The sequence below is a fragment of the Terrapene carolina genome, unplaced genomic scaffold (assembly GCF_002925995.2).
Source record: "Terrapene carolina triunguis isolate 2854851 unplaced genomic scaffold, T_m_triunguis-2.0 Scaffold242, whole genome shotgun sequence".
Classification (NCBI taxonomy): Eukaryota; Metazoa; Chordata; order Testudines; family Emydidae; genus Terrapene; species Terrapene triunguis.
This window is the reverse complement of record NW_020664593.1, coordinates 2,593,648-2,654,595: the sequence shown is the minus strand read 5'-3', so window position 1 is coordinate 2,654,595 and position 60,948 is coordinate 2,593,648. Positions and strand designations below refer to the sequence as shown.

At 47.8% G+C, this 60,948-nt stretch overlaps 1 protein-coding gene across 2 annotated transcripts; it reads right to left on the bottom strand.

The window, feature by feature from the left end:
- Positions 1 to 21,412: 21,412 nt before the first annotated feature.
- TRIM45 (tripartite motif containing 45) lies at positions 21,413 to 39,726 on the bottom strand. Of its 2 annotated transcripts, none has more exons than XM_024202452.3 (7): positions 39,565 to 39,726; positions 37,836 to 38,314; positions 33,935 to 34,668; positions 32,273 to 32,402; positions 26,891 to 27,005; positions 24,859 to 24,985; positions 21,413 to 21,747 (listed from the first exon to the last, which is right to left on the bottom strand). In XM_024202452.3, exons 2-7 carry the CDS (start codon positions 38,309 to 38,311, stop codon positions 21,596 to 21,598), a joined length of 1,734 nt encoding a protein of 577 aa, XP_024058220.1. In that variant the 5' UTR covers positions 38,312 to 38,314; positions 39,565 to 39,726; the 3' UTR covers positions 21,413 to 21,595. The 2 variants fall into 2 exon arrangements, with proteins under 2 accessions (XP_024058220.1, XP_024058221.1); XM_024202453.3 differs by having other exon boundaries at positions 37,836 to 38,311.
- Between the last annotated feature and the right edge of the window lie 21,222 nt (positions 39,727 to 60,948).

The window sequence follows — 60,948 nt, the reverse complement described above, 5'->3', positions numbered from 1 at the left end:
TGGCCTGTAACTTCCCACTTAAGTTTAGGGGTTACACAGCCCTCCTTCCTGGGGCTACTAACCAGCAAACTTCTTCCTCCCCCCCCATCAGTTCCTCCAGCAGCTGGCTTCAGCAGTTCCTCTTTGAAGAACTCTCTACTCTCCCTCAATCCTCTCCCTTATATCTCTAGGCTTGGCCTGAGTTAGTTACATAACCAAATTCATTTTCCCTCCTGGGGAGGTAAGTTAAGATTGTCACAGGTGCACTGCCCACCCCCCCTCCATCTTCCCTTAAGGGGCCAGACACTCTGTGGCAGACTCCTTTGTGGTATTACCACGTGATGAATACAAACAATTCCAGGAGCTCCTGGCCAGGGTGGCACACATGCTACACATGGAAACTGCCACCTCGGCTGGCAAGGCCACTGAGTCCCTCTTTAATTACCCTCCCCATCAGTCAGGGATGCCCTGGCCCAGTAAATGACTCCTGGCTAATGCCTGCTACTTCTCCAGCTGTGCCCAAAATAGGAGATAGGAGATCAGGGTTGGTAAAGATTCAATTACTTTAAAAAAATAAAATAAAACAGATTTGTTGTTATTTAAATTATAATATGTTTTTCTTATTAAAAATAAATCTGCTTTAAGTGAAATCTGAATTTTATAAAAAATATGTTAAGGCCCACGATTATTATAATCTTGTAAAGCATTTAAATAAAAAAAAGTGCTGAATCCATGAGCCTCTATCAAACACTTGGAGTTAAAGGCTGCTTTTCTATATAGAGAACGAACCAGGGGAAAAACATCCAACTTTTGAGGTCCAGCTTTATAAATATGGCACAATAGGTTGTGTGCTGTATTAACAGCTTGCTTCTGTGGGGAAACCAGGGGCTGTGCTACTGAGTTCAAGAGACTGTCAAAGTCATTACAGGCATTGGGACCTTGGCCTCTGACTCCAGGAGACACCATCGTGTATCATCAGGACCATCCACTTAGCTGACCTGAGTGGTCTCACATTCCTATGTGATAGCCTCTCTACCTGAGTTCTGATTGGCGCAGTTCTCAAATTATGAATATTTATTACTCCACCCACCATGGAAATTTACTCTCGAGCTCATGGAAAAACACTGACCTGCCCAGTAACTATCAACCCCTGCCTCTGGACAGTTCTGGTTACTTCATGTAAATGGCTTTGCTTTGTCTCCTTGTGTGTGTACACAGAAAGAGATACAAAGAAACAGAAATCCAGTAATTTCTCAACTGCCTCCCTCTCTGTCTCTAAACAATTCAAATACTGCAGTGCAAAAAGCATGTGGTTTACAGGAGTAGAAATCTTGGATTATTGTTAGTTGTTTTGTTTTTCTGGGGGTGAGGGTGGGGCAGGGAAGTTAGGTAACAAGGGAGAAGGAGCAGAGTGTGCAACAAGAAAGAAGCAACACTGGTGTCAAAGCAGGACACTGGGAAGAAGAGACAACATTCTTCAGAGTGCAGCCCCTAGTGTTGATTTCAACATGTGGGGACTGGAGGAAGAAAAACCTGCCCTGGCTGCAGGTCATAAAAAAAGAAAGATGCTATTTGGGAATATTTTCAGGAAACTCCTGTAACTCTGGGTAATAAAAGGAATATGTGGCAAATGTAAACAGTGCAACAGAGTGATGCAAGTTTGGGTTATTAGAATGAAACAACATTATGAAAAATGCTCTTCAGAAGGCAATGAGTGTGACGATGATGATGTGGACATGTCTGAAATATCTGGACCAACAGGTTAGTAAACTTATTTTTGCATCATTCTTGTGGCCTGCTAGCCATGTCTTACATTACCGTAAGTGATGACTTACATTATTCTCATAAATTTGTGCTTTGAGTGGATTGATTACTTACGAATTTCAAAATGTCTGTGTTCAAAATATAATTGGGATGTTTGTTGTGGGAGTATTTATCAGCTACATTTTTACTGTCACTGCTGGACTTCTGAAATGTTTTTTTTTTTTTAAGTGAGTGAGAGTGACTTTTTTTTTTTTTTTACCATTTTGTTTCATGGTCCAGCTTTGACATCATCTACATGTCCACAATTTCAGAGTCATCTGCTGGTACCACCGCTAGTGCTGCAACTAAACATATATCAGATAGTCTTTTTTTTTTATACAGGTTATTTACTTTCTTCATTATCCAATAAAATCATGGATGAGTTTGTAATCAGGACCAGCAAAACTCCATAGATGCAAAGATTGATTGGTTCATTTATGCAACACATTCTCCCTTTTGTCTTGTTCAGAACAAACATTTCATTGACATGGTTCAGTCATTATGATCAGGCTATCCTCCACCCCACAAGGCAGATATTGCTGGAAGGTTACTGAATACAGTGTATGAGAAGGAAATTGAACAGTGTGCAAAAAACAGGGAAATTCATTAATCTGAGTCTTGATGGGTGGAGCAATGTACACAATGATTTAGTAATATGTGCTTGTGTGACAACTGATGTATTAGGAAATGCCCATATAGCAGAATAGAGAAGTAGAAGTAAAAGCTGTAACAAACTGAACAAAAATTCAAGTGTCAAGTGCGTAGCTTTGTCACAGATAATGCTGCAAGTGAGCAAAGGTTAGAAATCTGACAAAGATAATGAAGACAATCTGAGATGTATAACATACGAGTACAGCGTTCATATGATGCATCATTTAGCCAAAGCCTTAAGTACAACTCCAGAAAAAAAGGAAAATGCTGAAATTGAAAAATACTTCTACAACAGTCACGTTGCTTCAGCGTCACTGAAGAGAGCAGGAAGATCCCAACTAATTCTCCTGCAAGATGTACAATGGAATTCAGTAGCTCACTGTTTTGAGCTATTTATTAAGAACTGGCCTATTCTGATGACAATTTGTGAAGAAAATTGTAACAAAATAGATGGCACTATCACAGCTAAAGTAGTCAACATTGGATACAGAGAAATGTAGGAGATAGTCTCAATATACTGAAACCTATTTCCTTAACCTTGGACAAACTGAAGAAAGATTGCTGCTGTAGTGCTGATGCTGGTGAACTTTGGAGAGAACTTCTAGAGACACTGAAGAAAGAAATATCCAACAACAAAGTTAAATGGCAAGCAGTAAAGAAGTGGATGGATCAAGCACTTACTCCACCTCATTTTCTTGGCTATATTCTTAACCCAAAGTACCAGGGTACATGCCTAACTGCTGAAGAAGAAGATGCTGCTGTGACATGGGCATCTAATAATCACCCATCAATCATGCCAACCATAATAAGTTTCAGGGCTGGAGGTGAACCATTCAAGCAGTACATGTTTGCTGATGATGTTTCAAAAAGTCACAACACTGTGACTGAACAGGTGGAAGTCACTAGCTAAGCACCTGGAACCAGAGCTTGTTGAAATGCTAACTCAGCTTTTGACAGAAATAGCATCTTCCAAAGGCCCAGAAAAAAATATTTTCTTCATTTGGCTTAGTTCATTCAAAGCTGAGATATTGACTGCAGTTGAAAAAGCAGGAACACTTGTCTTTCTCTTCCAGTCTGAATAAAAATGATGGGCGAGGGGAGATCTACTAGTTTTAAAAGAGTAAAGGACAGTCTAAGTAACTTAGGAGACTGTTGTTTCATATTCAAGAGACTTAGGCGAGTAGGAACTTAAGCTCCAGTCACTTTTATTTAGGCACATTTGAAAATTTTCCCAGGCTGACCTGAAATAATCAGTTAAATTCACTGACTGCAGTTAATCTCTCTCATGTTCCTTTAGTAAATCATATAGTTGTAAATGTGAAACATGCTTTGATAAGCTAAATTTATGTTTCCAAAACATTTAAGGTTGTTTTGTTTATTAAAAATAAATTGGATATGCCATTTTGTGTTTAATTAAATTTCAGTGACAATCCTAATTCAGCTTGACACAAATCATGAGCAAAAAGCTAATCATCTAGTAAATGAGCAACATATCATTCACCATTTTTAACATACTAAAAGTGTACAATTAATAAGAATCTGAAAATATTAAGCTGTATAATTGCTTGAATAAATGTATATAGTTATATTGTACCCTCCTAGGTAGCAAAAAGATGTACCAAATCTAGTGTAAAGTCTCTATTTAGTTGTAAATCAACATGTTTTAATAATTGTATCAACCAGTGAGAATGTACCTTTCTTTAGAAAATAACTGAAGTACAAATAGAAAAGTTGATTAAATCAATTATTTAAATTGAGACTTTCCACTAGGTGATTTTAATCATGTTAAAATCACTGATTTAAGTCTCTGATTTAAATCAATCCACCCTGCAGGAAATACCTAGTTCTTTTCTAGGATTTTGATTACTTATCTCAGAACCTGGTCACCAAAACCCTATTCATCTCAGCACCCATGGGATCAATGTGTTTGCATCCTTCTCCTACTGATAGAGAAGACTGAATATTACCTGCTTTGGTCAGGAAGGTCTAACCTTTGAGCTCCTCAGGCATGTCAGCTGTGAATTACCAGGTGATAATGGAAAGATTCCATTATATCTTGTGGTATATCTCACTTTGATTTTTGACCCTTTTCCAAGGATCAGAGCAGCCTGCAAAAAAATCTGGGCACCAAAGGCCGAACTGTAGCAAAATATCCCCTAGGAGAGGTCCATGATTCATCAGACACATGTGCTAAGGGTGTGGCCACCAGAGTGATTCTCCAAATGTATTCATGATTCTAGATGTCTGGCCTCATTTCTGAGGCCCAATCAAGGATTGAGGAGCTACTATTCAGCTCCAAGACAATGATGCCCTCAACAAGATGAAGCCCACCAGATCACCAGGCTCATTCTCTCAGCCTATCCTAGTCTTCCACAGACAAAAGGGAAAAGATGATGTACCCAGTTTTCCGCTACCAGAGGCCATATGCCTGGAGAGGACAGATCCCTCCAATGGAAGCCCCAGGCCCAGTTTCATTCAGAATATCTGGCCAAGAAACAGACCCAAGCAAAAAGCAACAGAGGGTCCTGTGGCACCTTTAAGACTAACAGAAGTATTGGGAGCATAAGCTTTTGTGGGTAAGAACCTCACTTCTTCAGATGCAAGTCATCTTCACTTCACTTGCATCTGAAGAAGTGAGGTTCTTACCCACGAAAGCTTATGCTCCCAATACTTCTGTTAGTCTTAAAGGTGCCACAGGACCCTCTGTTGCTTTTTACAGATTCAGACTAACACGGCTACCCCTCTGATACTAGACCCAAGCAAGGCCATCATAACTCTAGCAGTGACCCTGCCTCATCAGCCTGCTGTCTACAGGTTCAACAAGATTGTAGAGAACCATGTGCCAGAAACCCATCTATCTGTGTCCCTTCCTCTTGGAGATCACCTCTCCCATGTCTTTGATGCCTTGTGTGTGATTACCACCGATCCAGGCATGTTAGACATTGTCTAAAAAGGTTATAACAGCCAATTCTACAATAAGTCTCTTCTTAAATCCCCTTTCCCGCTTCAAGGATCATTCTCATGAGAAAGTGTTTCTACAGGAATCTCTTCTCACAAAAGAGGCAATACAGGAGATCCTGCAAAGATGCCTGGGGAAAGGTACTTTGCTGATTGCCAGGAAGATAGGTGGCCTTCATCCCATCTTAGCTCTTCAGGGACTAAACAAATACATAAAGATCTTCAAGTTCAGGATGCTGACCTTCAAATCACCACCCCTTCCCTCTCCCAAGGAGACCGGTATGTGACCCTGAACCTCAAGGATGTCTCCTACCACATACCCATCAGATACTCACACCACTGTTCTCAGAGATTCTGTGGGGGAGAGACACACTGCCTGCCAGTACAAAGTGCTACTCCTCCACATGTCCACAACCCTGAGAGCTATTTTTTTTTTAAAAACATACAAGCATCTGGCTGTGGTAGCTGCACAGAAGTAGCTCCAGGAATTGTTGTGTCTCAGAGATCCATCCTCTTCTGAGGTACAATTCTTCCTCTATGGTCCTCTGGCTCCAAGGAGAGGAAAGTAGCTCACTGTAACACTTGGAAGGGTGCAGCTTCCTTCTCCCCTCATGCTAGGCCATTGAGTACAGGGTGGGTGAAGCCAAGACTCCCTTTCCTTGCATCTCTTCACTTGCCTAAAGAGGGGGATTATCCAGAGGCCAGGGGCTGCACCAGACCCCAGATAGATCTTATTTAACTAAGCAAGGGGTGAAGTAGACCATACTCCCCCTTACTCACCTGCAGGGCCGGCTCTAACTTTTTTGACGCCCTAGGCAAAAAAGAAGAGCGCCGCCCCGCCGTAACACCCCCCCCCCCGAAGTGCCGCGCTGGGCTGCCCAAACCCCGCCCTCCAAGCACTGCGCCGCCCAAACCCCCTCCCCCCCACGAAGCACCGGGCTGGGCCGCCCAAACCCCCCCCCCCCCCCCCCAGCGCTGGGCCAGGCCACCGAAGCCCCCCTCCGCCCCCAGCGCCACGCCGCCACCGAAACACTCCCCGCGCTGCCCAGCCGAAACAAAACCCCTCGAGCGCCGCCCCGCCGAACAAAAAAAAAAACAAAAAACACCGCGAGCGCCCCCCGCCACCCCAACATTGGCCACCCCTTCTAAGGTGCCGCCCCAAGCACGTGCTTGGTCAGCTGGTGCCTGGAACCAGCCCTGCTCACCTGCTCAGCCAAGTAAGACGAGGGCTAGATTCATTATTTTTTTTTAAAAAGTCTTAATCATTTTTGATTCTCAGTATTCAATGGGTGCACCCTTGCTTCATTCACAGGGCCGGCTCCAGGGTTTTGGCCGCCCTAAGCAGCCAAAACCAAAAAAAAAAAAGCCGCGCGCGCCCTCCAAAAAGCCGCGCGCGCGATCTCCGGCGGCAACCCGGCGGGAGGTCCTTCACTCCCAGGCGGAGTGAGGGACCGTCCGCCGAATTGCCGCCGAATGCCTGGAACTGCCGCCCCTGTCCGGAACGGCCGCCCCAAGCACCTGCTTGAGAAGCTGGTGCCTGGAGCCGGCCCTGTTCATTCACTGTCCATCATTTAACCTCTGCCACCTTACTTACACTGAGTACTCCCTCACTCCATGAACAGTCACTGTAGCAAGGTTGCTGCCTCCAGAACACCCGTTTGTGGCATAGGATGGCTCTGCAGCACCCCTTCCTCATTTGCCCCTCAGAGTTTTCCATCTGTCCTAGGGATTCATGTGGCTCAGCCCTCCAGCTGGGTCACTCTCAGGCCTGGTCTACACTAACCCCCCAAGTCGAACTAAGGTACGCAACTTCAGCTACGTGAATAACGTAGCTGAAGTCGACATACCTTAGTTTGAACTTACCGCGGTTCAGACGCGGTCCACACGCGGCAGGCAGGCTCCCCGTCGACTCCGCGGTACTCCTCTCGCCGAGCTGGAGTACCGCAGTCGACGGCGAGCACTTCCTGGTTCGACTTATCGCGTCCAGACCAGACGCGATAAGTCGAACCCAGAACTTCGATCCCCAGCCGCCGAACTAGCGGCTGGGTGTAGACCAGCCCTCAGAGTTCAATCCCCTTTCAGGGTATTCAAAATCCAAAATAAACATCACCTTTGACAACAGCCCCAAGTTAACATAAACTAAAGCTATTCTGTCCCCTCCTGGGCTCAACTCATAGTTCTTCTCACTCTGACCAGAGTGCTGACCCTCCTGGCTCTTCCCTGCTGGCAGTCCAAATACAGCATAAACCAAAGTTGTCTCACATCTCCCCTGGGACTCACACCCTATTTAAAGCAAGTCTCACTCTTTACCAAAGCAATGACTCCCAGTGGTAATCTCCCAGTGGCAACTTCCCCTCTTCTAGAGCCAGACTACAGCTCCCCTGGACTAGGAAAAGTCAACCACCACTTCCACCTTTCTCCCCAGCCTCTGAGCTAGATATTGTAAAGGCCTGATTGAGTCACATGACCCACCAGTCACATAGCCTTCATTTTCCCTACCTGAGGAGGAGAGCAAAATGTATCACAGGTGGGGCTGGATCTCTCCCCTTAAAGGGGCCGGCCACCCTGTGACTGTCCCACTGAAATCAGTGGGGCAGTGGGAGTACTTTAAGAGTAAGGTGCTACTCAGTGTAAGTGACAGAATCTGGCCCTTAGAAATCAACCTGTCACAATTTCAGGATAATTGCGCCTGTATTTCCCTTCTGAGATCCCTTGATTTCAGACTCCCAGCTGCCACCTCCCGTGGGCAGAGACCCATGTCTCTCTCCCTCCTGACTGGGATTTTAGACTTGCAGTCCCTCTATACCTGACAATGATTTTCCCAGCAAGTCTGACCAGGGTTCAGCATCTGGCATTGATTCTTTCCCCAGGGGCTACAACAGTGAATATAAATTACCGACCAGACTTCACAAAGCAAAAAACATTTATTCTTAGGGCAAACACATTACAGAGAAAACAAAAAATAATAAGAGTTCCTACAGGCCTCCTACTAATTATAGCAGAAGTCACCTATCTTCCACATGGGGAATCCGATAGGCTCTAGCCCAAGGGATGCTGACCTTTCTTTGGACAAAAGGTCCTGTCTATTTGCTTGCTCAGAAAAAAAGGCCCTGTGTCACTTTAAACTCAGCCATTTATACCAAAAATCCTTCTTTGTCATTTGGTCCCAGCTTGAACCAGCATATACAAACCACAAACCGAATCCCTGGCCCACAACGCCACACCGGGGATGCCATTCTCAAGCGTGCCCCGCCGCATCCCCCACCAGCCTGACCTTCCACATGTGTGTACAAGGTCACACCAGTGGGGGCAGAGTGGCATACTTTTCCAAATGGTGTCCTCTTGTCATGCTGTCTGGAGAGGCTCACCACTGTGAGTGCCTACTTCAGGGCAGGCCATCAGAAAAAAACGGTTACTGACCTTCCATAACTCTTGTTCTTTGAAATGTGTTGCTCACGGCCATTCCAAAGTAGGTGTGTGCTCACCCTGAGAACAGCCGCCGGAAAGTTCTCTCTCAGAGGTATTCATCGGGTCAGCCCTGGAGTTGCGCACTCATAGTGCTGGTATAAAGGGGCCTGCCCCCCACCACCCTCTCAGTTTGGTGTCTCACAGTACTGCCTGTGACTGTCTCTGGAACTTCAGCTCGTCCTTGCGTTTCTGGCAAGTATGTGCTCTTCTCTGCTTTATTATCCTGGAAAGTGTCCTTCTGCCAGAACGGTCCCAGAGACCTGAGACCCTTACTTTGGAGCCACCTTATGCGGTCTGAGGCTCTGGCATGAGCTGGCACCTGGCCTGTCAGCATCACACCCCCATCTGATACCAGACCTAGGTGGGTTACTAGTGTGGCAAGTATTCAGTGCCCCACAGAGTCCTCCCTGCCAGCCCTTGGTGAGGAAGTCTGGTGTAATCAGATTGAAGCAGATTAAAGCAGAATCAAACTTCCTTCCGAATGGGCTCCCAAATTCTTTAACTGAAGGGGCTCACAAGTGGTGTGACTGTCACCACCACCCTCAAAATACATGAGCAAATTTTAGGCCCCATGACTTTGATCGGAGCCACATTTAGTCTTCATCCATCCCTGAAGCTGTATGAGCCCTGTATGCAGCAATACTGTCTGATATAGTAGAACATGCGGACAGCAGCAGTTAAAGGAATATAGGTGGTTGCTGGATATTAGGGCTCCAACAGGTGAGTGCCAGGGGCCCTATAGATGTGAGGGAGGGGATATTTCCCTTAAATCAGAGGTGGGCAAACTACAGCCCGTGGGCCACATCCGGCCCGCGGGACCCTCCTGCCCAGCCCGAGCTCCTGGCCCAGGAGGCTAGCCCCCGGTCCCTCCCCCGCTGTTCCTCCTCCTCCGCAGCCTCAGCTCACTCTGCCGTTCACTCTGGGGGGGCCGTCAGGAATGAGAGGGGGGGTTGGAAGGGGTGGTGGGGGGCAGTCAGGGGCAGGGGTTCCAGGGGCGGTCAGGGGACAGGGAGCAGGGGAGGTTGGATGGGGCAGGAGTCCTGGGGGGGCGGATAGGGGATGGGGGCCGGGCCACGACCCCCTCCACTAATCGGCCCTCCATACAATTTCTGAAACCCAATGCGGCCCTCAGGCCAAAAAGTTTGCCGGCCCCTGCCCTAGATACACTGGAGAAACAATCAGGCCTGCCATCCTCCTCTAAAGATTTGGACCACTTCCTGTTTGGAATCATTCTACTACTTGCAGTTGAGGTAAATCTTTTTACCATAAGTGTTGTAATATGACTTCCAGCTTCTGAGTGAATAGCTCTTTTGCAACTACTTCAAGGTTAATTGACTTTAGCTCAAGAAGCTTGTTAGATGTTGGCACTAAGCTTTTTACCTTTCTGCTCCCAAGGGTAAGTGAGATGTGATGTTTTAGCTGAATCCTTAATCCACCAGGGCACAAACTGATATAGCAAAGAGGATTGTCAAAAGAGCCTCTAGGGAATTGCAGCTGAGATTTTCAAAAGCATCTAGTGATTTGGGGTTTCTCAAATTTTGGGTGCCCAGCTAGAAACACCTTTAAAAGGGTCTGATTTTCAGAAAGTATTGAGTACTCACCCTCTGAAAAAGCCAGTCCCTTTGGGTACCCTAAATAGAACATCCAAAAATTAAAGCACCCCAAATCCCTAGTTACTATTGAAATTTTTGCCTCTGATCCTTTATTAATTTTAGCTGGAGTCCCATAGTGAGTTACAAAGTGTGATTCACAATCTGCTACTTGATGTGCTTTGCAACAATTCAATTTTTTAAAAATGTGTAGTAGTCCACAATAAGAGGTAATCTTTTCTATTGACTTCAAATGGATCTGAACCAAACATGAGCAAGGGCAATCAGGAATCTCACATGGTTTCAACGGATCTTTTGCAGTTTGCTTTCTCCACTCTTGGATCTTCTCTTCCATGGCAGTATTCGTAACAGGCCAGAATAGGACATCTCTGGCTCTGTCCTTACACTTCTTACTAGCCAGATGGGGAAAGTGGACTATGCTTTCAATTTCTGACCTCATGCTGTGTGGTATTCGAGCACAATCCCCACTAAACCATGTTATCCATTCTAATGGGACCAGAGCACAAGGTGTTGTGACTGAAGGCTTTCCTGGCTTTCAGAAGCTTAAGTTTAGCCATTCTCCACCTTCTGGAAGGGCACCAGGCAGCGCTGGGCAATTTTAACTATGTTGAAGAAGTTTTGGGACATTTGATAGTTAAAGAGGATCAGTTGACTTGTGATAAACAGCAGGGATTTTAATTCCCCTACATCTCCAATTCTAACCTGGATGCAAAGAGTTAACTCTCCCTAGCCATTTCTAACCATCTGAAACATCAAGCTTAGTGATAAGAGCAAGGCCGGCTCCAAGCAGGTGCTTGGGGCGGCCACTTCGGAGGGGGGCGGCACGTCCAGCTGTTCGGCGGCAATTTGGCGGATGGTCCCTCACTCCTGCTCCGAGCGAAGGACCTCCCACCGAATTGCCGCTGCAGATCTCGATCGCGGCTTTTTTGTTTTGATTTGTTTTGTTTGGCTGCTTGGGGCGGCCAAAACCCTGGAGCCGGCCCTGGATAAGAGGTAGGGACTTTCAGAAGCCCTTCTTTTCTGGGAAGCATCAGCACTGTTTCCGGTGTCTCCTTCTGCTGCTTCAGCTGGACATTACTGTCCATAGGAAGCAGACATTAGCCAACACAGCCAGTGTGGTTATTCTGAAAGAATTAAGGGATGAGGGCTCATTTGTTCCTCTGACAAAACCAGTCAGGCTGGTTGTAGGTAGTTAGTCAGGACTACACGCCCATTAATAACAGAGCAGCTTGTTATGTGCGTTCCAAATGCACAGAAAATAAGAGGTTCATTTGACATTTATGATATTACATTATACTACTATCACTACAGAGTATTATTTTGTTGCTTTCACAGTTTATTATGAAATTGATGTACAGTGACCTGAGCACCTTGGCAGGCCAGGTCAGGTGCTTTATATATACAGTGATTATTTATCTTGTAGCAGGAGGAGGCTATTCCTCACACAAGGAATTCAGGAAAATGTGGCAAGGTTCGCAGGAACTAGGTTGTTCTAAGGGTTTCATGCACTGGGCATTCTGCCACTGGGGAATTTAGTGCTGGACTGATAGCCTTGAGAACTGAAGTCCTATCAACAGAATAAATATTAGTATAGGCTTCCTACATGCCACTGTGCTAACCTGCTTTAATCCAGCCCAGAACAGCCATGTTTAGGGAGACGAAAAAGAGTTCAATGTCCATGCCCTATTAAACAATTGGCTTCTCTGCAAAGACAGTCAGCAAAGCGCTATTTGTGGTAGTGATTTTATGAGACTGGCATCTGTCCATTAGAAACTCGACTGAGTCTTCCAATTCATTTCACATGGGAGCCACCAAATTGCTGTCTGATATAAATCATTTTAAGCCATTACTGACCTGGAGGCGACCTGAGACTTTGTATCCCGTTATGAATCTCCCAGGATATCTATTCTCTGTGTATTTTTGATTTTGATTTGTGGCTTTGCCAAATAGATCAAAAGGTAGAAGCGTTATTGAACAAACAGACGAAATCCTTTTTCTTTTCCTTACACCTCCTCATCAGCATAGCTCTTACACAGGAATAAACTGTTGTGCGGAGAGACACAGAAAATATACTGCAGTATGGATTGTGGATTACTCTCTCTAATACACTGATTTGGGGGAGATTTGCACAACTTTCCAAATGCTGACAGAGGAAATATAGAGGCTCTCCAATGCCATTTACATCCCTCCCTTCTAATAACATGCAGCTCTGAAATGCTGTAAGCAAGACTTACTCATTTCACTGGAAATAAGTTTTCATTTTTGCTGTAATCACTAACTATATCCCATTGGGATCTGGGAGCATGACTACAACAGTTTAAGTCTATGTCTTATATCAATGACTGGCTTGGCATTCATACTTTCCACACAACAACTCAAAACATACAAACACTAAAAGCAGCCCAAGAGCATGATATTGAGCCAAATGGCAAAGAATTCCCTTGCCAAAGCTGAACAAAAGTCCCCAAGGGAGGACAGCACAATAGCCAGATGTGGCAGTGGAGCCCAGACCTCCCATAATTAAATAAACACAGAACAATTCCCTCCCTCCCTTATCTCCAAAAGCAGATAAAGACTGTACGGTACCTCCAGAAAATGATCTGACCCAGGGAAGCCATGGTAATGGGATTGGTTCAGACAGGCGAAGCGTAGGGTGCATAACAATTCAATGCAGTATTCAGTGCAGCCTCTTTCCCTTTGAAATACATTCGTCTAAGTTCCAACTACTCTGCTTAAATAGCTGAACTCAGGTAAGGAGTGGTGACTCCAGGTGGGGAAAGTTGAGGTATGAGGAAGCCAACAGGACATGATCAGGCTTCCCATCATACACAAGGCACGGCTTTTTCAGTATTATAGGACAGTAGCCTTGACTCCTATGTTACGGTTGCCTAACATGTCCTATTATAAAAACATTTCCAACTTTTTTTTTGAGGAATTCTTAGAGCCTCCAAAATTTGCAGCAGGGATGTGAAAATTGGAAGGGGTATAGTCCTTAGGTCAGAGAGGGGTCTTTTGCTGGTCCCATGCAAATCCATTCAGATATGGCCAAGTTAGAAAATGGCAAAAATCACCATTAGGGGTCTGTATTATACTCAGTAGAGTTTGCTAGTGGCTTGCTGCTAAAATCAACAGACCTTCAATCTACACTGAGCACGCTCCTCATCCCCACTGAGCCTCCTCACAGACCCCATCTGAACTGGGCATGCTCCCCAGCATCTCCCGATACCATGCTTAGTACCAAAGTAGTCATGTGCAGCCATAGGCTCTATCACAGTAGAGGGTAGTGCATGTTCCCTCTCTGACACCCAACTTTTTTCCTCCCTGGTGATTCTCCCAACTCTGCCCACCCTACATCTGGGGACTTAAAATGCAACAGCCATTTCTTCTTCCCCTAAAACATGCATTCTTATTGCTGCTTTTCTCCATTTAATGCCCCTGGACCAAACCATTTCCTGTTTCCCATCCCCTCCCCATCCTGGCTACTGGTGCCAGGTCGGCTATGCTGCAGCCTGCAGAGCCTGCAAAGGCTAGCAGGAAGCACAGACCCTGCAGCACTTTCTCTTCCTGCTCTGACATGGAGGGGCGGCTCTAAGAGGCAAAGGGGGAGAGAGGAGAACAGAGAGAAGACCTGTGGGGAGAGCAGAGGAGTGCAAGCTGCTTGTGTGAGATAGAAGAGCCTGAATTTGTGTGGGGGACTCTGTGCCCTGTCCCTTGTGTGTGGATTGGGGTGAGGGAGCCTGTGTGTGTTTGGATTTGGGGGAAGCCTGCAAATGCCTGCAAAATGAGGATAACAACACTTATTCCTATGCTGCTCTGGGCTGATGTGATGATAAATTAGTTAATCTCTGTACAGGGCTTTCCTGTGCTGTGGTAGGGAACTGGGAACATTCCAATACATTGCCCATCCTAACAAAAATTGCCATTTTCTTTGTGCCAACCACAGCTCCAAATCGGGACTCCTATTCATACAGTCCCCCATGACACATGATCCTTAGGGCAGCACCACTGATCCAGGGAGTACTTGCTGCTGCTTGGCAGAGATCACACTGGACACAAAGGCACTAGAGACAAAGGCACAAAGATGAATGTCAGGGACTCCTCGGGATAGGGGGCTAAAGGGGTCAGAGTTAAGGATATGTGCTTGTGTTCTATGTGCAGCAATACCTTAACTGTGCATTTCCTGGTGTGCAGAAGTTTGTAGTTTGTTTTTCAGGCCATGGTACAGCTTCTAAAACACTCCATTTATGCAGCTATTAGGAGCTCCCCATTAGGGAAGCCACTGAGAGAATGTGCCCAGCTGTGGTGCAGGAAGCAGGACAGGTCAGAGGGGATGAAGGCCATGGGAGAGCAAGGATTGGCTTGGAAAAGACTATGGCTGCCATCCAGTGGTCTCATTTTCAGAGGTGCTAAGCATCTGCTGTTCCCCTTGACTTCAATGGCTCACCCCCTCTCCAAATCCAGCCACTCATTTAGGTGCCACTGTAGAATCATAGAATATGAGGATTGGAAGGGACCTCAGGAGATCATCTAGTCCAACCCCCCTGCTGAAAGCAGGACCAATCCCCTGACAGAGTTTTGCCCCAGATCCCTAAATGGCCCCCTCAAGGATTGAATTTACAACCCTAGGTTTAGCAGTCCAATGCTCAAACCACTGAGCTATCCCTCCCCCCTAGATTTGAGGTCCTAGCTTTAGATCCCCAGGTTTGAACATTCTGATGACTTGAATGCTATAAGACTTGTCCAAAATCTGTGGTAGGGCTGTGAGCAGAACTTGATTCTCCCGGTGGCCAGTCCTTTGCTCTAAACTTCTTCCTATAGTAGCTTAATGAAAACATAGGGTATACATGCTTTCTTACCAATACAATTACTATGGCTGTCTGATCATTATGATTATTTAAAATTATAAAGTGTTTCTTTCCTGTACGGCCACTGTCTCATACGTTATTTTTTTTGTTTTAAAATGGATATTATATTTATTTGGTAGTTTTCCATTGATGAAAAATGGGTGTGATTCTAACAATCAGGATTTCAGTGGAAGCAAATAACTTGAGGTTGATGTGACCCAGTGTGAAATGAACCTAAAGAAACATCCTGTTGCTCTCACCGACAACTGAATGAAAGTTGCCACTTGACCAAGCATGCAGACCAGGTTTGTCATTTCAGAGCTAATTAAACAATTGGGGAAGGAGAGGGGAGCAGTGGTCAGGATTACAGCACACATTACATCACTTCACAAAGCCAGACTCTTCAATGAGCAGGTTACAGTCCACTTCCCAAACACAGTGGAATGCCTCCTACGCTCTGCTATCAGGGGTTCTCACTCTTTATACAGAACTATTAGTTACAGAACCCCTATGAGTTATCAGTGAAACACAGGAGAGTTCTTCATCTCTGTGGCAAGGCTTTACCATGTCTCAGGGCCAATGACTTTCTCCTGAGATGCTGAAGGAGTAATGTGAGAGGTAGGAGGAGAACCAGAAGAGGATGTAGTCATGAAAAGCCAAGAGATGGCAGGATTTCAAGATGTGATCAGCAGTGTCCAGGGCATCCGATAGGTCAAGGAGGAGGAGGATGGAGAACTGGCCCTGAAGTTTGGCCAGGAAGAGGTTGTTAGAAATATTGGAGGTTGTTGGAGACCTCTGCATCTCCTTCTCGGCTCCCAGCCTTATCTCCCCAGGCCTTGGGTGTGTGTGGAGAGAGACTCTGCTGACACCCCTGGCCTATGGGTAAAGAGAATCCCAGCTGCTCCTCTCCCCAGACCTGTAAGGGGTGCGTGAAGAGACTTCCTGGTGATTCCACCCTGCCTCGACCTCAGCCAGCACCAGAAGGCAGGGAGGGAGGCAGTGAGAGTCCTGACCTTGGGGAGCCAAGGGAAACCTGGGATCTCAACAAAGAAAGGAGTGGAGCTGGCTGTGTACTGCTAGAAATTATTCAGGAACATTTACTCAAAACCTCACAAAGGCCTCCCAGGTTTGGCCCCAATCCTCATATTTGCCGCCTTCTATTTGCTTTTCATAAACTTTTGCGCTGGTGAAATTTTGTCAGCAAGAATGTTTGCAGAAAGGGAAACTGTCATGACTGTCTGTGTGAATGTGTATCCACTGGAGCATTTGCTTCTGCGATATCACACAGCCATTTTGAAATCTCTTAGTGGGCTTGGGAGTCATTCACTCAGGAACAGAACAAAGCCATCCAGCCAAAGCCATGGCCAAACATGCAGCCCAAATGGCTAATTAGGAACAATGACCACTTGAAGCAATAGCAGTGGCAAAGAGTTTGTGAACAACCTGTTGGCTGAAGTATGTTTGCAGAAAACGTGTATTTGTCGAACCATTTGAACAATGCATGCCAGTTGAAGTCTGTTGGCAAATAATTTGTGAACAGAAAAAGGGACTACGTTCATTAAATAAATGTATGGCACATAGGGCTGCTCATGAATAGAAGCACTATCCACCCTGCCGGGGTATCCAGGCAGAACAACTCCTCGTAGTCACTGGCATTGAATGCAGCCGACAAGTCTGAAAGAATTGGCATGGGCACTTGACCCTGATAGCAGCTCATCCACCAGTGCTAGCAGTGCATTGCAATCCCTGTACCACACCCAGCTCTAAACCCAAACTCACTGTAGATCCTGAGGTTTATACACAGGGGCAACACCCACAAACAGTGCCTTGAAGAGCATCAGTGACAGGTGTATGCACTACACCAAATAAAAGAAAATACATTGTCCGTCTGCAAGGACTTTGTTCTTGTTATCTGCATTAATTTAAGCTCAAACAGAAGTGAAGTCTCCAGATGAGAGCCCAATGTGCAGGTGTCTCCTCTGTAACAAGGTGGGGACAAAGTGTCACACAGGATGCTTACAAATGTAAAGATATAGTACACAGAAAATAAAAGGCCTCACGGTTTCCTGGCTACATGCATCACAGGGAGAGGTTATCCTTTGTAGGGCAGTGTACTTACTTCGGTAGGGAGACAAACGGATAGCTTTTAGTTTGGGTAAAGAAGGTGCTCGCGCCCAACCTTCGCTCACAGATGTCAGAGGCAGCAACTTGCAGATTAAGACAACCTGAGTAGCCTGGTTCCCAGAGCTGACCCTTTGGCTCACCTGGTAGAGGAAGTGCCTTGTTTAATAGCCCCCTTTTTGGATAAATAATGGAGAGCTATAAACAGTTTCTGAAGAGGGATCCCATCCCATTATCCTTAGTTGGGAGAATGGTGGCTCCAAAATTTGCTTTGTAGGAGGAAAGAAGGAAAAAATAAAGGAGAATCTTCAAGGCTCAGGGTAACGCCGACAGACCGGTTGTCAGTGGGCAGGATCAAACCTCAGACCCCTGGAGCTTAGTGCATGAGCCTCTACAGCATGAGCTAAAAGCTAACTGGCTGTTAGCTAAGGCTGTAGAGCAGACTCATTTTATCTCTCTCTCTCTAAGTGGTCTCGGTGCCACTAGATAGGACAGAACACCACACCCAGGAGATGTGTGCGTTACATACTTCCCCCAGCTGAGAAAGCACATCCTGAGCTTCAGAAACTTCCAAGTTGAAATCCGGGACGAGCCCCCACTTATAATACTGACAGACCCCAGTTGTCGGCAGGTGGGATTGAACTTAGGGCCTCTGTAGCTTAGTGCATGAGCCTCTACCGGATGAGCTAAAAGCCAACTGGCTAGATAGGTAAGGCTGCAGAGCAAACTCATTTTTTCTCTCTCTTTAAGTGGTCTCAGTGCCACTAGATAGGACAGCAGGTGTGTGGGTTACACAGGCACCACAAATGTCTAGCAATGCCTAGGTATTTATTATTTAATATTTATATTCTGGCTATCAATAATAAACAAGAACATTATTATTATTGTTGTTGTTGAAAGCAATGCATTGTCCCAGTTTCAATATACCTGACTGGCTGATCTCCACCCATGCTCCATCCCCCCCTTCTCAATCCCTAATAGTATGTGCTCCAGCACAGCACTGCCACATAAGGCTGCTGTGTGCAATGAGCCTAGGATGCATCCAACCCTGAGTGTGGCAGATTGTGTGGGTCATGGGGTGGAACATGCCCACTTCCAAGGGTACAACAACTCAATGGCTAGGCCCAGCAGAAGCACAGATGGCCATTTTTGGATTTACTGGAGTAGGAGGGGAATGAGCAGTTGGTCACAGAAAGCTTGATTACTGAAGAAAGGTTGCAATTAACCCTGGTCTTTCAGCTAAGTAAAAAAAAATAATTAACAGACAAAACTGATAACTCAGTTAAAGTTGCTAAATAATGAGAATGTTAAAATGTAGTTATTGATTCCTATGGACACTAGCTAAGCCTAAGCAATGAAACCTATCATGGTGAACAGTTAAGAAAAGTAGATAAAAGTCAAATACACTCACAGCTCCGCCTCACATGTGTAAGTGGTAATGACTTTCTGTCCCTGCCAACCCGGGCTGCATTTGAACCAATAACCTACAAAAAAAGATTACACCTGCTGTTCTATATCACTCAGGCTAATTCCCCCAGCTGTCTGTGGGCAGAGTGTTTGAGACCCCTTCATGTATGGAAAACGCTGTAACTTCTAATGAGACTCTGCCAGTGAAGAATAGCAGAATAGTAGCATGAAGGTGCCAGCTACTTGGTTTTAGCTTCCCACAATGTGCAAGGTGCTCCCAGTTCACCCTCATGAATGCAAGCAACAGGTGGCTGCACTTCTGCATCTCATCTCACTGCCAGCAGCACAGTGTCCCCTACTGTTACACTGAAAGGACATGCCAACATAGAATCATAGAAGATTAGGGTTGGAAGAGACCTCAGGAGGTCAGCTAGTCCAACCCCCTGCTCAAAGCAGAACCAGCCCCAACTAAATCATCCCAACCAGGGCTTTGTCAAGCCAGGCCTTAAAAACATCTAAGGATAGAGATTCCACCACCTCCCTAGGCAACCCATTCCAGTGCTTCACCACCCTCCTAGTGAAATAGTTTTTCCTAATATCCAACCTAGACCTCCCCCACTGCAATTTGAGACCATTGCTCCTTGTTCTGTCATCTGCCACCATTGAGAACAGCCGAACTCCATCCTCTTTGGAACCCCCCCTTCAGGTAGTTGAAGGCTGCTATCAAATCCCCCCTCACTCTTCTCTTCTGCAGACTAAACAAGCCCAGTTCCCTCAGCCTCTCCTCATAAGTCATGTGCCCCAGCCCCCTAATCATTTTTGTTGCCCTCCACTGGACTCTCTCCAGTTTGTCCACATCCTTTCTGGGGCCCAAACTGGACACAATACTCCAGATGTGGCCTCACCAGTGCCGAACAGAGGGGAATAATCACTTCCCTTGATCAGCTGGCAATGCTCCTACTAATGCAGCCCAATATGCCATTAGCCTTCTTGGCAACGAGGGCACACTGTTGACTCATATCCAGCTTCTTGTCCACTGTAATCCCCAGGTCCTTTTCTGTAGAACTGCTGCTTAGCCAGTCGGTCCCCAGCCTGTAGCAGTGCATGGGATTCTTCCGTCCTAAGTGCAGGACTCTGCACTTGTCCTTGTTGAACCTCCATCTGATTTCTTTTGGCCCAATCCTTCAACTTGTCTAGCTCACTCTGGACCCTATCCCTACCCTCCAGCATATCTACCTCTCCCCCCCCAGTTTAGTGTCATCCGTGAACTTGCTGAGGGTGCAATTCAGCTCATCATCCAGATCATTAATGAAGATGTTGAACAAAACCAAACCACCAATACCCCTTACTCTAGCACCTTGAGTTTTCCTTGGATTCCCCTCAACCAAGTATTTTCTAGACCATGAGTGGGGAATCTTTTTTCTATCGGGGGCCACTGACCCACAGAAAAAATCAGTCACGGGCCACACACAGCCCCGTGGGGGGGGGTGCGGAGGCTTGGGGCTTCCCCTAGGCTCTGGGGTGGGGCCAGAAATGAGGGGTTCAGGGTGCGGGAGTGGGCTCAGGACTGGGGTAGGGGGTTGGGGTGCAGGCTCTGGCTGGGCGCCGCTTACCCCAGGCTGCTCCCGGTTGGCAGCACAGTGAGGCTAAGGCAGGCTCCCCCGCTTGCCCTGGCCCCGCGCCGCTCTCAGAAGCAGCCACGATGTGGCCAGGCGACTCTGCGCAGTACGCGCTGTCTGCCCCTGCAGGCGCCGCCCCCGCGGTTCCCGGCAAATGGGAGCTGCAGGGGCGGCGCCTGTGAGCAGGCGTAGGACCATGTGGACTCGGAGCTTTCTTGATCACCCCTGTACTTAGGGGCCACAGGGGCAGCCGACTGACTGGCCTAGCACCCTAACTTCCCCCCACAGCGAGGCAAGCCAGAGCTCGCAACTCCAGCCCCGTGGGGGGGTCGCTGATGCTCAGGGCTCCCGGCCCACAGTGTGGAGACTAGCCGTGGGCCGGATTAAATTAAGCAGGGGGCCGGATCTGGCTCACGAGCCGCAGGTTCCCCACCCCAGTTCTAGACCAATCCTGCTTCATTTGTGCGATCTAAAAAGATACAGCCCAAGCCAGTACACCTGGAGATGCTAGGGAGAGTAAAGTTTGCAAACAAAATAGCAGATCCGTTGAGTGAGATTGTGTAGTATTGCACCCATCTGTGATCAGGATCTAGCCCTGGGCTGGACAGAGAGGCATAAGAAATATGTAACCAGCCAAGCCTTTTCTAAACACGTGCAGAACACCTTTTGGAATGTGACACAATCAGCATCTTTGGCCTAACTGTAACCATCCTTTAAGAATGGAGCAGGGGAAGGGAACGTTGACCCCACAGAACAAGATGTGTCTTGACCCTCTTCTAGGAGGTAGCTGTTTGTGCTGATATCTCCTCTCTGAGTCTGTTCTCCCAGGCATGGAGTTTAGAGACTGACTATGGAATTCCTCATTCTCTCCTCACTGTGCAGAAGTCAGTGACGTGACTCCCAGGGCTCCCCCAACGGTACAGGAAATAACTTGTCACACACAGCCCCAGGATGGAATATAAGGCACATTTTTATTTTAACATGTCTCCCTTTCCAGCCCACACAGCAGCTCTGTATCTCGGTAAGGTGCTCCCTGGCAATGACGGCCACGTGACAGTCGCTGCACTTCTGTTGGTTTAGGCCTGAGTCCCAGCCAGCGGAGACCTCCCGAGCTCTAGGAGACTCTACCCGCCAGTCAGAGCGCCACAGTTTTGAGCAGGCTTCTCTGCAAGTTCTCACCAGGTGGCACAGCTGAGCATTCAGAGTTTTCAATTGCTCTGCCACAGCAGGACCAGTGGGGACAGCCGGGGTGACCTTTGTGACCATGACCACAGCCTTGGTACCCACCTACCCGTCACAAGGATAGAGGAGAAACACCATTAGCATTGCTGAAAATAGCATAGAGACAGTTCCAGCTGCTAGTGACTTCCTGAGTGTGCCCCCAGCCCCCAGCTGGCTGACAGCCGGAGAGAGCCCTGTTGAGAGGGCATGGCACACACAATTAGGTGCTCCTGCTTTGGGCTGGCAGGGCCAGAATCCTTCAACCAAACAGGGACAAAACACGGGTGACCACCTTAGTAATCCCCAACAAAAAGCTATTAATAGATTCATGGAGTCCAAGGCCAGAAGGGACCATTGTGATCATCTAGTCTGACCTTCTGTATAACACAGGCCATGGAACTGCCCCCAAATAATTCCTAAAGCAGATTTTCTTGATGTAAAAATTGCTATTGATGGAGAATCCACCATGGCCCTTGTAAACTGTTCCAGTGGTTTATTACTCCTGTGATTAAAGGGAAATTTTTAAAAATATTTTTATGAGGCCTATGTGTGCCTCTGTTTCCCCCCATATGTTGCATTGCTACTCACTTGGGGGGTGGGAGGGAGAGGATTAAGTTTGTTTTCAGGGCAGATTAAGAGACAAAGGTGTGTGTGTCACCTCTCTGTCCGGGTGGAATGAATAGAGCAGCGGTTCTCAAACGTCATTGCAGTGCGACCCCCTTCTGATAACAAAAATTACTACACAACCCCAGGAGGGGGGGACTGAAACCTGAGCCTGCCTGAGTCCCATTGCCCCAGGTGAGGGGGCAGAAGCCCAAGGGTTTCAGCCCGGGTGGGGGGCCTATAACCTGAGCCCCACCGCCCTGTGCAGTGGGTCGTGGGCTTTGACCCTGGGCAGTGGGGCTCAGGCTTCAGTCCCGGGCCCCAGCAAGTCTAACACCAGCCCTGGTGACCCCATTAAAACAGATTCCAGACCCACTTTGGGGTCCCGACCCACAGTTTGAGAACTGCTGGAATAGATTTCAGTGGTAGCCATGTTAGTCTGTATCAGCAAAAAAAATGAGGAGTCCTTGTGGCACCTTAGAGACTAACAAATTTATTTGGGCATAAGCTTTTGTGGGCTAAAACCCACTTCTTCAGATGTATGAAGTAAAAAATACAGGAGCAGGTATAAATACATGAAAGGATGTGGGTTGCTTTACCAAGTGTTAAAAGAACAGAAGTACTTGTGTTGTGTACTACTGTTCTTTTTGTGGATACAGACTAACAGGGCTGCTACTCTGAAACCCTTACCAAGTGTTAAATCAGTCTAATGAGATAAATCAATTAACAGCAGGACACCAAGAGTCATTAAGGCACTGGCTGAAACCGATCCAGATCAGATCAACAAGGCATCTAGAGAGACAATGCACGCTCCAGTGACTCATGATTTGACACTCAACAGCAGGAAGCTCTGGCCAGGAAGGCTGTGAACTGCGCGTGGCCCTGCCTGGAGAACAAAGGACAGATGTGTCCAGCAGGAATAAAGAGCTAGCTTCTGGAAGAGGCTGGGACTCTACTGGAACTGACTGAGGAAGTGAGAGAGAGAGAAAGAGAGAGCCTGGAAATGCAGTTCACTACAGCTTGGCTGGTCAATTGCTCTGGCTTGACCTGAATGGATTATGCTTTAAACTTTATTGCTCCGTGCTAACCTAAGGACTTCCAGTGCTTTGTTCCAGCTGACTAATAAATCCTATTCTGCTTTGAAAACGCTGTTTGGGGTGTGACTGCAAATACTGGCTGTGGTGCATTAGTCCCTGAAGTGTGTACCAGTCTTTTCCAGGAGTCTATCTCAGCTGGACTTGCTGAGCAGAGCTCACGGTGTGACGAGGGAGCGCTGGAGCCTGTAGAACCATGATGACATCCACTGTTAAGAAACGTACACCTTCTTGTTCATGCTCTTCGCACTGCCTGCGATGTATCACGAACCTTAGCTCTGCTGAATCCCACCGTGCCAGCCTGTACCACCCCCTGGACCTCGCAGACAGGGAGTGTGCTCCTGCCAGAGCTGTCTACATGTCAAGTATGGGGGATGGAAGAAGTCATTTCTACTTTTACAACAGGCAAACCTTACAAAGACAAACATGAGTCTGGTGCAGGGCCATGGAAACCAGCGCTGATGAAATGAGTGACCAAGCTGAACTCTGAAAGAATGTTCTCAAGAGGCCCTAGGGATCATGTATAGAGCTAGAGCTCAGAGCGTTCCAGCCCCACAAGGTCAAGAGTGTGTATGCCGTGGCTGAAGTGGGCCCATAGTGATTATAAACACAGTGCTACGTGAGAGGGGAGGGGATGTGATAAATGCTCTTGGCTCAAACAGTTTTGGGAGAGCTGTTTCAATTTCAGTGGGAGTTAGGCACCAGAATACCTTTGAGTATCTACATGGGGAACAAATATTCAAAAATGGACTCTTCAGCCTAGCAGAGAAAAGTATAACATGATCCAGTGGCTGGAAGTTGATGCTAGACAAATTCAGACAGAAAATATAGCATACATTTGGAACAACTGTCATGACCAGGCGATGGGTGGTCTGACCTAGTGGTCAGAGTGGGAGTCGGGAGCCAGGCAAGGTCAGATACTAGGAGATCAGAGTCTGAGATAGGCCAGAGGGCAAACTGACAGTTAGGTGCCAGGAGGCAGGCAGGGTCAGGTTACCAGGAAATCAGAGTCAGGCAGTAGAAGCAGGTAGTACAAGGGAAATAGTCTTAAGCAGAGCCAACCCAGCTGCATGGACAACTTCCTGTTCCTGTGCTGTTTAAATACAAGCAAGGACACAGTCAGGACCCCCAGAGTTCTGCCAGTCAGATCCCAGGACTGGAGTCCTCTGTCAGAGTTCAGCTTCTAGTTCTAGGGACCGTTAGCAGTCAGTGGGTGGCACGTCTGAACTTACTGGTGCCTAAGAGCCCTATCGACCAACGTTCAAGACCTGTGGTCCCTGACAATGATTTACCAAGGGTCATGGTGGATTCTCCATCATTGGCCATTTTTAAATCGAGATTGGATGTTTTTCTAAAAGATCTGCTCTAGGAATTATTTGGATCTTCTCTATGGCCTGTGTTACACAGGAAGTCAGACTAGATGATCACAATGGTCCCTTCTGGCCTTGGAATCTATGAGGATCTGGGCCTTAGTGCTCACCTGGCATGGTCCCACCGCAAGCGCAGCGAGCAGCTTTCTGGCCTCCGCTAGAGCAGAACGTGCAACAATGAAACACACCCTGGTGTTTGCGGAATTTGTTCTTCACAGTCAGAGTGAATGGTGAGCCCTGCAGATCAGAAGAGAACAGAGAGGCAATCGTGTGCCCAGCATACCCTGCTATTGTAGTAGGGCACTGGAGGATGTCAAAAGTACCGACATTTTAAAAAATTACTAGGGTGATGCTAGCAATTACAGACCAGTGAACCTGACTTTAATACCAAATCTGCTAGAGCAGAGGTTCTCAAACTGTGGTCCGTGAGCTCAATTCAGGTGGTCCGTGGATAGTTCCCTCTAAGGTGTGAGCACGAGAGAATGAAGGGCCACCCACCTAATTAGTGGAGCTGCGCAGGCATGGCTCCACTAATTAAATACCTGGATCCTGGAGAAGACGCACAGGTAAGGTGAGGTGGTGGCCTTGGGGGGAATACGGGGCAGGTGGGAGGGAACAGTGGGATGAGAAGACGGGTGGGGGGAATTTGGGACATGCAGGGCTGCGGCGGCCACAGAAAGAAGCAACTTTCCCCAGCTCCACGGCTGCAGCTGCCGGGGAGAGACGGCCCTCCTTCCCAGCCCCAGCTCTGTGGCTGCTGTGGCAGGGGAAACCCCCCTCTCCTTCCCAACCCCAGCTCAGGGGCTGCAGCGGTGGGCGAGAGAGGGCACATCCATCGCATTAGAAAGGTAAGACTACTGATATGAAAATATGTGTTGTGTACTTTTATTTGCAGAACAAAAAAAGTTTATTATTAAGTTTTTTTATATAGAGCTTTTATCCAAAGAGCTTTACAATAGTTAGCTAACGGTACAAACAACATTTGGAAAGATCATTAAGTGGTCCGCTGAGACCCTCAGCAATTTTCAAGCGGTCCGCGAAAAAAAAAGTAAGAGAACCACTGTGCCAGAGGAACAAAATGTGAAAGGGAAAAACCAGCATGACTTCCACAAACGAAAACCCAGCTTCTGCAATCTACTAGATTTTTTTGAGCAAGCCAAAATAGCAGATAAAGGAGAACTGATGATAGTTTGTTTGGGCTTTCAAAATCCCTTTGACAAAATCCTTCACAAAAGGCAATTAAAAACTTGGTAGTGATAATGGGTAGATAATTAGAAAGGGAATCAGCCAGGGCTGAGTGGGCAGCAGGAGGCAGACCAGGGAATCAGCAGCGGGGAGGTGCAATAGATCAGCGGGGAGCTTGGGTATCATGGGAGTTTTGAGAGAGGCCAAAGCAGGCTGCAGCAAAGTTGGAAGGGCCAGGATTGGAGTACTTTCCAGGAGGCTGCAGGAGGATCCTTTATTGGGAGAGCCCAGCAGGTGGGGGAATGATTTTAACTAGGTGCTGTGGGAATTGGGAAAAAAGCTGGTGCAAGGGATGAGTCAAGTTCCTCAGTTCCACTGGGTAGAACAGGGCATGCAGATGGGGTACCGACAGAATAATACCTATTACATAACAGAGAAGGAAGAAAGCGTCTGTGGTTAGAGCAGATGGAGCTAGGAGATGCAGGGGTTACCTATGGGAATAGCTCACTGGGCTTGACTCACTATTGCCCTGCCCCTTATGCAAGTTCTCAAACTGTGGGTTGGACCCTAAAGTGGGTTGCGACCCCATTTTAATAGAGTTGCCAGGGCTGGCATTAGACTTGCTGGGGCCCAGGGCCAAAGCCCAAGCCCTACCACCCGGGGCCTAAGCCCAAGCCCAAGCCCTGCCGCCCAGGGGCTTCAGCCCTCAGTGGCAGGGCTCAGGCTTTGGCTTCAGCCCTGGGTAGCAGGGCTCAGGCTCCAGGCTCCCCACCTGGGCAGAAGCCTTTGGGCTTGGGGTTTGGCCCCCGCACCAGGGGCAGCAGGGCTCGGGCAAGCTCAGGCTTTGGTCTCCCCTCCTGGGGTCATGTAGTAATTTTTGTTGTCAGAAGGAGGTTGCGGTGCAATGAAGTTTGAGAACCCCTGAGTTACATCAATCACAGTGAGTTGTAAGGTTACCTGTACATGCTGCCCTTTGACACAGATGCAGACAGTGTATGTGCCCAGCTCCTCAGGGATGTAGGAAATGTGGTAAGTCCCATCCCTCTTATCACACACGCTGGGCTTGATTATACTATAAATACAAAAAGAGAGGGAAACAAGGTCAGTAACTTGTAGAAAACTGATCTAATTAGTAATCACTTTGTGGATTAGATTTATAGGAAGCTTCTTACCCCATGCCCCAGTTCGGGGATCTAAAATGTACATGTATAAAAGACCCCTGAATGATGATGCATCTGCTGTAGATTTCACACACATACCTGCTATCAGAGGCCACAGTACCATACGAAGGAGATCAAAGAAAGTCAGTTATACTGCAATGATTTGCAACAACCCAGTGAGTACTGAAAGAGAAGAAGCAGAAAAACTGTAGCAGAGGGAGGAAGACAGATGCAATGTCAGAGCATCATCTGGATTTCAGACAGGAGCCTTCTCTTTCCTACTTCATGGATGCAAGAGGAAGTGGCAAAGCTCTTGACCTTAAGAAGGAAAATTTGAGCTTTTTCAGTTCCTACGGGCAAAGGCTAAAGACCAGTTCTCACTCTTACTAGTGAGCCTGGAAAGCAGCAGGGCCAGTCCAAAAGATTGTGCATATGTTGCAAGCTGTATCCACTGCAAGTTCTCACAATAAAAAACCCTGCTCAGAGCTGTATCATTACAGTGCTTGGAAACATGGGCCACACAGAAGACGATGGAGACATCACCTGCAGCCAATATGGAAAAGCTGAAGCTTTCATTGAGGAGACCACACCACTCTTCTCCCTGACAAGCATTCACTGTTCCACTCAGTCATGGATGTAATGTACATCAGCACTGACATTACTCATTAAATCAGCAGGTCTGGATAATCCCTATCCATGAGTTTAAAAGAGTTGGCCGAAGAGCTCGCTAGACCATCAATGTTGATTTTCAATAAGTCTTGGAATATCAGGGAAGGTCCAGAAGACTGGAAGAAAGCTAATGTTGTTCCAATATTTAAAAAGAGTAAATGGGATGACATGGTTAATTATAAGCCTTTCAATATGACAGCGATCTCAGGCAAGATAATGGTGCAGCTGATATAGGACTTGGTTAATAAAGAATTAAAGGAGGGTAATATAATTAATGCCAACCAACATGAATCTATGGAAAATAGATTCTGTCAAATTAACTTGACATATTTTTTGATGAAATTACAAGTTTGGGTGATAAAGGTAATAGCGTTGATGTAATATATTTAGACTTCTGTAAGGCATTTGACTTGGTACAACATGACATTTTGAACAAAAACTGGAAAGATGTAAAATTAACATGGCACACATTAAATGGATTAAAACCAGGCTAATTGATAGGTCTCAAAATGTAATTATAAACAGGGAATCATCCTCAAACAGGTGTGTTTCTAACAAGGTCCTGCCGTGATCAGTTCTTGACCCTACGCTATAACATTTTTATTAATAACACAGAGGAAAACATAAAATTATCCCTGATAAAGTTTGCAGATGACACAAAAATTGGGGGAGTGGTAAATAAGGAAGAGGACAGGTCACTGATATAGAGTGCTCTGCATTGCTTAGTAAGCTGGCGCAAGCAAACAATGTGTTTTAATACAACTAAATGTAAATGTATACATCAAGGATGTAAAGAATGTAGCCCATACTTACTGGATGGGGGACTCTGTCTGGGGAAGCAGTGGCTCTGAAAAAGATTTGGGGGTCGTGGTGGATAATCAGCTCAACGTGAGCTCTCAGTATGACTCTGTGGCAAAAAGGGCTAATGCAATCTTTGAATGCATAAACGGGAATATTGAGCAGGAGTAGAGGTTATTTTACCTCTATATTTGGCACTGGTGCAACTGCTGCTGGAATACTATATCCAGTTCTGATGTCTCCAATTCAAGGAGGATGTTGATTAAACTGGAAAGGGTTCAGAAAAGAGACCCGACAATGATTAGAGGATTAGAAAACATGCCAGATAGTGACAGATTCGAAGAGCTCAATCTATTTATCTTAACAAAGAGAAGGTTAAGGGGTGATTCAATTACAGTATGTAAGAATCTACATGGGGAACAAATATTTAATAAAGAACACTTCAATCTTGCAGTGAAATAACACAATCCAATGGCTGGAAGTTGAAGCTAGACAAATTCAGACTGGAAATAAGGTGCAAATTTTTAAATGAGACTAATTAGTCAATTTAACAAGGATTGTGGTCGATTCTCTATCACTGACAATTTTTAAATCAAGATTGGATATTTTTCCAAAAGATCTGCTCTAGGAATTATTTTAGGGAAGTTCTATGGCCTGTGTTATACAGGAGGTCAGACTAGATGATCACAATGGTCCCTTCTGGTCTTGGAATCTCTGAATCTATTAATTTTCTCAGACCATGCTCTTGTAAGGATCATTTCACTCTGCAGAACTGTCCCCCAGTACCTGGGACACCAAGGCACATGCTGTCTCAGTGGGATTGCCAGCAACTCTATTTGCATCTGATATCTGAGTGGTGGCACGGCAGTGCATCACTCATGAGACATATGGGCCCAATTAAACTGGTACAGTCTTGCTGCTTTGTGACACTCTGCAGTTAATCTGGTTTTACAGCTGTTTTGAATCACTGAAGTGGCAACAAAGCAGCCAGAGTAAACATTTAAATCAGACCCTACAACTACTACTACCATCTCAACATGGAAGAGAGAGAGTGGGAGAAGAACTGGGGAAGGGAGCCAAGGAAGGGAGGGGACAAAGACGGAGCGGAGATCAGAGGAAAAATACAAGAGAAAAGGGAAGACATCTTATCCCATAAGATAAGAGGCATTGGAAACAGTGTCACTTCTCAGGGCATATCTACACTACAAAATTAAGTCAACCTACAGATGATGCTCTGACATTGCTGTCGACTTACAGCCACCACTCACTGTGGTGAGTCACGGCCCTCCTTCTGTCAGTGGTGTGCGTCCTCACCAGGAGCACCTCCACTGATTTAAGAGAGGCAATGTGGGCTCTGTTTGGAGTTCCTTGTCAGGAGCCCAGCTTCTCCTCCCACTCTCAGCTCCCGCTCCCTGCCAGGAGCCTGGCTGTCTCCACCCTGCTCTCAGCTCCCCGCTACCCACTTGGAGTAGGGCAGCCACCCTGGCTCTTAGCTCCCTGCTGAGTGTGGGACAGCTGCCCCACCACTGCTCTCAATGGGGAGCTCCAAACCCAGAGCCTGGGCTCCCGGCGGGGAGCGAGGAGCCAGGCATGGGGAGCCAGGGAGCAGCCTGGCTGGGAATGAGGAGTTGGGACCCAGGGAGTCTGGGCAGCAGCCCGGCTGGGAGTGGGGAGTCCCCACCTGCCGCACGGTGACAGCCCTGTGAGCGGTTTTCTTGTCAATTTCATAGCTCCAGCATGGAGCTATGAAATCGACAAGAATTTTAGCCAACAGCCATGTAAGTAAGGCTATGTCTACACAGACACTGCATCACCCCAACTACACTGACATAAACCTTATGGATCTCATGGAGGTGGAGTCATTATGTCAGCGTAGTAGGGCACTTACATCGGCAGGAGCAAGGCTGCAGTATATTCACTGACATAATTAGATTGCTGTAAGCCACCTTACATCGACTTAACTCTGTAGTATAGACCAGGCCTCAGTCTCAGAGAGTAGCTGCTTCCAGAAAAGCCAGTTTGGAAGTAGCAGGCACAAGAAGGGCAGAGGGCTGAGTCATCTAACTTAAGAACCAAGATGTGGCCTATGTCTCTTACCTTTAACATTGTGACCCTATTTTTGATCAATACTGGCAGGTTGTTCCTTTATGAAATTAACCCAATTCTGGTTTCACAGGGAACCAAGGTGGCGAAAATCCCAGTGAAATCACGAGGCAGTCACATAGGAATTGCCATACGCAATCACACCTGTGGTCCAACTAGTCCAGTAGCCTGTCTCTGCCGGTGGCCAGTACTGTTCTGCTTTAAAGGAAGATGCAAGAAACCCAGCAGCAGGCAATTATGGAACAGCCTGCTCAGGGGAAAATTTCTTCCTAACCACCATTAATTAGAATTGATTGTGCCCTGAAGCATGACCATTTATAATCTTTCCGAAATCTTGGTTTGGTTTTCCCCTATTGGTTCGACTGAATACAGTCACCTACCTCACTTCCTGTCATAAACTGTGTTATAAGTGTTGCTTTATGTTACTACATAGCTGCTATGTCTCACCCTAGGGGTGACTGGATTTCAGCAGTGGATGAAGTGATCATGTATACACAAAAATGAAAAATCACGCTAATGTGACTTCAGCCACCTCTGTCCCCAGACAAAATTACTCCCCTCTCAGCATTGCGGTATACACATCTCATTCATCCTGATTGATGCAGAGTGCAGGAGGAAGGACTGGAGACGTGTCCTCTGACAGTGCTCCTTGATCAACAGATAGCTACGTATATAGTGTTGTTTCCCTATCCTTTATCTGATTTTTGACTATGCTGCAACTGTTGTGGTGTTGCCCTGTATCAAGGCATAAACCCCATCACAGACTATATATGGCAAAAGCTGGAGTCCTGAATGCTAACTGATCTTATTCTTCCCTATAACAGAGAGCTTTAGCATTATATTCTCTTCTACACCCAAACAATGGCCATGTTGGCAACTTGCCCTTGCTTGTACCTAACTTGCATAAAATGGAGCAGATTACATTCTTAAAGGTGACCCGCAAAAGCTTTTTTTAAATTGGGCTTGTGCCCTTTCTTGCTGCTTTTTGATACCAAAGATGGCCTCAAAGCATCTTTCAAAATAAATTTTTTTGCTTGTGTTTTTGTCTTAGTAATACCTGGAATGTCAAGTTTGGGCTTCTCTGGTTTTCATGGAAGGCTTCCAAGCTTCCTTTGAGCTCAGTCACCTTAACTGAAGGACAGAGATTACTGATGCTTGAACAAAGGCATCCTTTATACAAAATGTTAATCACTCATTTAAATAGGTGTTAACAGAAACAAAAGTCCTCGTTCTCTGTTACCCTGGATCATGTGCAGACACCCAGTGTGCAGCAGGTGTAAAATGCTGCCAGATCAGAGTGATTTACACCCACTATGCCTTTAAAAATGCCCAAATATTGTGATAAAATCATGAGGTGGTAGCTCTGTTTTAGAGCTCCATAAGGTCATATTTAACCTCAGGGCTGCACTTGGGCTCACAGCTCTTGGGTGAAGCACCATTGTGCCATTCTCCCTGTAAGCCCTGGCCTGCCCATGAAAGCTCTTTACTTACAGGGGACTGCAAACATGGAGGTACATAGAGACAGGGATGAGGAAGCCTGTAGCAGAGATTTTAAAGCAAGACAGAAGGCAAACAAAACCATTCTGGCCATCCCAGGGAAGGTACCAACCAGTCCTTCTTGTCTTTGTGGATGATCATGACCCGGATGGGCTCTCCTCCTCTCCCCATCTGCTCTCCCGATGCATCATTACACAGCAGAGTAAAGCTTGCCAGCTGCTTCTGACGGGCACTGTGGAGATCTGAAAGACAGAGCAAACTGTCCCTTACTGTTCCAAACAGGACTGGAGAGACACGCTTGATATCAGCCAGCAGCTTTCCAACACCCCCACTGTACTTCACTCTGTCTAACCAGGATTTTATAAGGTTCCCCTTCGCTGAGCCCCTTCCATGAAAAGTAAAACCAAATACATTTCTAGTGTCCTGCTGGCCAAGTCCTCCCACAGATGGTAAGTGTGCCTTGATTGGAAGGTGCAGCTCAGAAGTGGGCTGTACGCTCCTTTGCAGTCCCTTGTTTTGTGAGTTCGGCTGGCGATTGTTTCAGTCCTCAGAACAAGCGCTGCTCTAATTTAGGCTCAGCTCTGAAGTGAACACAGTGACAGCTGAAAAGAGCCAGAGTGCAAGGACACTCCAGCCTCATCCCCTTATCCAGCTACACTCCCAATATACACCCTGCAGATACAGAGCCATTCCACTGGCTCTACAGAAGCAGGATTTCCCCCGTGAAATGGAGATATTCTCCAAGGGCTGGTTCCACTGGTTTTCCAGTCCCTTAGGGCCATTGTTGGTGTAAAGGGGCTGCAGCAGAGACCAGGGCTTTTGGGGTGAGCTGCCTCTATAGGATGCTGGCCTTGCACATGAGTGGCTTTTTGATTGCAAAGGGCTGGGACAGCCATGGTTCTTTCCCTCCCTTTCCCTGACAGAGTTCGTATGTTACAGCTCACAGGCAAGAGAGGATCCTAGACTAAAGAACACAACCCCGGACTTACCAGTGTAAAATGATCACCAGTCTGCTTCAGGAAATGTAATAGCAGTTATTTCTTCTTTTAAAAAGCTGTGACACTAGAGATGTACAGTGAAATAAATCTATAGGATAGGGATAGCCTAACTACTGTCCAGGGCCCAATACAGTCCCCTTCCCCCTCTTTAACATGGAGGCGGAAACTGCAGATGATATGTCCCATCGTGCAATGTGACCTTCTACTTCGATCAAGACAGAGCATTGCATACTGGGAGCTGTCATCTTGGCAGGCCACACTTCCAACTGTAGTCAATATGGAAGTGGCAGAATGGGACAAGGAACCTTTCTTCTTAAATCTAGCCCAGGCTATGAGTGACCCAAAGTTAGTGCTATCTGACAGATGCTCAGTGGCCTGCATGAAATGCATCTGACAGTCTCACAAAGTTCTTGGTGGACAGTTGTCTACATTACAATATGCACTAACTGGTCCCCACTGTGGTCAGTTTCAGCAGAGGCCAAGGACTACATGTACCAGGGAGACTGAACTACTTGCTCAGCCACAGAGTTTGTCTATCCAGTTCAGAGATGAGGGACAATGACAAGAAGCAATGGGAAAGAAGTTTTACCTACTATTGCATGCCCTGTACCTATTCTGGATTAACTATGGTCTTTGGTCTCTAGGGCTGCCCCCAGGGTGGTTATGCAGACCCTCAGTTAAGCAATGACATCTATAATAGGGTTTTGTAGGGTTCACCCCAATCCCTCCCACTTTTATTTTATCATTGGTCAATCAGAATCAAGTTGTCCCCATACCTTCCCCTTGCAGGACACATTTGGCTGGATCAACTGCCTTATTGAGAATGGTCCCAAAAACCTCATAGCCACAGCACTGGCCAGCCTTCTCATGGGGAGAGAACTGGATCCCATCTTCCACTCCAGGGTGGATGCTATAATCCACTTTGTTCAGCTTTCTCAGCCGGCTTGCCACCTCCCCCTTGGTGATAAGGATCTCCAAGTCTGAGCCACTGGTCAGCAGGCGCTCAGTGAACTCCACCCCAGTCCTCATGTCCATCAGCAGCTGCTCCAGCTGTGCCTTCTGTAAGTGCAACAGGGTCTCCTTTTGCACCTTCAAGTCTTGCAGCTGCTTCAGCAGCCGGTCCCGGTGTTCTTCAATAGCCCTTATGTATCCGTCTGCAAATGTGCGGATCTCCCCAGCCACTGCCTCCACACGACTGCAGATGGCACTGCTGACTCCTTCAATATGGCGTAGGGCCCCTTCTAGGGTGTCCACGTGCAGGTGGGTGCTCTTGAGGAGGTCCCGCATGGAATCTCCATGCTTGTGGATGACATTGGCAGTAAAGGCATATGGATGATGCCGGTGCTCGCCCACCACACAATCCCGGCACACAGGCTGCTCACACTGCTCACAGAACAGCGTCAGGTCCTCTGAAGGGTGGGAAGGGCACAGAATGGACTTCTCAGTCCGGCTGTAGCCCTTCAGGTCCTCTAGATCCACCACAGCATGGGAAGCTGTTTTCTTCTGTCTCCTAGAAGGAAGTATAAGAGATAAACCTGGGCTTGCAACATGTGACCCGCAGATTCCTACAGAGCAGTCGATGACCCCCTCACACACTGTGACCTGCATGGACCACAAGCCACAACATATGATACTCCAGCCTGATTCAATAGATGGCGATGTTGCATGATGGGATCTTTAATCTCCTTGAGTCACACCTCCACATGAAAGATGACATCATCTACAAGGCTGCCCCCACTTTGTGCTAATTAACAACTGCTCTCTGGCTCTCTGCATGCTAACAATGCTGTTCTCAGATGGGAGAATGTTATACAAGGACGAGGGGGGTAGCTGTCACACCATTAGTACAGGTAGTCTCTCTTTACAGAGCCTGCCAGAAGCAGGGTAGCTGCAATGACCCCAGAGCCCACTGTGATGAGTGCAGCAGGAAGGTGGTGGGTGCCACCAGGTGAGGACTGGCAGGCAGCAGCATGGAGTAAGTTTGGCGGCATGGAGTAAGTTTGCTCAGCCACTGCCTCTTCCGTGGATGACTAGGGGATGTCAGGCTCCTTACCTGTCAATCTGTCTCTTTTTACCCGCCTTTTATTCACTCGAACAAAAACTCGTATACCCTTGAAGGGAAGATGGGAGATCAGGACCAGGCAAGAGTGAAACAAGGACCTATGGTAAGATACTAAATATTCTTAAATCCAAATGCCATCTCTCTTCTAGACTCAGGGCTTGTTCCTGCTTAGCACAGCTGAGGTGGGGGCAGGGCAGAAAGCTCCAGGGGCCATCCAGCTGCCAGGCCAGTACCAAACACACGGCAAAGCAGTCTCAAGGTTGTTCTATTTTATGTTGCCTGCCAACAGCCCCCAGGGGACATTTAGCAGCTGGGGGATCCACAGGGCATTAGGGAGTCCTAGCCATGCCTCCTTCCACTGGCCATACCCCCTACACCAATGGGTGAGTGTCTGAGGAGGGGTAGGATATGCTAAGATGGCTCTATACCAGCCAAGGATTCTCCGATGCAGGGGAAATCCTGCAGGAGACAGTAAGATGGCTCAAGAGCTGCTTTACACCACCTGAGCAGCACAAAACCGCCACAGGGCAGAGCAGGGCACTCTCAGACTTCTCCTTTTGCCTCATTCTTTGAACTCTTCTCTTGCTCTCACTTGTGTTATGTCTGCACAGCTACCTTGTGCCATTTCTGTAACACTCCCTGGATGTCACCTCTGCTGAAATCCCACACCGGTACACCAAGCAGCATGACAACAGCACTCCCATGTTCACAAAACTCCATTGGCTCCCTATGACCCAGTTCCCAGTGGTCCTCCTTGGGCCTGATCTGACACCAGTATAGATCGGGAGCAGCTTCACTGATATTAATGGAGTGACCTCAGTGTAAAAGTGATTATCAGTAGATGAGACTGGAGTCAGGCCCCTTAGGCTAGATTCTTTACTGCCTTGCCCCTTGGTCCTTTGATGGCTATTTATATCAGTATGAAAAGCTGCCGTTCTGGGGCTCAATTCCTTGCTGTCCAGCATCTTGTGTAGTCAAATTTGGTGTAAGAGATTACCCATGTAGAGTAGTAACATTTTGCCCTGGGGTAACTGATTGTACAAAGTGCAGGGCGACTGGGAATCAAGACCCTGTTGCACAAGTTTAAGTGTCTACACATGGGCGAGGCAGTAGAGAAGCTAGCCTGATTCTTGGTAATGCAAAGGACACTTTGAAGCATTCTGGCAACGTTGGAGAGCACTAAACAAGGAGGAAACAGGCCCAGAGCGCTACCCCAGCCAGGGGACTTCCCTGGCCAGTCTAGAGCTGCCAAAATGGCTCTAAACCAGATCCTTTTCCAGTCCCCACCAACCATGTACATGTTCCAGCTGGCCTCACAGATCTCATCTCTTTTCTCCCCTAGCACTGCACTTCTTTGTCTCCTCACACAGTCACACCACTATTGATGCAAGAACCTCCTCTGCAGCACCTACATCTGTAGCAGCCACCCTGTACTTCTGCCTCATCATCTCTTCAGCTCTTTTCAAACCTCACCTGGAAACATCTCTCTCCCCCCCACTGACACCTCTTCAGTTTTCACTCACTCTACTGCAGCTTCATTCTACAACTGCCTTAAATGCTGCAAAGCAAAGGGAAATTTGCTTGTGTTACAGCTACTGGCTGCCTGGCTTGCAGGGCGCTATGAGGATACGTTCATGAATGTTTGTGGGCACTCAGATGGAACAGTTTCAGGAGCCGTATATACATGGACAGAGTTGACTGGAAGTAAGCCGTGTAGTTACGCTAACATCAGGATTTGCCCAAGACTACCCTTTTCTCTCTAGGGCTGAAATTTTCCACACCAGTTCTCAAATTCACCCAGAAGTAACTTTTAAACATACACACAAACAATTATTGCTTTAAAAATTGCCTCTTTGCAGGCAACCTCAGTAGACAGGCCAAGGACTGAAGGCCCAATGGAGGCTGAACTGCCCTCTCTCCTCTCGAGCTGGGGTCCCTCCAGAACAGGGCTGGATAAGCAGGGAGTTTGCACTGCCATGCCCTGGCTATACCTGCTCTGGGAACAGCAGGTTTCAGTCTCCAGGGCTGTCAATCTCTTATTTTTCTGCTGCACTACATTCACTTAAATGTAAAATAAACAAATGTCTGTTGGAGCATCTACCAAAGTTTGGACTTATTGACCGGTGGATGGTGTCTCTGGACCAGATCAGCCTAGGTAGATGAGTGCAGCTCTCCCACATGGTCCACTCTGTTGTTTGTCCCCACCTGGGCTATGAGGAGGAAGAGAATGTGTGGGCAGGCTCCTGACAGCCGTGGCCACAATGGGCGAGGCACTGTACGATTTTCACAGTTGTTCACTAATTTGGGTGTTTCAATATTTGGGGCCCACCTGAGACATCCAGGGCCTGACTTCCAAGGATGCTGAGCAACCACACCTCCCATTCACTTCCTTTAGAGTGGTGGGTGCTCAACACTTCCAAAAATCAGGCTCAAATCAGACACCGAACACCTAAGTGAACACTTCTGGCCTAATTGGTTACCATGCATGCGTGGACAGGTGGCACCGTATATATATTACATATGCTTGTGTAAGGCCAGAAACAGCAATGGAGTCTTCATGCCTGGAAGGGCTTAGTTACACATCTGCTCTCTGCCTCTGGTGCTTCCTCCCATACCTGTGAGCCTGGCAGCAGAAGTGGCAGAGATTGGCTTTGCAGGTGGGACAGTGCTTCACGGCTTCCCCATCCACACAGAGGTCACACAGCATTCCTGGGCCTTGCGCCTGCAGGGTCTCCAGTAGCACCTCATTCATGGCCAGGTGGTCAGTGGTCAAGTCATTAATGCCGCCTGGTGGCAAATCCACCTCTGTGTCACAGACAGGACAAAGGACGCTGAGCAGTGGTTGATGATGATCCTGGAGCCACGACCCATCTGAGGTAGAGTCTGAATCCTCCGCCTGGAAGCCGAGCACTGAAAAGGGTTCCAGCTGCTCAAGACAGGCCATGCAAAACGTGTGTAGACAGGGCAGGATTTTGGGGGCCAAGAAGAGCTCTGTGCACAATGGGCACCTAGTTCTGGCTAGGCCCCTGACCTCACCAGGGATTTCGGACATGATTCCAAACTGCCGCTGCTGCTCTTGTGGGTCGGACATCTTCTGAAATTCAAATTATGGAATGAAAATAAAATCCAATCCATGCAATTTATGTACAAAAAGTGCCAGGGCTGCCATGAAAGGGTCCAGCATGGCCCCGAGAGAACCCCTCTCACAGCATGGATGGGGCCTGCTCTAGCGACCCTTTCCAAGCATCCCACTGCAAGTGAGGGAGGCACTTTCACAGCATCTCCGCCAGGTGGGGGAAACCGAGTCACTCTCGGGGGGGACATGCACTCTCGTGGTGCCCCTGTCAGGTAGGGGTTATGGGGGTCACTCTCGCAGCATCGCTGTTGGGTGGGGGTACATGGGGCACTCTAGGGATATGGGGGCACTTTTAGGCAGGATGTATGGGAGGTGTTTTTGGGTGGGAGCTATGGGGAGCACTCTCACGGGTTCACTATCGAGTGTACAGGGTTGCTCTCACCGTGTTACTGTAAAGTGCACAGGAGGTGCTCTCAGTGGGCACTCCTCTGCCATCACTACCAGGTGGTGGTTAGGGGAGCATTATCAGGAGGCATGGGGTGTTCTCAGCAAGGGGGTTGAGGATGCTCAAAGGAGGCATGGGAGGTGCTCTTGGGTGGGGGGTACAGCCAGGGCACTGTCAAGCCAGGATATGGGGCTGCTCTCGCAGCCTCGCTATTGGATGGTGGGGGTACAAGGACTGTCTCGTGGCATTGCTGTTGGGTGGGGTGCTGTCAGGCGAGGCGGTATGGGGGGATCTCCCAGTGTCACAGTTGGGCATGGGGTATGGAGCCCTTCTTGGGGGAGGCACAGGGGATGCTCTCACGGTGTTGCTGTTGGGCAGGGGGCACTCTAGGGTGGGGGTATGATGCACTCTCAGGAGGGGGTATGGGGCGCTCACAGTGCAGGAACAGGAGCGCTCCTGAGGGCGGGGTGCCGAGGCGCTGTCGGGGGAGGGGGGGCATTCTCGGGGTCACGGGGACACTCTCAGGGGGTACCGGGGGTGCTCTGCTCCTGCCTGCCCCGCGCTGTGAGCTGGGGGGGGGGGCAGTGGCTGGGTCCGGCCCCTCTCACAGGCCGCTTGCCCCCAGCCCCGGAGCGCAACTTACCCAGCAGCGCCAAGGCCGCGCGGCGTGAGCAGGGCCCGGGGGTCCAGTCTCCGCTTACAGCCCCGGCGCAACCCAACTCAGCCACCCCGCAGCCCCCGGGCCAGTCCCTGCTCCGCCCGCCGCTGTCCGGTCTGGGAAGCGCCAGCCCCGTGTCTGCCCCAATGCCCTCCCCCCCTTTACCTCTCTGCAGCGGGAGCCCTTGGGGCCCCCTCAGGCGCCCGCCCCAGGAGTCTCGGGGGAAATCGCGCCGCAGCCCCACTTGTGGCAGGACTTTGAGCAAAGTCATGGGGACGCTGCGGGCCTCCGCCCGCTCAGCTGGGAGGGGCGGGCCGGGGGCTCTCCGGGAAGCTGGCACCTGCGCGGAGCTTCCCAGGGGAAGCGGCGCTGCCTGCTTGGCGAGCCGGCTCGGTGCCAGCCCCACGAGCTAGCGACATTTGCCCTGGGGAGACACCCAGGGACCCCCACGCAGATACCGCCCTCCCCGGGCACAGAGCCACCCTGCCGGGCGAGCAGGAGATCGGTATTAGCCGTACCCCGGAGACCCCAGGCACGGGGTTGCTGGGTTAAAGCTGGGCCGATGCCAGTCCTTCCCCAAAGAGTTGACAGCACAAACACAGTTCAGGGGCTGCTTTGCAGAGCTGTATACAGGGCGGGATGTAGGGGCAGGCAATCCAGGGCTACCGCTTGGGGGGCGCCTGGCTCGGGGTACTGCATAGGTGCTGGAACTAGGGGTGCTGGGGTTACTGCTGTGCACCCCCTGGCTGGACGTGGGTCCCATCATATACAGGCTTTACAGTTGGGTTAATGGCTCTCAGCTCCCCCACTATGCAAATTGTTCCAGCGCCCCTGGGGTGTTGTAAGATATTCAAAAGTTTAACACATGGGGGGGGGAGGTGAATAAATGGACACAAATCAGACGTCAAGAATTATAATATTCAAAAACCAGTCGGAGAACATTTCAACCTCCCTGGTCACTCGATTACAGACCTCAAAGTCGCAATACTCCAACAAAAAAACTTCAAAAACAGACTCCAATGAGAAACTGCAGAATTGAAATTAATTTACAAACTTGACACCATTAAATTAGGCCTGAATAAAGACTGGGAGTGGATGGGTCATTACACAAAGTAAAACCTATTTCCCCATGCTAATTTTTCCCTTACTGTTACTCACACCTTCTAGCCAACTGTTTGAAATGGGCCATCCTGATTATCACTACAAAGGTTTTTTTTCTCCTGCTGATAATAGCCCATCTTAATTGATTAGTCTCGTTAGAGGTGGTATGGCAACACCCATTTTTTCATGTTCTCTGTGTATATATATCTTCCTTCTGTATTTTCCACTGCATGCATCCGATGAAGTGGGTTTTAGCCCACGAAAGCTTATGCTCAAATAAATTGGTTAGTCTCTAAGGTGCCACAAGTACTCGTTCTTTTTTCTCACATCAGAGTATCTCATAGCCCTGTAGCTAGGGCACGCACCCAAACGGTGGCAGAGCCCTGTTCAAATCCCTTTTCACCCTCAAGTGGAGGGGAGACTTGAACTGGGGAGTCTTCCACCTCCCAGGTGAGTGCCCAAACCACTGGGCTAAAAGTTTTGAGGAAGCCCCTCCTTCTCTTTCCTCACCACCCCACCTCCTAACCTCTTTTGTGTGAACTCCACCTGAGCATGCCTATTGGATCAGGCCCACCTGTGATCTAGGGGGTCGAATGCTTATCTTCTCTTGGTTTGTGAATGACTCTGGGGCTTCGGTGGAAGATAGGTGCCTGGGTACCTGGAGTGAGGCAGCAGTGTGCATGCCCAAATGCAGAAACATAAGCACCCAGGGAATTTTTAATGCAAAAACATAGGCACCAAGTCACTTTTAGTATCAGAGGGGTAGTCGTGTTAGTCTGGATCTGTAAAAGCAGCAAAGAGTCCTGTGACACCTTATAGACTAACAGACGTATTAGAGCATGAACTTTCATGGGTGAATACCCACTTCGTCAGATGCAAGTCAGCTTTAGGCACCTATAGGGCTTGGCAGAAGTTTTGTGCATCGCACTGGTCCCAAAAATGGGACTTAGGCACCTAACTCCTTTTATGCATTCAGGCCCTGACCATTTATTTTGGTGCTAGAACAGACCCCTGGGATAACCCATTCATCTGCTTTTTCCAAGTACTTGTTTTCTCACCCACATGCATCCTGAACCATCTGTCTTGGAGTAGCAGTTCAATGGCATCCGTAACCCGTGGGGGAGGACTCTTGACGTTTTAACAAGTAGACCTGTGTGCCATACCATATCATATGCTGCAGTGAGGCCAAGGAAAATAGTGCCTCTTTTCAGGTTTCTTTGAAAACTGTTTTAAAAAATGGGGTTAGTGCAAGTACTTGGTCACATGTGCTTCAACCTTGTGAAAAGCCTGCTTGCTCCACATTCAACAGGTTCTCCACCTCTGGTGTTATTCGCTGTAAAATTAGGCGCTCTAGAACCTTGAGACACACAGAAAGCAGCGATATTGGGCAATAGCTTGATACCTGGTTTGGGTCTTTACCAGGTTTTGGCAGGCTGATGACTTTTGACATAAGCCAGATTTTCAGCAGTCTTCCTTCATTGGTGACCCTTGTGAAGAATTGAGCCAGCCAAGAGCAGGCGCATGGGCCAAGATGTTTCAGGAGCTCTGGAAGGATGTTGTCATAGCCAGCAGAAGTGCCAGATTTGATGTTATGTAGCACTCTCTCCAGCTCAGGAACTGTGAAAGGGTCAGGGCAAGCTCTGGATTTGTGCTGCTTGTGGAAGACCCTTCACTTGCTCTGGACTCGACTCTTGGCTTCTTTTTCCTGGGTTGTCTTTTCCATATGAAGGAGGTGACTGGCTACTTGGTTAGCGCTCACAGATGATCAGCTTGGTGTCAGTGGTTGCTGGGCTACTTCAAGGCGACAAAGTAAACTCCAGCATTTTTGACTGGAACAAGTAAAGTCCAGGTTCTTGGTCATTTCCTCCCATCTGGCTTGACAAGCACAGCTCAAAACTTCGACTAAGTGGTTCGCCGCGTCCAGGTCACTGGTTGACTCATACTGCTTGAGTAGAGCGGCACACTCTTCTTCAAGGCAGGGGATGTACACAGGGTGATAGCCATGTGGAATGGCTCTGGTGGCTGCTTTGTAGATGGCTCTACAGAAACGCCAGTAAGCCTGCTCTGTTGGGATGTGGTGGGGCAGTATTGTTACGACACTCCATTCTAGTGTCTTGCTGTATTTCTCCCAGTTGGCTTTGTGCAGGTTCCACCGCTGCTGCTTTGTGCTCGTGACAATTGGTAGCCGAAGACCAATATGGATCAGTGACTGTCTGTGCTGACTGTGGAAAGTTGTGCAAGACTTGACATGATGCTGAACGTGGGTTGCTGTGTACTGAGCTGACCCAACATATGTCAGGTGAGTAGATGCAGTTCCATCTAGAAGAATGGATTTGTCAGGAACAAATCATGCCAAACCAATCTGATTTCCTTTTTTGACAGGTTTACTGGCCTAGTAGATAGTGGGGAAGCTATAGACATGATATATCTTGATTTTAGTAAGGCTTTTGATTGAGTTCCATCTGGCTTTTCCATAAGCAAACTAGGGAAATGTGGCCTAGATGAAATTACTACAAAATGGGTGCACAACTGGTTGGAAGACAGTACTCAAAGAGTAGTTATCATTGGTTCGCTATCAAACTGGGAGGCCATATCAAGTGGGGTCCCACAAGGGTCTGTCCTGGATCTGGTACTATTCCATATTTTCATTAATGGCTTGGATGATGGAGTAGAGAATCTGCTTATAAAAGTTGCAGGTGACAACAAGCTGGGAGGAGTTGCAAGCATTTTGGAGGACTGGATTAGAATCCAAATGATCTTGATAAATGGAGAATTAGTCTGAAATCAATAAAATGAAATTAAATAAAGACAAGGTGTCATGAACATACAGCTAAGGGTGGCATAAAATCCCTCCTTTACCTGTAAAGGGTTAAGAAGCTCAAATAACCTGGTTGGCACCTGACCAAAAGGACCAATAAGGGGAGAAGATACTTTCAAATCTATGAGGGAAGGTTTTTTGCTTTGTGCTGTGTGTGTTGTTGTTCTCTCCGAGACAAAGAGAGAGACCAAGCAAGTAATCCAGCTCCTACTGAAATGATACATCTAATATTACAGAAATAGTAAGTAATAGCAAGGAAATGCGTTAGATTATCTTTTGTTTTCGCTTATGAATTTTCTCGCAGGACTTAACTACGCTGCCTCCAGGCAAAGAAAAAAAAACTCCAGCTGCTCTCATCTAAAAAAAAAAAAGTGTCCTTTAAAAAAAAAACCTTCCTGGCTTTCAAGTAGCCAAAAGAAAAAATGAGATGTCCTTTTAATATCCTGAGGTCTGTGCTTCTGGTTCAAAATGATCCCACCGTGCTGCCACCATGTCAGGGTTCCCTCCCCACTCTGAACTCTGGGGTACAGATGTAGGGACCCGCATGAAAGACCCCCTAAGCTTATATTCAATCAGCTTAGGTTAAAAACTTCCCCAAGGCACAAATTCCTTGTCCTTGGACGGTATCGCTGCCACCACCAAGTGAGTTAGACAAAGATTCAGGAAAAGGACCACTTGGAGTTCCTGTTTCCCCAAAATATCCCCCACAAGTCCCTTCACCCCCTTTCCTGGGGAGGCCTGAGAATAATATACCAACCAAATAGGTAAACAAGGTAAGCACAGACCAGACCCTTGGGTTTTTAGGACCCTAAAAACCCAATCAGATTCTTAAAAACAGAACTTTATTATAAAGAAAAAAGTAAAAGAAGCACCTCTGTAAAATCAGGATGAAAGGTAATTTTACAGGGTAATAAGATATAAAACACAGAGGATTCCCCTCGAGGCAAAACTTTAAAGTTACAAAAAACAGGAACAAACCTCCCTCTTAGCATAGGGAAAATTCACAAGCTAAAACAAAAGATAATCTAACTCATTTCCTTGCTATTACTTACTATTTCTGTAATATTAGATGTATCATTTCAGTAGGAGCTGGATTACTTGCTTGGTCTCTCTCTTTGACACAAGAGCAAAGTCATACATTTAGGAAGCTTGGTCCTGCTTTGAGCAGGGGGTTGGACTAGATGACCTCCTGAGGTCCCTTCCAACCCTGATATTCTATGATTCTATGAAGGAAAAATCAAATGCACAAATACAAAATGGGGAATAACTGGCTAAGCAGCAGTAATGCAGAAAAGGATCTGGGGGTTATAGTAAATCACAAATTGAATAGTAGCTAACAATGTGAAAAAGGCGAATGTCATTCTGGGGTGTATTCACAGAAGTGTTGTATGCAAGACACGGCAGGTAATTGTCCTGTTCTTCTCAGCACTGGTGAGGCCTCAGCTGGAGTACTGTGTCCTGTTCTGGGTGCCACACTTTAAGAAAGATGTGAACAAATTGAAGACTGTTATCATGCCCCCCCTCAGCCTTCTCTAGACTAATCATGGCCAGTTCTTTCAAGCTTTCCTCATAGGTCAGCTCTTCTAAACCTCTTGTCATGTTTGTTGCCATCCTCTGAACTCTTTCCAAATATGTAAAAGAGGACTGTGATCAATTGTTCTCCATGTCTACTAAGGTTAGGACAAGTAGTAATCGGTTTAATCTGCAGCAAGGGATATTTAGGTTAGATATTAGGAAAAACTTTCTACCCATAAGGGTAGTTAAGCACTGGAACAGGTTACCAAGGGAGTTGTGGAATCCCTGTCATTGCAGGTTTTGAAGAACAGGTTAGACAAACACCTGTCAGGGCTGGTTTAGTTTACTTGGTCCTGCCTCAGAGCGGGGGATGAACTAGATGACCTCTTGAGGTCCTTTTCAGCCCTTCATTTCTATGATTCTAATGTGATACTTTTCAGTTTGAAAAGTCCAGATGTTAAACTCTAGTAACTCAGGATTGCCATCAGTTTGTAAATCTCAAGCTTCATAATTATTGATCTTGACAATATGTTCTGCTATTATAATGTCTCAGTTCAGCAAACCACCCTTGCGTGTTGGAGTCTGTTTACTTTCCCATTGGGAATCCCTGAAGCTTCACTACTTGTTTCCATGCAAACTGTTTTGTATTGTCTATTCCCCAGACATCCAGCCAATACCTTTATCTGTTTACATCAGCCTATCCTGAAACCCCTCCTGAAAGCACTAGTTCAGCAAAGTACTTAAAAGCATATGCCTAATTTTAAGCACATCAGTTATTCATCCCTCTTCAGCAAATCACTTGAGCATAGATTTAAGGTTAAGCATAATCTGATTTGATGCTTTACATTTACATAGTGCTCATTCACCCGTGGCTCTCAATGTGCTTTATGATTGTGGGTTTGCAGGAAACACTTCTCCTGGTTTTAAAATCTCAAACTTTTTATACATATTTTTTGTGAAGAGCTACAGAGAAAACTGTGGGGAGGATCCAGATGCAACATATATCCCCAGACTGCCTATGCTGTGATCAGGTGTCAGGCATCAGGGTCAAGCTCTAAAAGTTTATTAATAAGAATTTATTAGACATTTGGATTGGCTCTGGAGAGTGAGCCAATCTTGGCTTGTAGAGGAACTGCTCAGCATCAGAACTGAATTGCACAAGCTTATGCTGCTCATGTTTCAGAGCTGTGTAGTCTGGCTCACAAGAATTGAAAAAGAATGGCCAGAAAGACACCCCTCCCACAGTATCTTATAGCTTAGAGAAAAGTGCACAGGCATAGGTGTTGGAACAGGGGTGGGGAAACTTTTTGGCCCGAGGGCCACATCTGGGAATACAAATTGTATGGTGGGCCATGAATACTCACAAAATTGGGGTTGGGATGCAGGAGGGGGTCAGGGCTCCGGCTGGGGGTGCGGGCTCTGGGGTGGGACTGGGGATGAGGAGTTTGGGGTGTAGGAGGGTGCTCCGGGCTGGGACTGAGGGGTTCGGAGGGTGGGAGGAGGATCTGGGCTGGGGCAGGGGGTTGGGGCGCAGGGGGAGGCGCAGGGGTGCAGGCTCCGGGTGATGCTTACCCCAAGCAGCTCCCGGAAGCAGCGGCATGTCCCTTCTCCAGCTCCTACGCAGAGGCACGGCCAAATGGCTCTGTGCGCTGTTCCGTCCACAGGCACCGCCCCTGTGGCTCCCATTGGCCGCGGTTCCTGGCCAATGGGAGCTGTGGGGGTGGCTCTTGGGGCAGGGGCATGCCCATATACCCATACCCATGCCCATACCCCCTGGATGCCCATATGCGTAGGAGCTGGAGGGGGGGCATGCTGCTGCTTCTGGGAACCTCGTGGATCAGCCCCCGACCCTGCTCCCTAGCAGGAGATCGAGGGCCGGATTAAAACATCTGGCAGGCCGGATCCGGCCGGTGGGCCATAGTTTGCCCACCCCTGTGCTGGAACTAGGGGTGCTGCCGCACTCCCTGGCTTGAAGTGGTTCCCATCATATCCAGGGTTTACGGTTTGGTTCAATAATTCTCAGCACCCTCGCTATAAAAATTGTTCCAGCGCCCCTGTGCACTGGGTTAGGCACCATCAGGAGTTCATGCTTCTTTTACCTGCCCTACAAATTTCCAGGCAATCGTGTATTGACCGAGGCCTCATATCCCTGTTCCTCAAGACAGACATCTATCACTCTCCCTAATTTATATATGAGGAAAGTGAGTCAGTTCAGCTAAAGCTGGGAATAGAACCCAGGAAACTAATATAAGTAGAAACCAAGTCTCATTTACTTAGCCATATTCAGGGCCGGCGCTTCCATTTAGGCGACCTAGGTGGTCGCCTAGGGCACCAGGATTTGGGGGGCGGCATTTTGCCGCCCTCAGTGGCAGTTCTGCGGTGGGGGGGTCCTTCCGCGCTCCGGGTCTTCGGTGGCAATTCTGCGGCGGGTCCTTCACTTGCTCTGGGACCCGCCGCCGAAGTGCCCCGAAGACCGGGAGCGCGGAAGGACCCCGCGCCGCAGAATTGCCGACGATGACTGGGAGCGCGGAAGGACCCCCGCCTAGGGCGCCAAAAACCCTGGCGCCGCTCCTGGCCATATTGCTTCTGGAAACATAGGTACTTATTAGAACATAAGAACGGCCATACTGGGTCAGACCAAAGGTCCATCAAGCCCAGTATCCTGTCCTCTGACAGTGGCCAATGGCAGGTGCCCCAAAGGGAATGAACAGACAGGTTATCATCAAGTGATCCATCCACTGTCACCCAATCCCAGCTTCTGGCAAACAGAGGCTAGGGACACCATTCCTGCCCATCCTGGCTAATAGCCATTGATGGACCTATCTTCCATGTATCTATCTAGCTCCCCTTTGAACCCCGTTATAGTATTGGCCTTCACAACACCCTCTGGCAAGGAGTTCCAGAGGTTGACAGTGCGTTGCGTGAAAAAATACTTTATTGTGTTTGTTTTAAACCTGCTACCTATTAATTTCATTTGGTGGCCCCTTGTTCTTGTATTATGAGAAGGAGTAAATAACACTTCCTTTTGTTGCCCTTTTCTGAACCTTTTCCAATTCCAATATATCTTTTTTGAGATGGGGTGACCATATCTGCACGCAGTATTCAAGCTGTGGATGTACCATGGATTTATATAGAGGCAATATGATATTTTCTGTCTTATTATCTATCCCTTTCTTGATGATTCCCAACATTCTGTTTGCTTTTTTGACTGCCGCTGCACATTGAGTGGATGATTTCAGAGAACCATCCATAATGACTCCAAGATCTCTTTCTTGAGTGTTAACAGCTAATTCAGACTCCATCATTTTGTATTTATAGTTGAGATTGTTTTCCAATGTGCATTACTTTGCATTTATCAACATTGAATTTCATCTGCCATTTTGTTGCCCAGTCACCCAGTTTTGTGAGATCCCTTTGTAACTCTTTGCAGTCTGCCTGGGACTTAACTATCTTGAATAGTTTTGTATCATCTGCAAATTTTGCCACCTCACTGTTTACCCCTTTTTCCAGATTGTTTCTGAATATGTTAATTAGGACTGTGCCCAGTACAGATCCCTGGGGAACACCACTATTTACCTCTCTGAAAACTACCATTTATTCCTACCCTTTGTTCCTATCTTTTAACCAGTTACTAATCCATGAGAGAACCTTCCCTCTTATCCCATGACTGCTTATTTTGCTTAAGAGCCTTTGGTGAGGGACCTTGTCAAAGGCTTTCTGAAAATCTACATACACTATATCCACTGAGTCTTCTTTGTCCGCATGCTTGTTGACCCCCTCAAAGAATTCTAGTAGATTGGTGAGGCATGATTTCCCTTTACAAAAACCATGTTGACTATTTCCCAACAAATTATGTTCATCTATGTGTCTGACAATTTTGTTCTTTATGATAGTTTCAACCAATTTGCCCGGTACTGAAGTGAGGCTTACTGGCCTGTAGTTGCCAGGGTCACCTCTGGAGCCCTTTTTAAAAATCGGCGTCACATTAGCTATCCTCCAGTCATTTGGTACAGAAGCTGATTTAAATGATAGGTTACAGATGACAGTTAGTAGTCCTGCAATTTCACATTTGAGTTCCTTCAGAACTCTTGGGTGAATACCATCAGGTCCTGGAGACTTATTACTGTTCAGTTTATCAATTTGTTTCAAAACCTCCTTTAATGACACCTCAATTTGGGACAGTTCCTCAGATCTGTCACCCAGAAAGAATGGCTCAGGTTTGGGAATCTCCCTCACATCCTCAACAGTGAAGACCAATGCAAAGAATTAATTTAGTTTCTCCACAATGGCCTTATCGTCTTTGAGTGCTCCTTTAGCATCTCGATCATCCAGGGGCCCCACTGGTTGTTTAGCAGGCTTTCTGCTTCTGATGTATTTAAAAAAAAATTTGCTATTACTTTTGGAGTCTTTGACTAGCTGTTCTTCAAATTCTTTTTTGGTCTTTCTAATTATATTTTTACACTTCATTTGCCAGAGTTTATGTTCTTTTCTATTTTCCTCATTAGGATTTATCTTCCACTTTTTAAAGGATGCCTTTTTGCCTCTCACTGCTTCTTTTACTTTGTTGTTTAACCACTGTGGCTCTTTTTTCTTAATTCTGTCTTTGGTTGCCTGCATGCTGAGAGATCCAGCTGAATTTCCCTGGGCAATAGTTACCCCTGTTCAGTGTACTGCCTGCATGCTGTGAAGGTAACAGTGGCTGTAGGAAGAAGAAAAGATGACCCTGTGTTTAGGGTCACATCCTAGGACCCAGAAGAAATGGGTTCTGGCCTGTGCTGTACTTCACCCTGACAATGTGATGGCAGCAAGAGGCCCTGTGGTGGAGGTGAGGGTGAAGGGCCGGTGAGAAGCAACTATGAAGAAAATCATAGATTTTTCAGTTTCCTATTGTAGGCAGTATTTCCCAGATGGGCATGTTCCTAGTATCAGACTGTTTGCCATATGTATTAGCAGGCAGAAAATCCTCTGTGAACTGGGTTGCATATTTTTGTGCCCTGGCTGAAAGAATCTAGCATAATCTTCCTGCCTAGTTGATTACTTGAGCCAAAACCCAACCCCAGCATCTCGTTCACCCAACTCCTTCCCTGCACCCTGTTTGGTATTCTCTAATGTACATTGCACTTACTCCTGTTTTACTAATTCTCCAGTGACCAGCAATCTGTCGGTCAGGAATAATATTCCAAACTCTCTTGTCTTAAGTGAGGAAAGTGTCTTTCTGAAAACCCAGGTCCTGACCCCAATCTCACATCATTTTTACACTGGTATGTTTCCATTGTTTCTGTGGAGTTGCTCTTGATTTACATCAATGTACATGAGATAGGCTGACTGTCCACAGCTCCACAGCTGCTGGTGGGATTTTTGATCTTCATTCCCTGGACATGTGATCTGTTCCCTGCCTCCACACCCAGCCCATAGATGCATGGGGTCCCCAAGACCAAGAAACACAGAGTCCCCTCATGTGCAATGTGCCCAGAACAAGGGGCACACTAGCTCCATGTTGGAGAAGGCAGCTCGTTTTATTTGCTTTTAAACACTACTGAATTTAAAACACGAAAGAGGAAAAATGGTTCATTTTTAATGGAGAGCGGAAAGCCCTGTTTCGTGTTCATCACGGCAAGAGCTCAGCCTGCCTTACGGCTCCTAGGGGGTGCCTCTTGGCACACAGAGGGATGTCTCCTCTCCAGCACCTTACTTCCTGCTTCTTTCTCACCATCCTCACCTGCACTTGGTTGCCTGTACCAAGGGATGTGGGGTGACCAAAGGTAAGTACTGGCTTTAACCCAGACAGGTGCCTCTTTCTTATTTATCTAAAGATGTAGAAATAACATCTGATGGCCAGAGTCAAAATGTCTACCTGGTTCAAGATGGGAACTGGCTTGTTCCCTGCCCTCCTCCTTCGCTTGGTCTCAGCCTTTTGCAGGAAATCATAGGAGGAGTCTGCTGGTCCGGATTGCTGATTGTAGGCTTGTGACTAATAATTTTATTATTAACAGTGGACTAATTTGTTCCAAAAATCAGGGGGTGGCGGCCAAAGGAGCTGGCTCCACAGATGAGCTCCGTTCCTCTTCTCCCAAGGACCACTTGGAGTCCTATTCCCCCAAAATATTTCCCCAAGCCCTGCACCCCCTTTCCTGGGGAAGGCTTGAGAATAATATCCTCACCAGTTGGTACAGGTGAACACAGACCCAAACCCTTGGCTCTTAAGAACAATGAAAAATCAATCGGGTTCTTAAAAGAAGAATTTTAATTAAAGAAAAGAATCTTTTCTGTAAAATCAGGATGGTAGGGTACTTTACAGAATAACAAAAGATTCAAAAACACAGAGGATTTCCCCTCTAAGCAAAACTTTAACGTTACAAAAACAGGGATAAACCTCCCTCTTAGCACAGGGAAAATTCACAAGCTAAAACAAAAGATAATCTAACACATTTCTTTGCTATTACTTACTATTTCTGCAATATTAGATGCTTAGTTTAGATATGGCTTATGGGGGATGTATTTTCCCTGCCTTGGTTCCTTGTTGACTCTGGGAGACACAGACAAAAAACCTTCCCCCACAGATTTGAAAGTATCTTCTCCCCTTATTGGTCCTTTTGGTCAGGTGCCACCCAGGTTATCTGAGTTTCTTAACCCTTTACAGGTAAAAGAGGAATTAACCCTTTCTAGGGTAAAGAGGGATTTTATGCTACCCTTAGCTGTATGTTTATGACAACATTATTCTAGAAGCACAGGGAAGAGAAGCCTGAGATGCAGCTGTCAATGCCAGTCCTGCCTGCCAAGAGAGCCTGGAAGTCTGCCCAGTATAACCTCTTCCCTTGAGACCTTCTAGCAGGCGCAGAGTACTTGGGAGCTGGGACAGTAGTCCAGGCACAAACCCTCTTTCTGAGGTTTCAGGATGGTCTTCCTTGTGGTGTCTGTACACGCCTCGCTGCTCCTGCTGCTGAGCTTTCACTCAGGTGAGTGGATGAGGGTAGAGACAAGGGTGTTTTGTGTTTTCTGAGTTCAGATGAAATGCTCATGAGGCATTTATGCATTTGCCTGAATGTCTAACCATTGAAATATATGGAGACATTGCTATTTCAATGTGCTGAATGATCACATCCAAATTAGGAGGGAAAATTAAATTATCTTCATAGACACTTAGAATCACAGATGTTAGTGAGGTAAAAGACCTATTAGGTCATATCTAGTCCATCCCCATCTGGGCACCATGGCAAGATTATGCCCTATAGAATATTTTTTTAGTCTTTGTCCAGTCTAGTTTTCAATGTAACAAGCAAAGGGGCTTCCACCCCTCTTCCAGGGAGACTATTCTACAGCCTCAGGCTATGTCTACACTACAGAATTAGGTCGGATTTATAGAAGCCGGTTTTATAGAAACCGGTTGTATGCAGCCGATTGTGTGTGTCCCCACCTAAAATGCTCTAAGTGCATGAAGTCGGCGGACCGCGTCCACAGTACCGAGGCTAGCGTCGACTTCCGGCGCATTGCACTATGGTACCTATCCCACAGTTCCCGGAGCCTCCGGCGCCCATTGGAATTATGGGTTGAGATCGCAATGCCCGGATGATGCAAAGCAGTGCCGCGAGGGGTTCTGGGTACATTGCGTCAGGCCCCTCCCCCGCCGTCACAGCAACGGCAGACAATAGATTCGCGCCTTTTTACCTGGGTTACCTGTGCAGACAACATACCACGCCAAGCATTGAGCCCGCTCAGCTCAGCTCACCGTCACCATATCTCTTCCGGGTGCCGGCAAACGTGGGACTGCATTGCTAAACAGCAGCAGCAGCTTACTGCCTTTTGGCGGTAGACGGTGCAGCATGACTGGTAGCCTTCATTGGCGATCTGGGTGCTGGCAGCTGTGGGGCTGGCAGCCGTAGGGCTGCATTGCACCAGCCCCTTGCCTTTTGGTAGAAGATGGTATATTACAACTGGTAACCGTCGTCATCGTACTGCAGTGGCTGTCGATCATGGGCACCCGGGCAGACAATGATGGTTATCAGTCGTAGTATGCTATTTTCTGCCAAGTGCCCAATATTGTCTGCTAAGCACCCAGAAGAGGCCGAGGGCTATCTGGGTGCTGGCAGACATGGGGCTGGCAGCCGTGGGGCTGCATTGCACCAGCCCCCTTGCCTTGATGATGATGGTTATCAGATGTATTATTCGCAGGATGGGGCAACATTGCTATACAGCAGCAACCCCTTGCCTTTTGGGCAGAAGATAGTATATTACGACTGGTATCCATCGTTGTCATACTGCAGTGGGCATCAGATCGTGCAATAGACCTGAAGGCTTACTGCCAAGCGCCCAGTATTTGCTGCCAAGCACCCAGAAAATGCCAAGGGCTATCAGTCATGCTGCGCCGTCGTCTTAAGATGTAAAAAATAGATTTATTCTCCATTCATTTGCTTCCCCCCTCCCTCCTGCTAAACCCAGGCTTTTGAGTTCAATCTTTGGGGGGGGGGCATTCTGTGTGACAGTTGTTTGTGTTTCTCCCTGATGCAAAGCCACCTTTCTTGATTTTAATTCCCTGTACCTGTACGCGGTGTCACTCGCCCCTCCCTCCCTCTCTCCCTCCCTCCCTTCTTCCCCTGGTCCGTCAGATACTACTTTCGCGCCTTTTTTCAGACCAGACGCCATAGCCAGCACTGGGATCATGGAGCCCGCTCAGATCACCGCGGCAATTCTGAGCACTATGAACACCACGCGCATTGTCCTGGAAAACATGCAGAGCCTCCTGGACATGCCAAAGCCAAACCAGGACCAGCTGAGGAGGAGGCGATTGCAGCGCGGCGACGATAGTGATGAGGAAATTGACATGGACCTCTCACAAGGCACAGGCCCCAGCAATGTGGAAATCTTGGTGTTACTGGGGCAGGTTCATGCCGTGGACCGCCGATTCTGGGCCCGGGAAACAAGCACAGAGTGGTGGGACCGCATCGTGTTGCAGGTCTGGGACGATGCCCAGTGGCTGCGAAACTTTCGCATGCGTAAGGGCACTTTCATGGAACTTTGTGACTTGCTTTCCCCTGCCCTGAAGCGCCAGAATACCAGGATGAGAGCAGCCCTCACAGTGGAGAAGCGAGTGGCGATAGCCCTGTGGAAGCTTGCAACGCCAGACAGCTACCGGTCAGTCGGGAATCAATTTGGAGTGGGCAAATCTACTGTGGGGGCTGCTGTGATCCAAGTTGCCAGGGCAATGAGAGACCTGGTGATATCAAGGGTAGTGACTCTGGGAAACGTGCAGACCATAGTGGATGGCTTTGCTGCAATGGGATTCCCAAACTGTGGTGGGGCGATAGACGGAACCCATATCCCTATCTTGGCACCGGCGCACCAAGCCACCGACTACATAAACCGCAAGGGGTACTTTTCAATGCTGCTGCAAGCCCTGGTGGATCACAAGGGACGTTTCACCGACATCAACGTGGGCTGGCCGGGAAGAGTACATGATGCTCGCGTCTTCAGGCAGTCTCTTCTGTTTCGAAAGCTGGAGGAAGGGACTTTCTTCCCAGACCAGAAAATAACAGTTGGGGATGTTGAAATGCCTATCGTGATCCTTGGGGACCCAGCCTACCCCTTAATGCCATGGCTCATGAAGCCATACACAGGCAGCCTGGACAGCAGTCAGGACCTGTTCAACTACAGGCTGAGCAAGTGCCGAATGGTGGTGGAATGTGCATTTGGCCGTTTAAAAGCGCGCTGGCGCAGCTTACTGACTCGCTCAGACCTTAACGAAAAGAATCTCCCCATTGTTATTGCTACTTGCTGTGCGCTCCACAATATATGTGAAAGTAAGGGGGAGACATTTATGGCGGGGTGGGAGGTTGAGGCAAATCGCCTGGCCGCTGATTACGCGCAGCCAGACACCAGGGCGGTTAGAGGAGCACAGCAGGGCGCGGTGCGCATCAGAGAAGCGTTGAAAACCAGTTTTGTGACTGGCCAGGCTACGGAGTGAAACTTCTGTTTGTTGCTCCTTGATGAACCCTCTGCCCCTCCCCCACCACCCTGTTAACTCTACTTCCCTGCAAACCAACCACCCCACCCTCCCCCACTACCCTCCCCCCTTCGAGCACCACTTGCAGAGGCAATAAAGTCATTGTTGCTTCACATTCATGCATTCTTTATTAATTCAGCACACAACTAGGGGGATAATTGGAAAGGTAGCCCGGGATGGGTGGGGGAGGAGGGAAGGAAAAGGACACACTCCAATTTAAAACTTTAAAACTTATTGCTATGGAAATCATCTAGGGTGGAGTGAGTGGGTGGCCGAAGGCCCCCCCACCGTGTTCTTGGGCGTCTGGGTGAGGAGGCAATGGGACTTGGGGAGGATGGCTGCTGGTTACAGAGGGGCTGTAGCGGCGGTCTCTGCTCCTGCTGCCTTTCCTGCAGCTCAACCATACGCAGGAGCATATCACTTTGATGCTCCAGCAGCCGGAGCATCGACTCTTGCTTTCTGATTACAAGTTGACGCCACCTCTCCTCTTCAGCCCGCGTTTCAGCACGCAACTTCTCCTCTTCAGCCCGCGATTCAGCACGCCACCTCTCCTCTCGCTCATATTGGGCTTTTTTAAAATCAGTCATTGACTGCCTCCACGCATTCAGCTGTGCTCTGTCAGCGTGGGAGGCAGTCTGAAGTTCAGTAAACATTTCGTCACGCGTCCTTCGCTTCCTTCTTCGAATATTCACTAGCCTCTGCGAAGGAGTAAGATTTGCAGCTGGTGGAGAAGGGAGAGGTTGTTAAAAAAGATACATTTTAGAGAACAATGGGTAGACTCTTTCACGTTAGATTTTGCTGTTCACAACATCACACAGCACATGTGCTTTCGTTACAAGGTCGCATTTTTCCTCTTATATTGAGAGTCTCCTGGTTTGGTGTGAGAGATCACTCACGCAGTGCCAGGACACAGATTTCAGCTTGCAGGCAGCCATGGTAAGACATATAGTCTTTGGGCTTTTTTAACCTTCTTAACATGTGGGGATGGTTTCAAACAGTTCTGCCCTCATTTCCCATACCAAGCACCCGTGCCATTTAAAATGGGTTTGCAATGTAAAAGGAGGGGCTGCGATTTCAGGTTTAACATGCAGCACAAACCCAACTAACTCCCCTCCCCCTCACACCCAATTCTCTGGGATGGTCACTTCAACCCTCCCCCCCACCGCGTGGTTAACAGCGGGGAATATTTCTGTTCAGCAGACCAGGAAGGGGCACCTCTGAATGTCCCCTTAATAAAATTGCCCCATTTTAACCAGGTGACCGTGAATGATATCACTCTCCTGAGGATAACAAAGAGTGATAAGGAATGGATGTTGTCTGCATGCCAGCAAACACCGGGACCATACGCTGCCATGCTTTGTTATGCAATGATTCCAGACTACGTGCTACTGGCCTGGCGTGGTAAAGTGTCCTACCATGGCGGACGGGATAAGGCAGCCCTCCCCAGAAACCTTTTGCAAAGGCTTTGGGATTACATGAAGGAGAGCTTTCTAGAGATGTCCCTGGAGGATTTCCGCTCCATCCCCATACACGTTAACAGACTTTTCCAGTAGCTGTACTGGCCGCGATTGCCAGGGCAAATTAATCATTAATCATTAAACACGCTTGTTTTTAAGCCATGTGTAATATTTACAAAGGTACACTCACCAGAGGTCCCCTGTGTGCCCTCAGGGTCTTGGGTCAGTTCGGGGGTTACTGTTTCCAGGTCCAGGGTGACAAACATATCCTGGCTGTTGGGGTAACTGGTTTCTCCGCTTCCTTGCTGCTGTGAGCTATCTATGTTCTCTCCATCCTCATCTTCCTCGTCCGCCGAACCCGCTTCCCCGTTTGCAGAGAGGGACTCATAGAACACGCTTGGGCTAGTGGTGGCTGCACCCCCTAGAATGGCATGCAGCTCCGCGTAGTAGCGGCATGTTTGCGGCTCTGCCCCGGACCTTCCGTTTGCGTCTCTGACTTTGTGGTAGGCTTGCCTTAGCTCCTTAATTTTCACGCGGCACTGCCGCGCGTCCCTGTTATGGCCTCTGTCCTTCATGGCCTTGGAGATCTTTTCTAATGTTTTGCCGTTTCTTTTACTGTTTCGGAGTTCGGCGAGCACTGCTTCATCTCCCCAGATGGCGATCAGATCCTGTACCTCCCGTTCGGTCCAGGCTGGAGCTCTTCTGCGATCCTGGGACTGGGACTGGGACTCCATCACGGTTACCTGTGCTGATGGGCTCTGCATGGTCACCTGTGCTCTCCACGCTGAGCAAACAGGAAATGAAATTCAAACGTTCGCGGGGCTTTTCCTGTCTACCTGGCCAGTGCATCTGAGATGAGAGTGCTGTCCAGAGCGGTCACAATGAAGCACTGTGGGATAGCTCCCGGAGGCCAGTAATGTCGAATTCCGTCCACACTAGCCCAATTCCGACCCCCTAAGGTCGATTTTATCGCTAATCCCCTTGTCGAGGTGGTGTTAGGAAACCGGTTTAAAGGGCCCTTTAAGTCGACAGAAAGGGCTTCGTAGTGTAAACGTGTCCAGGCTTAAGTCGATTTAACGCTGCTAAAGTCGACCTAAACTCGTAGTGTAGACCAGGCCTCAGACATCTCACTGTCAGAAAGCATTTCCTGAGATTCAGCCTAAATTTTGCTGTGTTTAATTTCACCCAGTTTCTCCTAGTTACACCATTGTATATCACCAGAGATGATCTCACTTCCTTTTAGTGTTTGCACCTTCCTACTACCATGGTGGGTTGTTTACTGGCAAATGGACAGTTCTATGAATATATTGGAATATGGGTAGTTCTAAATTATTGTTAGTTTTTAAAATGTTGTAAAGTACTTGGAATTAAGAAATGCACGATAAATATCATAATAAATAAATGCTTTCGGCAGGCTGTTACCATGACTCACCTTACAAATTGCTTAGCCCAGGAAAAGAATTTGTTAAATTGGAGTTAAGATTATAAGGTTGCACTGATAAATTAACAAACAAACCAACTTAGAACATTATAGTTTTCTAACAACCCAGTGTTGGAAGGCCAGTCAATTCTACAATACGAGCATGGTAAAAAAAAATCTAAATGCATGAAATGATGGGAATTATGGCCAAAGTATCACAAAAAACTTTATCTCTGCCCCCACCCATTCCAAGTGATACACATCTGGAGTCGGCCTATCTCCTGTGGTACTTGTGAGCCTCCATCTAGTGTTTGGAGAGCGGGCAGAGTCAAGTTTGGTATCTGGTTGTCTGTGGCTTTGAGATTTCTATAAACACAGTAGATAAAGCAGGCTGTTTTATGAGTACGGTGACCATGTGTGTCTGGAAACTAGAATTGTCCCTGTTTTCAGAGTCTGTCTCTGACACTTCATTCTTGTCCTGCAGCCCCCTTGAGGTAGGCAAGAAGATGTGTAAATCTACCCCAGGGAATACTGCTGGTACAGGTGGCTCCTATACCCCATAGCAACCTCATTCACAGGGAGTGTTCTGGATCTGGGATGAAGGCAAATGGGAAGGGTGTGTGGCAAGAGCAGACCAGCATCTTGTGGTTCATAGCCCTGGTAAAGCCTTCTAGGGGCTACTGAAGCAGCAGTGCAACTTGGGCTGCCCTAACCTGCATCAGGGACCACACTGGGCCCTGAACAGCGGAGATGCAAACTGCCTCCCCTCTGTCCCTGCGCTGGGATGAATGAATCTCCCCCCAAGTGTTTGCCAATTTTGGTAACCGATGCAGACTGGCGCCCTGAAGGAGATGCTGAGCTGGAGAACTTGACCAGCCCTTACCCACCCTTCCTATCCTGCTTGTTTCCCACTACTCCCAACCCAGTGAGGAGGTGCCCTTAGAAACCAGAAAGCTGCCAGTTTTGGAGGCCCAGCCTAGCCTCTTATCAGCTTACAAACCCTGTTAGTTTGTCAACCAGCGTCAGAGCCACTCTTAGCCCTGCTGCGCTGCTACAGGGGGGAAAGGCACCTCGCTCCCTTATGAATGTTCCCGCCTCCTCCTGAACTTCTTCACCCATGCTCACCCCTTCCCACCACCTATGACACCACGTTTTTCATGCCAGTAACTCTGGTCCCCCTAAGTCTGTGGTGCCTGTGGTCCCTTGGGTCTAGGGAAATATTGGCACAGGCCTTTGGCATAAGTAATATAGACCATGTGAAATGGGAAGCAGGTAACAGTGGCACAAGGAGTTGCCACACAAAGGCCGGGTGGGCAGCTCTGGAGTAGCACTCCTGTAAATCTGAAGTCCAGAGCCGGGCATAGGGTTGGTCGTTGCCTGATTGAATGATTACTAACTCTGTGTGCCATTCCCAGAGGCTGTGGAAGAATTAAGGGCACGACCCTACAGCGCTGTTACCTTACCCTGCTATTTCTCCTTCGTGGATGGCACAGATGACCTTTTCTTCTCCTGGGAGAGGGAAGATATCAAGGAGGAATATGAGGTGGAAGATGATCGGGAATATTATCAATATTTTTTAACACTGCATGATTTCTATGAGTTTTCTTCGAAGGTGGTTTACAGTTTTAGCAACAATCAGGAGCAATTGGAAGAGCAAAGCTCCCAGTACGAGGGGAGAGTCCAGGTAGACTGGGAGGCCATTTCCCAGGGGAGTCTTTCACTCTTATTGGAACATGTGAATTTTCCTGACCAGGCAATATACAAATGCACAGCTACCAGCTTAAAGGGAAGGGGAGAAAGGATAATCAAGCTCCTCGTGGATGGTAAGAATGTTTCTGTCTCCATTTCTACTTCAGAGTGTATGTGTAGGTCTTTGATCAGCACTAGCCTCTCACTTCCTGAGACCTTGGTTCAGGCCCTTGTGGGGCCGAAATGGGCCTACCTGGTATCTACCGGAGGCTAGAGGACCACAGGCTGCACACCTAAACAGACAGTTGTGTTACTTTTTGCACCCTTTTCTGTCTTTGTGAAGACAATAAACAGCTCTGAGGAAAGGGGCAGAAACCTAACCTGGGCATAGCTGATTGTTGATCCCTAGCTGGTGATTAAAGCCACCAATGTACACTAACTGCTGGCCCAGTGGTTAGAGGACTCACTGAGGATATAGAAGGCCTGGATATATCTCCCCTCTCCCTGATGTGGGGCAAGAACTTGAACCTGGGTCTCCCACATTCCAGGTATGTGCTCTAACCCCTGGGCTAAAGGTTACAGGGGGTGGGGAAATCATCACCTTCTCTGGCATCTTTTGTGTGATGTTAGGTATGCTCTGAGCACACCTACCTGACCAGCCCAGCAGGCAAGATAGACAGGGGCAAGACGCCTAGCTCGTGAGTCTCGCTGGGTCTTACATGTGAGTTGGGTGCTGAGCTGCTGACAGGGCCGGCTCTGGCTTTTTGGCCGCCACAAGGAAAAGAACAAAGAAACACAACAACAACAAAAAAAAACTGCTGCACGGCCAGAGCCAGGGTGCAGGGGGGAGTGGGAGGGGGCGGGAGCAGGAGGGAGAGAGAGAGAAGGGGGGCGGCCAGGGCTTCAGCGGGGCACTACCACGCGGCCCCTCCCGCCATGCTGCCTGCCGGGAGGGTGCTGCGCCTCTCCGGTCGGCTGGGAGGGAAGGACGGGGGCTGCCCTGCCGGGCTTGCTGCAGGGCGCTCCCGTCCTCCGCGCTGCCGCCCCCTACAGGGCGGCCGGAGCGTAACAACACACACACACAAAAAAGTGGCCGTGCCACCCTAGGATTGGGCAGAATGCCGCCTCCTACAAGCTGCCGCCCCAAGCACCAGCTTGCTCGGCTGGTGCCTGGAGCCGGCCCTGGCTGCTGAGCGATGTCAGGATTTAGGCGGCTGCATACAGGCCCAAACACTGAGATTTAGGTGCCTTGGGGACTTCGATGGCAGACACTTAACCACATGGGTGCCTAAGTGCCTTCAGTGGCAGTTAAGTCTCTTGTGTGAATCCCAGCCTGAGGCATCTAAGTCCCATTAACTTTCAATGAGACTTACAAAGGGATTGCTGGGCTAATGAGGCTCACAGAGCCTTCGAAGTGGGATTGATGGGACAACATGGACAATGGAGTCCCTCTTTAATGCCATACATTTTAAGTATTTAATTCATATTTAAGTTAGAGGGGGTCCCCATTAAAATATTATATACTTAGTTTAACATTCAAACAAGAGGGATT

Coding starts and splice junctions, on each gene's coding strand:
- TRIM45 (XM_024202452.3), bottom strand. CDS start 38,311: ATGTCCGACCCACAAGAGCAGCAGCGGCAGTTTGGAATCATGTCCGAA. Junction 24,986..26,890: donor TCAAAGGGCAGCATGTACAG/GTAACCTTACAA, acceptor TCTGATCTGCAG/GGCTCACCATTCACTCTGAC. Junction 21,748..24,858: donor TTGCGGTGGGACCATGCCAG/GTGAGCACTAAG, acceptor TGTGACGGGTAG/GTGGGTACCAAGGCTGTGGT.